Genomic DNA, 72089 nt, shown 5'->3' with positions numbered 1-72089 from the left:
CCTTCTGGGCCCATCAGAAGTCGGAAAACAGGCTATTTCCAGCCTCCAGGGGGGCGAAGGCCGTTTTCAGCCTCCGCAGGCTCCAAGAAAACCTCTGGAGCCTGGGGAGGATGAAAAGCAGGCCTACCAGGCCCACTGGTAACCTTTTTGTCGTTGCGTGCAAAAAGCGGAGGAAGCACGGGGGAGGGGTCACATGCACATGCGTAGGGGGCACATGCACATGCGTAGGGGGCATTGAATTATGGGTGTGGGCACACATGCGCACGACCCCCCCGCGCTCTCCCTGTTTTTGGCATGCGACGGCAAAAAGGTTATCCATCACTGCCCTAATGAATTTTGAAAACATTTCAGGTCTTTGTAATCGTATAAATATGTCCTTTCAAATATTATGTAAAATATGCAGCAAACTGAAAACATCATGAATTCATAGTGCATAGAATACACAGAGAGAGAGTTTGGTGTAGTGCTTAAGGAAACCAAGAGACTGTGAATTCTAGGCCTCTTTTACACAGAAGACAGAGAGGTGACTTTGCGCTCTCTCAGCTCCATCTATCTCACAGGGTTGCTGTTATATAGAAAATAGGAAGCCAGAGTGTGAGGTAATTTCACACACTTGAGTTTTATATAAATATATAAAAGATAGAATAGTAATATTTTTAAAGATCTGAAAAGATAAGAGATTATGGCATAAACCAATAAAATGGTTATTGGCAAACTTGTGTCATACCAAAAAATCTTGGACAGCACTTAGAAAATCTGCACAATGACAAAATTTCTATCTGTGAATTACAAAAGGTCCCACTTGCTTGGGTTCACAGATATACCGTATTATGTCAAAACATAACATCCTAGGTTCTTGAGACAAACATGATACGAATGAAGGCTAGCATCAGCTAAAGAACTGACAGCTGTAATTTACATTGTGTATATAAAAATTAATGTGGATAGTGAATGCAGTAGAACCTGGAGATAGAAGAATAGAAGAGGAAGAACTGGAGAAAATCACAAACTATAAACATCTGCAAATAGAAGTAGAATGAATATATGGCAAAAAAAAAAAAAAGAAGAAGAAGAAGAAGCAGCAGCAAAGATAGTGTGACTAGTAATAGGTGCCTGGGATGCAATCCCAAAACTTCTGGAGCACCATTTGAACATCGTCAGCACTGACAAAATCATAATCAGTCAGTTGAAAAAGGCAGGTGTACTTGGAACAGCTTACACCCTGAGACAATATTTTTAACACCATCAAACAAAAACATCTGCCTATCCCGTGTCCTTGGGAACTTGATTGGTGGTTAAAAATGCCAAATTGAGTTTAAACATCTGGCTGACCATACAACTAATTATAATAATGTCTTACATAGAGCCAGTTTGGTCTAGCGGTTAAGGCACCAGTCTAGAAACTGAGTGACTGTAAGTTCTAGTCCCACCTTAGACATGAAAGATGGCTGAGTGACTCTGAGCTAGTTACTTTCTCTCAGCCCAACTCATCCCACAGGGTTGTTCTTGTGGAGAAAATAGGATGAATATTAAACTAAATAATCAAACCCAGTTAGATCCAATTTTCAGACTTCTGTGAGAGTAAGAACATGACGTCTTTGGAAAAATCAAAAACCCTTCAAATGGAATTATGACTCAAGCTTAGAAACAATCAAGTCTAGGTACTCACTTATTCCTTTTTCTTTCGAAGCAATTTTCTCAATATCCTTTAACTGGAATACATCTTTCTGATACCAAAAAAGTGAGAAGAAAACAGTTTGTTTTGTAATGTGTTCCTATTATAGCATAGGACAGAAACATTTCTGAACTCACTAAATTCTCTCACTAAATGCATTGCAAGAAGAAAAGAAGAAAAACTATGTTAAAAATAATTTAACCAGACTATTAGAAGACATTTTCTGATAAGAATGAACAAACCATTGGATCTCTTGCATTTCCTCAAAAGACACATACATTTTTCTGCTTCTAAAGTACGGTAACTGCATCCTGCTATTTACTAAATACTAGTTTACAGTATTCCTTCTTCATTTCCTCTAACATTTTTAGACAGTGATATCAATAACACACAAAAAATGTGTGTTTTGCATCTGTTCTAGAATTATCCTTTTCAGATATAAAATTAGAAGGAACTGTTGCTGCAGGATCATGTAAAGGGATATCTTTAAAAACCACCCAAAGTAGACAACAATAAGCAAATATCTGTGAAAGTAAGGACATTTAGTTTGGTTCATTTTTAAATTTAGAAAACACTAAATCAAATGAATTTATTTTGTTCAGCATTCTACAGCCAAATAGTTTTATAGACTTTATAAATTTCACATAAAATTCAAAATAAAGTACAAAGAAAAATATATTAACATGAACAATATTCTTCTTTATAGCACTGAAATATTATGACTCAGAGCTCTACACATAAAAATATAATATTCCAGATTAAAGAGATATTTTATTCATGTATGCATCTTCCTTGCTCCACCATTCATTATGCAAATAGACTAACATTAGTTTAATAATTATAGGTTCCTGATTCATCAAAGTCTTTTTATCTAGGTCTTTTTAATTAGGCCTAGCCTAATTAGGTTTTTTATGGGTTAGTTTTTAATTGTATAGCTTTGGGGTTTTAAATTGGGGGCCGATTGATTTAATTTATTTTAGCTATCTTAACTTTTATATTGTATGTATTTTAATTTCGGCTGTTCACCACCCTGAGTCCCTAGGGGGAGAAGGGTGGTATATAGATTCAAATATATATAAATAAATAAATAAATAAATAAATAAATAAATAAATAAATAAATAAATAAATAAATAAATCTATACTAAAATAGTTTTCCTCAAATTAAGATAAAATATATAAAACACTATATACATTTCTTAGAATATTTGGAATGTTTTACATTAAAAGCCAATTTATCAAAGATCAGTTGTCAGACTGAAAGTAGAATTCAAAAAGAGTTCATTATACCACAGACATCTAAAAATCTAAAATGATCTAAAAAGATCATTTTTCCACATGAGTTTACATGATAAATTACTCTTAGGCATCATGGAAGTGACTACAGCCATTAGTATATAGCAAGGACCTTTAACGAGTCCTCTTGGCAGCTCTGTATTTTCAAATCAGATTCTCAATTTCTTTAAAAAAATCCAAAGTAATAGAAAACAACAACAAATATTACTTACTGTTTCAAAAAAGATTTCCATCATTCGAGTTCTCTTCTCTTCAACGCTCAGACCTCTTTTCTTTGACTAAATAGGAAAATTCACGCTACATAAATATAACTGCATTCAAACCCAAAAATCTTAGGTACATAAGTTAAAATGAAGGACTACACTGAGCGATTGAAGAGTCTCAACCTATCTGATGGGCATCAGCTTTGATAGACTTTGTGAAAACTTCCCAATTTATTTGCAGTTTTATATATAAAATTATATTCAAAAGATGATATATCTGATTTCAGATTAGTGTTTATCTGCATAGATTTTACTACCTATAATAATTTAATGTATTTTTTTCTTCAACAGAAATATCAGTATATGCAACTACTTCAAAACTATTAAGATACTCAAATATAAAACTTGTTTCTGATGTGTTTGTTTCATTTATCCTGTTGAAAATACAAGGAATATTGTCTTGATACTGTCGAATCATATATTTTTGTCTGATTTATATTATTCCATAGTAATTGTCTACATGCATGTCACAATAGAAATATAAAATAATTTAACACAAAACAATGTATAATCAAACATTTGGTTGATTCATAAAATATATTTATAAATTACAAAATAAATATATAAAACAAACTCATAACAACTCCAAAAATGAACAGTTTTTTAAAACAAACTACAGGGCTTTTTCAAAGCTGAATGAAAGATCTTCTTCTGATGCCCAAAATACATTTTCTATATATTTTAATAGTTCTATACTGAATGTACACATAAACACACACACAAAATCTGCATTTTGTGTGACATATAAGTATAGGAAATAAATAAACAGGGCTGTTCAACAAACAAGTTTTTTTCTTTAAGACTCCTATTTGCTTCATAAGATCATTTGGAAAGTCTGCCTGCAGCTGCTGCTAAACCAGTTGCTATAGTATAGCAATTCCTTTTTAGGACCAACCAAGAGTATCAAGTTGCCAAGTTCTAGCAAATTATTGCACAAATCCATATACTGAGCCATGGTAGTGCAATGGTTAGAATGCAGTACTGCAGGCTACTTCTGCTGATTACCAGCTGCCTGCAGTTTGGCAGTTCGAGTCTTACCAGCTCAAGCTCAGAATTCCATCCTTCCAAGATCAGTAAAATGAGGACCCAGATCGTTGGGGACAATATGCTGACTCTGTAAACTGCTTAGAGAGGGCTGTAAAGCACTATGAAGTGGTATATAACTCTAAATGCTATTGCTATAAAAGGTAAAGGTTCCCCTTGCACAAATGTGCTAGTCATTCCCGACTCTAGGGGACAGCGCTCATCTCTGTTTCAAAGCCGAAGAGCAGCGCTGTCCAAAAACGTCACCGTGGTCATGTGGCTGGCATGACTAAATGACAAAAGCGCACGGAACACTGTTATCTTCCCACCAAAGGTGATCCCTATTTTTCTACTTGCATTTTTTACGTGCTTTCGAACTGCTAGGTTGGCAGAAGCTGGGACAAGTAATGGGAGCTCACCCCATTACGCGGCACTAGGGATTTGAACTGCTGAATTGCCGACCTTTCGAGTGACAAGCTCAGCGTCTTAGCCACTGAGCCACCGCGTCCCTGCTATATTATAGTTCTAAAAATAGACTAAATTATATTATATATTAATGTAATGTAATGTAATGTAATGTAATGTAATGTAATGTAATGTAATATAATATAATATAATATAATATAATATAATATAATAAATATAATATAATATAATATAATATAATATAATATAATATAATATAATATAATATAATTAATATAGCTAAAAATAGACTAGCTATATTATACGCTAGTCTATTTTATGCCTGCTTGTTTATGCAGCTTGCCATTCTGAGAGTTTTGGGAAACACAACATAGAAAAACTGCACTAAAAAAAGTCCAAAGCCACTATGAAAGAAATAGTGTCCAAAATACCTATTATAGTACTGTCATGAATGACAACTATGATAAAGCAACCTATTTCTTTCTAAGGTTATCAGCCTATTTAGCAATAATGTTACACATACCAAAGTTGTGAGTAGATACAATATTAACTGCTGAAGATACTATTACCCTTGCCTGGCAATGCTTTTATTTACATACTCTTTAACCTATTATAATCAATTAAACAGTGTGGACAGCAACAGGTGTTAAGTTTCAAAAACTCAATAGCAAAACATTTGTTCAACTTTCAACAACAGGTTTTAAGACTAGTAATTGTAAATGATTTGTTTAAAATAATATGTTTCACCACCCACACTTAACTGGCTGTGGTCCAATTTATTTCCACAGCTATTTGCACTATAAGGTATCTAAATTGTGTTTATGGTGGGGTGTATACCCTTTTTATAAGCATTTCTCTTCCTTGGTTACAAGCCTTACTGTGCAGTAAACAGAATTGTAAAGGGAATCATTTATAAACATAATCAAAACATACTCAGTACAAGATTAGTATTACTTAGGAATTTTTTAAAAAAAAATTAGGGTTTTTTTTAATTTCCAGGATTAATATCCCACTCACTTTCACAAGAAGACAGATCTTTAAACAGCCGTTATTCATGATACCGTAAAGACAATTCTTGGACAAATAATGAAGGGAAAGAATGACCATTACTATTATGGAATTTAAAATTGATGGCTAACTCTGCAAAACCCAGAAGCAGAGGCACAACTCTGGCACAAAAGTTTAAAAAGTAGATTTATTCTAAGCAATTTAGATATCCCACACAGCAATATCCCTATACTTTGGGATTGATGCTATGCATTCAGATGTTTCCAACTCTTGGCAATTCTGTGGGCCTGGTCTCTCTACATCTTCCAACCTTGCACTGTTCAACTACTACTACTACTACTACTACTACTACTACTACTACTACTACTACTAAACTATTATTTTATTAAACTAAACTACTACACCTATATGTTGGGATTACTAAATATAATAATGAAAGTGTTCAGAACCAGAGTATGAATTGTGTGTACAGATAGTCCTTGACTTACAACAGTTCATTTAATGACTGATCAAAGTTACATCACTGAAAGAATTGACTTATGGCCATTTTTCACAACTATAACCATAGCAGTATGCCCATGATCATGTGATCAAAATTCAGACAGTTGACAATTTACTCATGTTTGCTGTACCCTTCTGACAAGCAAAATCAATGGGGAAGCTAGATTCAATTAACAACCATATTACTAACTTAACAACTGCTATGATTCACTTAAAAACTGTGGCAAGAAAGGTCGTAAAATGAGGCAAAACTCACTTAACAAATGTCTCACTTAGCAACATAAATTGTGGCCGTAAGTTGAGGACCATCTGTATTTAATAGATCCAGCATAGTGAAATTACTAAACATATCCTGGTCTGAAGGTGGGGAAATATGGTACCTCATTCACCATTCTCTCCCCAAAGTCTGCTTGTCTTCTGTATGAGCAAGGGAGGGCTGGAAATACACATAATTGTAAGTGGATATAAATGCTCAATTCATGGTCAATCTCACTCAGTGATTCTGTATTGATTCTGTCTCAAAGGGTCAAGAGCCTTGGTGGCGCAGCAGACTAAAGTGCTGTTAAGTAACACCAGCTGCCTGCAATTACTGCAAATTCAAATCTCACCAGGCCCAAGGTTGACTCAGCCTTCCATCCTTTCCAAGTAGGTAAAATGAGGACCCCAATTGTGGGGGCAATAAGCTGACTTTGTATAAAAAAGAACACCGCTTAGGGGGGCCCAAAAACCCTACTAAGCAGGTATATACAAAAGTATGAAGACTATTGCTTAACTCATTGTAAAGCCGCCCTGAGTCTCTGGAGAAGGGCGGCATATAAATCGAACCAATAAATAAATAAATAAATAAATAAATAAATAAATTTATTTATTTATTTTTAAATTTGTATACCGCCCTTCTCCCTGAGGACTCAGGGTGGTGAACAGCCAAGTAAAAACATAAACTACAAACATTAAAATACAATTAAAAAGATATATATAAATTTAGCCCCATAATTAAAAACAATAACAATTAAAAACATTTTAAAAAATGTTAGGCCAGCCCGGCTTGCTGGAAAAAGAAGGTTTTAAGGGCACGGCGGAAGGCACCGAGGTCTTGGATTCTCCTTATCTCTGGGGGCAGCTGATTCCAGAGGGTATAAATAAGATAAATAAATAAGATTGTTACAAAGATTAAATGCAAGAGAGCAGGTATAAGTAAAATATAGAGCTTTGTTTTGATGTAGTCGATTTATGTATTATATATGGGGTGAGGGTATGAAGACCAGAGGTCTTCAAACTTGGCAGCTTTAAGACTTGTGAACTTCAACTCCCAGAATTCTCCAGCCAGCATGGAATTCTGGGAGTTGAAGTCCACAAGTCTTAAAGCTGCCAAGTTTGAAGACCTCTGGTCTTAAGACACAGGCGGGCAAAGATTGTCCCTTTATGACTTGCGGACTTCAACTCCCAGAATTCCTGAGCCAGCATGGCTCAGTATGGCTGGCTCAGGAATTCTGGGAGTTGAAGTCCACAAGTCATAAAGGGACCATCGTCCTCCACTCCTGTTTTAAGAATTCAAAACCTCTTTCTGTCAGTGTCCTCTTCCTTGGGGGAAAGCCTTATGGAATTCAAAGACATTTACTTCTAGGCTGGTGGGTTGTCTGCGACATCCCCAAATAGGTTGCCTACAACTAGCCCTCCATCAACCGACACGCTAGCTGAAGATAACGAGGTTACGCCGAAACACGTCAGGACGCCATCAGGTGCGGGAAGCTGATCGCTGAAACCTAATTTCTTACAAACCCGTACTAACCTCGAGGGGAAAAGAGGTTAAATTACACCAGCTTCTTCCATCCGCACGTTGGACTCCACTTCCCACTTTCCCCAAGCACCTCAACGGGTGTTGGGCATGATGGGAGCTGTAGTTCAACGGGGAAATAATATCGCCATTCGATTGTATATATATAGCCTTTAACAAGCCCGCTATATGGGAGCGGTGTGAGTGATTTAGAAACCTCGCAAGTCCGGCGGACACGAGCCGGCTTACCATCTCTCCTATCCGCAACAGGTCCTCCTTCAAACGGCAGGAACGGGATTTGCGCGGGAAAAGCAGCGGGAAACCATCCCGCCTCCTTCGACGTGAAAGTGCCGCCTGATGGCGCTCAGCTGTATTTACACACCAGCAACGGATGAAACGGCCCCGCCCCCATTTTTTTTTTTTTGCGGTGTCCTCTAGAGCTAGAAAAAAAGAAAACAGTGCAGAAAACGTGCACGCGTACACGGATGCTCGCTCACGGTATTCTGCCTGTTTTCCCCTTTTCCCCGTTAAGGCAAATCATTTTTATTTATTTATGTATTTATTTATTTTGTCGAGTACATATTAGATAATATATATAAGCACAAGCATGAAATGAATACATAAAATGAGTACAATTAAAGGGAACATTAGGACAGGGACGGTAGGCACGCTGGGGCTCTTATGCTCGCCCCTTACAGACCTCTTAGGAATGGGGTGAGGTCTACAGTAGACAGTTTTAGGTTAAAGTTTTGGGGGTTTGGGGATGAGACCACAGAGTCAGGTAGTGCATTCCAGGCATTAACATCTCTGTTACTGAAGTCATATTTTCTGCAATCGAGTTTGGAGCTGTTCACTTTTTTGGGGGGGATTTTTTTTTTTTGGATTTTTAAACAAACACATAAAAACATAAAACCATCTTCAATTCAAGTTTGTATCTATTGTGTGCTTGTGTATTGTTGTGGTTGAAGTAGTCATTGACAGGTAGTACATTGTAGCAGATACTTCTCAATGCTTCGCCCAAGCCTTCTAATGAGTAACAGTGCATTATTTCTTTATGCATTTAATTTCATACGTGGAGTAGCGTATGGAGAATATTATTTTTGGGAATATTAGCGCATGGTTTACGTACTTTAATTTCTCTTCCTACAATCGGCACTAATCAAAATATTTTTTTAATCCGAAATACAGACATGAGTATTAAAACCTTAATCAGAAATAATGTTTATCTTTTGTACTACTTTTATTTTCAGGTGTTCCTAACCAGTTTATTAAAAACAGAACTGAAACCCCCCCCCCCGAATATTAAACAAGATAAAAGTTATCTAAACTATGGAAGGGAAATTTCAGAATGATTGTTACACTTTAAAACCGATCTCACTCTGAATTCACGTATCTGTGGTGTTTGCAATTAAATAGCATGCTTTGTTATCTATTTCTGACAATTGTCTGAAATTAACACCTGTTTTGAACATTTTTACATCTTCACTTAGGATCATCGTTATGTTCTTTATAAGAACTATGATTTTAAAAGGATTCTTTTGAGGCTCTTCACAATCTTGGTTTCACCATGTGAATATTTGGCGTCATCCGTAAAGTTGGCCAGTTCATTCTTACCCTCAATTCAAGTTCATTTATGAACAAGCTTAAAAATTGAATCCAGACACATCTTTGTTGGGCTCTGCTTCTTATAATTGTTCATTTACTTCTATTCTTTGGGATGAGGTATGGAATTAAGCAGTTTCCATGAACTCTAAATTTGTTTTGAAGAAACATTAATGAACAATTTTAGCAGAAGCTTCAAGAAGTTTGTAAAAAGTGTTTTGAAAAGCCAAGTATGCAGTATAATATTGACACATTCATCTCCATCCACTCACTCATTGACACAACTTTTATATAACCCACTGTTGTGGTGGGTTAAATAACTATATGTGCTTATTGTTTTAGTACAATGTAGAAATATTATTAGAAAATTGTTTTAAGATAAAGGACGTAACTTCTTCCTATTTGATATACTAGCAAATCGGCAGCAGCATACATTGCAGATCATTTAATTGCTCTTGCTCAGTTAATCTTTGATATTATATTGAGGTAGCTTAAATAACAGTATATCATAGAAACTCCCTAGAATCGGGGCAACTGGATGGAGCTGAGCGTTTACTGGCCAGATGCCCTTCCTGATGCCTATGGAGTTTGCAGCAGGTATTTTTTCTTTACACCCTAGGAGAGACATCTACCACTACCTAGGATTAAACTCAACCTTCTGAATGGGAGGTGAGCATCTTTACCACTAGGTCACCACACCATTTTATAGTGTATCACAAAGCTGTAAAAATACACACACACACACACACACACACACACACACAAATAATAAACAGGATTTACTAGCCATTGAATACATCCAATGAAAGCCATCAGATGAAATAACCAATGAAAGGAAGCATACTTTGTTGAACAATTTGCTGTTTTAACAATTCCTACCATCAGCAAATTCCTCTGAATGGCTAACCTTAGTCTACTTATCTTTACAAGCTTAAGTGGAATTATTAGGAATATTCTCTAGGAGTAGTCATTTAACTAATTATGAATCAAGGTAAAAGCTCTACTACCTACTTCATATTTTAGGATTTTACTAATGAGAAAGGATTAATGAAACACTTCCACTAGTTGCTCCAGTAATCTAAATGTAATGCATCTGATGCTGGAGCATTAGCCTCATTTACATTAGCTTGCTTTCTTGCCTGTCCTAAATGGCAGTTCTCTCCTTTTCCCATAGCATAATGATGGCTAGTCAGGGTTTCGTTTCTTTTTAAAAGAGAGTAGATGTTATGTACAAGTTAAAACATTCTGCCTTTTCACTTTCACCAATTAAAAATCCACTTTCTTCTAGCCACTGATCTACAGCTTTTTGCCTTTCCTTTTGTCCCTAGTGAATCCATAACATACTTTTTTTGGTGTTTAGAGGCATTACTTGCATGTTTTGACCTAGTCTATATTTGTCTTTCTTTTGTCTTTCTATTTGTCATTTTTGTTTGGTTATATACTCCTGCTTTCATTTCCTATATACACAGGCCATTTTCTTTTCATCACTTTATATAAATTATATCTTGTTATCTTTTCTCTTAAGTAGGAATTGTGATTGTGTGCTCTGCTCTTGACTTCCACCCTATATTCCCACAGATTGCATCAAAATCTGTTCTTTTTAATCCCAGTATACAAATCTGATTCTTAATTTGTATGGCCCTTGGCATGAGCGCAAAGATGACAAGATTACATTTTCTCCGCAAGATTCCAATAATCTCTTCAACCAATTTGCCCTTGTTAGAATTTTTTTACTTCTGAATTCAGCAAATTAAGATTTCCAGAAGGTGGTGGTGAAGTTGAAATGACCTTGCTATTGCATGTCTCTGAAAGTTTGGCATCTAACAGAGGTCTCACGAATATCCTTTGATTGTCCAGGCTGTCTTATAATAAATTCCAACAATATAAATTTAGATTTTAATTTTTGCAAATACTTTGATGAGATTTTCATGTCCTGATTCTTTGATTTATATTATTTTTGTTACCACACCCCTCTTTTCGATTAAGTCTTTTCCTTGAAGAATTTGTACTTAATCATATGTAAATTTAACTTTTCAAATTCTCCCCGTTTTCCATATCCTGCATTTTTGCATTGTAATATATTGAGAACTGAAGTAATATCCCCAATAGTTATTCCATAGTTATTAAATTCCGTATCTATTTTCATACAACATCTTCCTATTATTAGTTTCACTTCTTGACAAGTTTACTGTATTTTTCGGACTATAAGACGCACTGGAGTATAAGGCAAACCTAAATTTTTGGGGTGGAAAATAACAAAAAAGCTGATTGGGGGTAGATCGACCTCCCGGAATCCCCCAATCAGCTGTTCCCAGAGGTGAACTTTAGCAACAAGTTCGTTGGTTGTGAGCTTTGTGCCTTGCTTTTTTTTCAGCCTCTGAAACCTCTGTTTCAGGGCAAACTGATAGCAACCCATCACTGACATAATTCCTTCTATAGAAGAATAGTGGATTAAGCTTTGAGAATGTGCATTAATGTCAAAATATCTTTGTATTTGAAAAACAGTAAGTAAATTTAATCTAACCAAACTATTTATGGATTATAATTCTGCACATGGACTTGTACTATTCATTGTTTGGGTTTCTATTTAAAGCAATTTAAACATTACATGTAAGGCTATTTAATATTATATATGGTCTGCTGTTTTATACTTAGTTGTTTATTCTGAGTGATGATTATTGTACTTCCTTTTTTGTTAATTATTTAATATTGACTTGACACTCCAATAATAATTTGAAGAACCAGGTTATAAAGATCATTTTATATGCAATTATAGTTTAATTCAAAAATGATTAATTTTTATATCATTTCTTTATTTTATTTTTGTTTTTTAAATTTCTTTATTCTCTATTAGAAGCAAAGAAAGGCAAAAAAGAAAAAACAAGAAGGATAACTGTTCATAGTTGATTCAAAAGGGTTGGGTTTTTTTTGGAAAAGGCAATTGGACTGATTATTGTGTGGAACATAAATTTTAAATTTAATCTTTTTAAAATCAGTCCAGTTGCTTTTTCAAAAAAACAAAACACCTTTGAGACAATCATAACCTGGATGACTGAGAATCTTCATAGACAGTTCACGGTTGAGTCTGACTGAAAGCAAAATCATGCATCCTAATCCATGCCTTGGGCATACCTATAGTTATTACTACATAGACATCATACGCTCTGAAATACTAATTTACAATTAAAATGTAGTTATTTTGTATGCACTATATAGACTTCTTGACATCTTCCCTGTTAAAAATGAAAATGAGCAATAAAGGTACATGAGGACAATGTGGCAACCCAACCATCTTCAATTCTGAAAAATAACACAAAACAATTTTCATTCAGTTTTATTTGGGGGAAGGTTGTGCATGATAAAAGATACACATTTGACTTTGTTTTTCTTAGTGTTCCAAAATAAGGTAAAAGGGTTTTTTAAGCTCTCTTTGTAGGATAAACAATAAAAAATACCATGGCACACATGAAGCTAAATCTACCTACAGACATTCTTCAATGAACAGCTTTCATCCTCAGCCTTAACTAGACAGAGATTATACATCTATTAAAACTGATAAGGGAACATAACAAATAAAATAAGTCCTACAATTTCAGTATTATTTCCAGAGAACATGAGGCTTAATAACTTTATGTACCTAAAAATGAAATAGGGATGAAACTGACGTACAAAGCTGGAATGTACAGAGCAACAATAAAATTAATTTATTCTAAGAACCTGAAGAATACAATGTGTGAAACAATTCAATTGCAAGCACTGGGATATAAGAGTATATGCTACTTATTATGGAACATTCCCATGTCATAAAGGGGGGGAAAAGCAAACTTTTGAGGTTAAGGCTGTGCACACATCCAGTTCAATGTTGTACATTCATTAGAAGCTATCAACAATTAGGAATCATTCTACACTATAGGAAAAAGAGTACCTTTCATACATTCTTCAGAACACATTTTTAATCACTGCTCACAGTTTAACAGCATTTTCAATGGATAACATCATTTTGCTCTTTGCTATCATTTCTTCACACAACAAGCAAAACTTAATGGGCACTTTTTTCATATGGCAATGCTAAATCTTCAGTTATATCAAAGAAAAAGTAGCTGTAAAGTTGAAAGCCCTGTAATGTTTACAAAGGTCAACAATAATGGAGAACATTTTCTCATTACATTGCTGAAACTTTAAATCAGTGTAAAAACTTAACTAATTTTAACAGCTTTTTACAGTTAAAAACCTTTCAATATACACTTTGCAAGTTTATCCAAAAACGAATTAACATTTTTTTAAGTTTCAAAAAAACTTATATCAAGCAAGTGTTTACATTGAATAAACACATATGCATTGCTCATTACTGCAGCTATAAGCACCACTTGATACAAGAGGGATGTCTGTTCTGCAAATATAAACTAAAACAATTCAGCCTCCCAGAGTCTGTTAATTCAGCTCACATTTGCAGTCAGATATACCTTAAAAAGTAACTGTAGGTTTGGCAGAGTCACATATTTGGGCTGAATCTACACATACTACTCTTGAATATTAATTTAGAAGAGTAACTAAATGCCTATATTCTGGGAAATGTTTATCTGGATCAAAATTGGTTTTTTTTTATATGCAGTTCTGCAATACTGCAAGTTTTACAGTAATCTCTAATCAGCTTCTTCCTTCAGGACACAAATGTTTTAGTAGTGAGCTTTGGAAAATTGATGAGCAAGAAACAATCCAATCTTAACTAGGCATTTTTCAAACACCCAATGTTAGAGTAGACTCATCTAGCCTTATTTCAGCCGTCTAATGATTCTATACTTTCAACTTCTAGCAAGGATCTACAATTCAACAGGCCTCTTCAGTCCTTGGCCTTTTAGCTAAGATCAAGAGAAGTATTCAACAGATCTCTAGCAGCATCAGTCAATTTACAATAACATGCATAACAAACAAACAAACAAAAATATCAAAGGGAAGGCCACGTTGCCTTAACAAATGATAGCTTAGTTGCAAATGAAAGAAGCGATAATTCAAATCTGAATCAAATATCGCTAAGCATTACTAAGTTAATTTTTATTAGAACTGAGGAACTATTTTAGGAAAGTGTTTTAAGGAATGCATGGACATGCCTGCATGCATCAAATACTATATATGTTTCAATTTAGGACAATTTAGCCTCTATTCTATCCTTTATATAATGAACTGAAAACTACAGTAAATTTCATTAAAATGAATATAAATATCCCAGATTTTTACTAGAAACATTTCCATTTAGGTCACTATAGGATTTGGCTTGGTATCCTTTTTAAAAACTCAAGCAAATATTTGCATTTATCATAGGACTATCTTTACAAAAGTATTAGCATCTCACACTTTGAGCCAGATTGGTATGACAATGTGCCTTGAATTAAGTTTGTAACAATAACATTTGGATCAATTTGTAAATGAAACTCAGTAACAATTGCAATTTTGTTATTGTTCATATGATTAATAAATATTCATAAAATCATAAATAGGAAATCCAGTTCTTCCTTAAAATTCAGACAGCTTTCAAATTGGTTCAGTGTTTAGGGCAGATAATGTCTAGTGTCCATTGCCTTTGCAGACATTTCTGTCTATCCAAGAACTCTTAGATTCTTGGCATATTCTTTTTAAGACAATTGTTTTATAACATTATTTGAAATTATTGGCTAAGTATTAAAAGAATATTTATCATTAGTTTAGATATATCATTTTCTTTCTTTCAAATTTAATAGTGTTATATTCCAAAATATAGGCAATTAACTAGCATCAGTACTAACTACATAATTTCTTTTATTTTCTTCCAATTAGAGCTGTCATATCAGTATTTTAGATAAGATATTGGGCTCCACCTATTCCAGTAGTGTAGATGGAATATATTTAGAGAGTTCCATGATTGAAATAGGAAATACAATATTATTTCAAATGTTGACAACACTCTAAGAAGTACATGCTTACATAAAGCTAATGCCAAACGTCATTTGCTGTTGATTGCAGTTTTAGTCTTACTTGGTCTAAACATTATTCAATATTATTCAAAATTATGCCTCTGTTGGAAATCAAAATGAAACATACTTTGTACTCTGATGTGAATCCAATTAACTGGAAATCACAAGACCTGTACCAAGAAGCAGGCATAAGAGAAGAAACTTTCATTAAAAGTAAAATTTCAGACCTCAAGAAAGGGCACCAAGAAAACATGTACATCAAAATTGCCTATAGTCAAAACTGTTTTTTTTAATGTTCACATTATCCACATTTGTAATGAAAATTATGAGCTTTTTTGGAATCTCAATGTAGCCTCACACTAATTAAGTATCTTCAATATCCTCCACTTATGTACAGTTACCACAGACAATAAAATTTTTGAAATTAAAAAAAATACCCTGCTTTGGTAACCCTTGACTTCCACCTCAAAACTTGTCACCTACCCAAACTTCCTTTGGTAATACAAGATTTCTACTAGGATACACGTAAGTCTTGTTTTTCTGTGCAAAAACAAGCAACTGAGTAAAATTGACTGCTTTCAAAAGCACTGTAGGAACATATATGAAGTATAAATGTCAGTTGTAAAATTAGTTAAACTGATATAACAGTCACCAATTTTTTTAATGAATTAGCCTGATGTTAATTGGAACTTGATTCTCTGAACTATCAGCAGTTACATTATCCTACATTTCCAGAGTAAAGTTTCAGGTTTCAAGAAAATCTTGACCACATATTGAACAGTAGAAAAGTTGCTAGATATGTACATCAATCCACGCACTACAGAAAATGTGTATTTGTTCTTATAATGCTAAAAATTAAGTTGTTAGATCTGCCAATTAACAGAGAAAGGATTACTCACATCCTTTTTAAACTAAAATAAACTACTTAAAGTTACTAAGGAAATCTGAATAATGTTAATATGTGAAATACCTACAATAATAATGTGATCTAGAATATTCCCAGACATCCTGCTTGATTGAATATTACTAGTAAGAATTTTCAAATGTGAAAATTTAAACAACTTCTCCCATTCACACTTAAATAAATTCTTCTGAATCAAGTACCTTCTTGAGTCCATTCCCTCCTTCATGTGTACATCCAATTACTTATATATCTATAAATGTCTGCTCTACAAGTCACAGTTTATATCTCTAGTATTCCAGTGGCTTTGTGAAGGTTTTATTTGGGGGGATGTAGGGGGAAGTAGGGTCTCATTTATTAATCCTTGTGATAAATTCAGTGCAGAGCATATAAATTCTATGCAAGTTCTATGTAAACAAGGTAGGTCTGGAATAAAATAAAAGAATGAACATACTGGAGATTCTGCAGTTTTAAATTTTAAATAAGAAACAGAAGAAATATTTAAGAAGCTGAATATTATCTACACTGGCCTCTAGCAGCAGCTAGTAACTTCTTAAACATGATCCAACTCCAACCATTACTGTAAATATCTGTAGACTTTGAAGCAATGATTCCCAGAATCTGCAACAACAACATGACCATCCGAAGTAAGAGCCAAACCTTGAGGACCATAAAGTGGATCAGCAGATGTATTTATGTAAGATAAAAAGGATCCACTTCCATCAAAAACCTGTGAATTAGATTAAAAGACTATGGTCAGTCAAAGAACAAAATAAATTTATATGCTGTAGTTAAATGTGCATATATCATCTCCTTGGAAATCATATAGGCCTCAATTCTGCTGGCTTTTCACGGGTCCTTGAAAATGTGGTTTTACCAATAGATATGGGGACCTGGGAGTATACCGTGTTTCCCCAAAAACAAGACCCTGTGTTATATTTTTTGAACCCTGAAATAAGCGCTTGGCCTTATTGCCATGCACTCAAAAGCACGACTGGGCTTATTACCAGGATGTTGTGGTTCGCCAGCAGCCTGCGGAGCTGGCAGCGGAGTCGGACAGCGATGAGGCTGAGGAAGAACATGGGCCAGTCCTGGAGGCTGGAGAAGGCCTGGATGAGGGCTCTGCGTCAGAGGCAGAGATGGGGCCAGAGCCATTGGGGAGTGATGTGCAGACTCCAGAGCCTCCAGAGGTTGACAGTAGAGAGGCAGAGAAACAGGAGGAGCCTGTTTCTAGTGCACGTATGAGAAGAGCTGCCAGAAGGCAAGGGCTGCTAAAGCAAAGAGGACAACTCGGGAGTAGGGCCAGATGATTGGCCCTCCCATAAGGCTTAAAAGACCAGCAATGGCTGTTGGGCTCTTTGTCGGAAAACAACATTGATAGTATTGCTGCACTTATCTCTCGTCTGCATCTTCTGCTTTTAAACTTTTGCCAAGAGAAGCCTTTGGCAGTTTGCCTAATTATACCAAGGTTGGTGATTCGACTGCAGAATTTGTGTTATGAAGAATTTGTTTTAATTTAGTTTGGACTATGCTGAGAATGAGTTAATTCTCAGCTGTTCTAATAAAGTCTGTTTTGGAACTGTTTGCGTCAATTACTACCTACTTGGGCCTGAGTCACAACATAAGGGATGTCTTATTTTAGGGGAAACAGGGTAGTAGACCCTGTGCAGTAGCTGTATCGATTGTTACTGATGGATGTACCTGAATTTTATTATATTTTATTGTTCTTAAACTGTTGTATGGTTTTGGTGTTTTTAAATTGTGTTTAATTCTTTATAAACCACTCTGAGTCACATATAGGAGATGGATAGCTATATAAATTGAAAAAATTGTGCAGGTGCGCACGCACACACAAACACACATATCATATTAAACTTACTAACTTGAGAGGAAAATGTTATTTACCTGTATTCGACTATTTCCCCAATCTGCTACAATAATATTCCCATTAGAATCTACAGCTACTCCTGTGGGAGCATTGAACTGTCCATTTCCTTCTCCATTAGACCCAAACTTCAGCAAGAATTCACCTTCCTGGTTAAATACCTGCATGACATTTAAACACAACACTTAAGAAACTTTATCCAAATTATCTGTAGAGGGAAAAATATAGTAACTTTGCATGAATGAGTTTTCAAAAATTATGATGGTAATAATGATATTAAAATAATGAAAACATTGACCACTGGCATTGACAAAATTATCATTAGTCAATTGCAAAAGGCACCTTTAACATCATCAAACAACATCTATCTATCTCACTTCCTTGGGAAGGACTCGAGAGGTTGTTTTTAAACAATGAAACAATAATTAATTCTTAACTAGGCACAAACAGTTTGGCCTTAAAAAACCAAAATACTGATGAATATTCACTATGCCTTACATTTCTATAGTGATATTGTGTCAGAGAAAAATGACTGAGCCAGGGGAAGGAGTCAAGCAGGGAATTAACCTGGAATCATTATGTAGGCACAAGAGGGAAAAATCCAACCTCTTAAATGCCACTGAACCTTATCTAATCTGGCCCAGGTGCAAACTGCAAGTCTGGGAAGATTCCTGTGAAATAACCATCAGTAATAAAGTAGTTAATTGAACTTTTCATATATGGATCTTGTTGTTCCTATCTGACATATTGATTGTTATACCTGCCCCACAGAAATGGAGACAGAGGTTTATTGCAACTCAAACAAATTCAAACTAATGCAATTAAAGCCAGAATTGAAGATTATAAAAAAAGATTCAAACTGCAGATTGTGAAAAGAAGCAGAACAAAATATATATTCAGCTTGTACAAAGATCACACGGGCTGATTATAAACAGTGTCATTAACACAGTGGCCCAAATTATTTACTGGAACATCTGTAAAAATTATCATGTGCCAGTGATGAAAAATTAGTTGGATCATATAATTGAAAAAGTTGTTGAAAATTAGTAAATTAAAATACTGTGGGATTGCTTGAACATAACACACCAGATTTAATTGCCATTAAAAAACAAAATATGGATAATTGTGGCAAAACCAGAGGCTAATAGAATAGAAGACAAAGAGTAGAAAATCACAAACTGTCAAGATCTGAAGAGCTAAATTAAAAGATTATGGCATAAACTGGTAGAATGGTTATTGGCACACTTGGTAAAATACCAAAAAACCTTGGGATTAGGCCACATAGGAAAGTTCAAAATGTGTAGATTAGAGCATTCTTCTAATTGTTGATTGACAATAGTACATTCTGATTTTTCAAACAATTATCTACCTTTCTTTATTTTGTCTTGTGTTGGAATCTGGCCATATACCCAACCATTCTTTTCAAATTAGGAAATCCTGCACAATTAAACAACTGCTGCTGCTAACATTATGCAGTTGTCGCTCTCCAGCTGAGCAATGTATACTAGCAACCTGTTCAATGTTTGCTCTTGTAATTCAATGTCTTCCTTTTAATCCAAACCAAAAGACAATTATTTCCTGCCTAATTTTCGAAGACAATGAAGAACCGTCTAGATCCTTCAGTGGTTATTTAGTTTCAAGTAACAGTTATATAGCTTAATGGAGCGTGATAGTAGCCTTCTCTTACAACACAACCTCTCATACATAGAACTGATCTTTGTATTTCTTACAATTATTGTTATATTTAGAGTACTATATTACGGTACGCTCCCATAGAGAGGGACTCCTCCGGGTGCCGTCGGCCAAACAATGCCGACTGGCAGCCCCCAGGGGGAGAGCCTTCTCTGTGGGGGCACCTACTATCTGGAACGAGCTCCCCCCGGAGATACGGAGGATCCCGGATCTGCGCACCTTCCGCCACGCCTTAAAGACCTTTTTATTTCACCAGGCGGGCCTGGCCTAATTTTCTCCCTCTTTTATAAAAGATTTTTAATTTTTTAATATTTTTTAGTATTTTATATATTCAAATTTTAAAATAGGTTTTAAATTGATTGGGGTTTTAATTTGTCTGGGCCAAAACTATTTAATTTGATTTTAATTCCACTTTTAAATTTTGTATGTATGTATTTTATTGTTTGGCTGTGCACCGCCCTGAGTCCTTCGGGAGTAGGGCGGTATAGAAATCAAATCAAATCAAATAAATAAATAAATAAATAAATAAATTTTACTGTTCTGTTTAGAAGCATCCTGACAAATAACAGAAAAATGAAGAGGGGTCTGGTTTAAGCATCCAGGGGCCATTTAAGCATTAAAACCATTCTAAAATAATATATCAGAATTCATTCTTTCTTTCTATCTATCTATCTATCTATCTATCTATCTATCTATCTATCTATCTATCTATCTATCTATCTATCTATCCTCCTACCTACCTATCACATCTAGAAATTGCCCATCTCCTTCACAGAGTGACCCTGAATGATATACAAATACATTAAAACTATATAAGTATAATACAAATTTAAGTTTAAGCAAGAATAAATATTTATTGTATTTATTAAAATTATTGTGCAAAATGAATCTAAGGAATATTCATTGTATTTCTTGGAACTGAAACAAACAATATATTATCATAATTCAACATAAAAACATTAACCACATCATCCCCTGAAGAATTGAATATTTAATATGTAGCAATTACTTGAGTCTTTTAATATAATCTGTAGATTTAATTAAAACTGGAGTATCCATTTTTGCTTTTGTTCTTGTTAACAATTTTTTTTATAAAAAGTTCTTTATCGGTCTGAGACTATAAAAAAATGAATGAATACAAAAATTTCAAAGAACTAGTAGCATCATACCTTGACTGAATGATTGTGGAAATCAGTAATAATAATTTCATTATTGTGGTTGACAGCTGCAAAATGAGGACCTGTAATAAATACGGGAAGGTAAACAAAGAGCAGCGTAATAGAGAAAGATGAGATGATGATAGGAACTATCTTCTTAGAAGCAGGAAAAAAAATCTGAACCGAAAAAACCACATCATTCTCATCTAACAGATAAACATAATTTTAGATTAAAATGTTCCTCCATCTATTTTGACAGAATAGCGGTAGTAGTAATAGAGACAGTTTGGTGTAGTGGTTAAGACATCAGGACAGAAACCAGGAGACTTGAGTTCTAGTCCCACCTTAGCCATGAAAGCCAGCTAGATGAACATGGGCCAGTCACTCACTTTCAGTCTTAGAAAGTAGGCAATGAGACCATCACTGTTGAAATCTTGGCAAGAAAAATGCAGGGACTTATCCAGGGGTCAATATTGATGAACTAATAGTACTACTAGGGTGGATAAAAATCAATGATTTTTTTTAAAAAATCAAAAAAATCGGATTTTTTTTATTTAAATCGGATTTTTTTTATTTTTTTCAAATTTATTTTAATAAAAAACTTTTGGGGTAAAAATCTATCTTAAGATAGTTTTCTATTTACGATACATAAATAATTTAGTTTATTCAGCATGAAATGGAGCTTAGTTATGTAGCATGAGGCTGTATATTCTGCAACACTGGGACTATCGGTGAGTCAACAGTGGGTCAAAGGAGTAGCAGAGATGACAGTTGCTCTTTAAAAATTATGATTTAAATCAAGTTGATTTAAATCAAGCCTTTTTACTAGTGATTTAAATCATGATTTAAATTGTGATTTAAATCAACTCAATTTAAATCAAATCCACCCTGAGTACTACTACTACATCGATTACTACTAATACTATTACATTGCTGAGGCAACTTGCTTTAAAATCAAAGTCATGTAAAAATCAATTAATTTCAAATTCCTGGGATTTTTAAATCTTAATAAATAAGGAAGTATCAGATTGTTTCTTTCAGTGCTATAGGGCAGGGATGGCTAACCTTTTTGCCATCGTGTGCCAGGAGCGGGGGGTGGGGGTGGTCGCGCACGTGTGTGCGTGCCCACACCCATAATTTTATGCATCCTGCCCCCGTGCATGCACGCACGACACCCCCCCCCCCCCGCTCCCAGCACGTGATGGCACGGTAGGCCCATTTTTTGCTCTCCCCAGCCTCCAGAGGCTTTCTACCTCCGGTTGGCAAACAGGTCATTTTTGGCCTCCGGAGGGCCTCCGCAGGGGTGGGGAAGGCCTTTTTCGCCCTCCCCAGACTCCTAGAAAGGCTCCAGAGGCTGGGGACTTCCGGTCCCACTGGAAGTTGGCAAATGGGCTGTTTCCGGCCTCCGGAGGGCCTCCAGGGGGGTAGGAAAGGCCATTTTCGCCCTCCCCAGACCCCTAGAAAGGCTCTGGAGGCTGGGGGGAGAGAGAACCGGGCCTTCCCCACCACCTCCCGAAGTCCTCCGGAGGCAGGGAACAGCCTGTTTCCCTTCTTCTGCTGGGCCCAGAAGGCTCGAAAATCAGCTGAGCTCATGTGCCCACCGATATGGCTATGCATGCCACCTGTAAGGCTGCATCTTAGTTATTGCTCTTTTATCTTTCCCAAAGTACTAATGAAGTTGGAAGGAAAATTAGAATCTTCTTCTATTTAACACTATACATTTTTCAAATCATATTAAGTCAACTGAAAGTGTGGAATTTTCTTTTTAATTATCTTATATAGAAGTCGGACATTTCTTGGCAAACTAAGTTGAATAATGGTATTTAACAGTAAAGCACAATGTGCCAGCTGTGTAAAGTTCCCAGAAGCTTTTATCCACTCAACGATATGAAAAAGTAGGACAGAAACACACTTACAGATCCCTGTTCTGCATAAAATATATAATAAAGTGTAAAAATAAATGTTTTGACAATAGTTTTTTCTTCCTCCGTATCAAATGAATATATATATTCTTCTGAAGACAAAAACATACTAAACTTCTAGGGCTAAATGATATATTTCATTCAAAGATTCAGCAAAAATAAATCAAATGTTTACAGTTGCTGATCTGTATAAATCTATCATGGATGTAAATTAAAATCTGATGTACAGGTAACATATACTTCTATGCCACCCTTACTTCTACTTCACCCTCCAAGTCAGATTGGCGATACCAACTTTCCTCTTTTCATTTTTTAAACTTCAACCATTCTTTGATTTAAAAAAGAGACTGTGGTATATCCACGAATGTTCTTACTACTAGTACTTATTTTAATGTGATTTAAATGTAACTTTTAGTATTGAGATTTAAAAGAATCTAGGGGTATAGTGGGAGAAAAGTGAGTAACTTTGAAAAAAATAATTTCAATAAATGTAAATAAAATATATGAAGTCTACTATTTAACCATTTCATCTTGCAATTGCTTGTACAACTTTGTGCTTGACTTTACAAGATATTTTTGCATAATGTTCCCAGTAAACTTTTTTTTTACATGCAAGAACTTAAAAGACTATTACATATTGAAAAATATCCAAAATTTCAGGACATAAAATAAAAACTGGGATGTAATATGATACTTGCCTGAACAGTTTCAACTAGTGACTGCTACCTAATCAAGATGATTATGTTTTTGGCACAGAACTCTTTTATTTCCCCAGATGATTAAACATTAACTATAGCATGAGCAACAAGAATATACTAAGCAGAAAATGCAAGCATTAAACTGTACTCTATCTCATATTTGTACACTGAATAATTAGGATTTTAAAATAATGCGAGTTCAATATATGGCTAACAAGATGGAAGACACTTATTTCTTGTATACTTACTAAACATCTGTAGTATTCAATTACAATTCACCAGCTTGGGAAAGCTACTATTATACCTTTTAAATTCATGCCATCCATTCTCGAAGTAAACTATAGCCCAGAAAGAGGTTTTAATAATTCAAGTGGAATATCGTATCTCCTTTTGGAGAATTTAACAATAAAACAGACTTCCTTGCAAATCTGAAGGCTCCAGTCATTTGTTTAAGTCCCAGTTAGAAAGTCCATTGCTGATGATTAGTAGTGACATAGTAAAAAGCATTGAGAAAGGCCTTGACCATGGAATAGTGGGCCTGGCTAGTTTCCAACTGTTCCTTTCTATTCAAGATCATTCATTCATTCGATAATGCTGTAATCTGAATGGATTACCTTATTTTTCGGAGTATAAAATGCACCTTTTTCCCCCTAAAAGAGGGTGAAAATTTGGATGCGTCTTATACACCAAATGTAGCCCCGCCCAGCCTCTTAAACGGATGTTTCAGAGGCTGAAAAAAAGCCTCTGAAATGGAAGTTTCAGAGGCTGAAAAAAGCCTCTTTTCAGAGGCTGGAAAAAAAGCCACTATTTCAGAGGCTGAAAAAAAAGCAAGGCGCAGAGCTCACAACCAACGAACCTGTTGCTAAAGTTCACCTCTGGGAACGGCTGATTGGGGGTATTCTGGGAGGCCGATCCCCCCCAATCAGCCTTTTTCTTATTTTCCTCCCCAAAAACTAAAGTGCATCTTATACTCCAGTGCGTCTTATAGTCTGAAAAATACGGTAATATGGTTTTTGTGGGAAGGTACTTAAATGGTGTTGTTTTAAAGAAATGTAAGAGATCTTCAATAAGCAAGGCCAAAGGTGCTACACTCTCCATTCCAACCTGTTTTTGTACTGGACAAATTTTTACAGGGTTGAAGACTTTATCAATCTTAGCCTGATAAGCAAAGCAGCCTAAAAATTATGCTACATATAATTTAAGATTAATTTAAAGCACATATCATATTACATCACAAAATATATTATTCTATCTATTATTATTATTATTATTATTATTTGTATTTATTTTATGCATTTATTGTTCCACATTTTTAAGAATGTAACGAATGAATTACCGTATTTTTCAGAGTATAAAACGCACCAGAGTATAAGATGTACCTATCTTTTTTGGTGAGGAAAAGAAGAAAAAGAAATCTCCCTCTGCCTCTGCGCAATTTTACCTTTTACAGCAAACAGCCTGCTTTACTTTCAGTTTCGTTTTTAGCATAGCTTGATTAGCACAAGGAAAAAAAAATCTGCTCCAGCAATTTACCTCTTTGCAGCAAACAGCACAACCCTGCCCAAAACAGCTGAGAGCAAATCAGCTGAGAGTCGGGAGGCTGATCCAATCAACTTGTGCTAATTAGGCTGTGCTGAAGCTGAAAGGAGCTGTTTTTTCTTGCTGTTTGCTTGCAAGGAGGTAACTGCTACAAGGCAGAGGCCAAAGGGTGGGGGCCAGTGGGTGGGCGGGGCTACGTTCGGCGTATAAGTCGCACCTAAATTTTCACCCCCTTTTAGGGGGGAAAAAGGTGCATCTTATACGCCGAAAAATACGGTAGTTTTGTTCTCTCTAGGTTTCAACACCATTGAACCATATGAAGAACGTAAAGCAGTATTATTATGTATCAATCAACAATTGCTACCTGCAAACTGCTTATCTCCATTGCCTCGGCTTCCAAATCGGGTTACTATTTTCCCATTTGGTTGGAAGATAAATACACAGCATGCTTTGTTGTCCACTACAATAATATGTCCATTGCGATCCACAGAAACACCTTTTGGCCCCATAAGTTTTCCTGATCCAATTTTTGCCTAGGGAAGCAAAGAAAGAGATTAAATTTATTTTATTTTATTTTTACATTTTCTCTATAATCTACTATTTTTACTTCTTCTTAATTAGTATCAGTGATGAAGAGCCTGTTCATTTATTAATTTTTTTTATCCTGCCTTTATTATTTTTATAAATAATTCAGGATGCAACCATATCTAATATTCCTTCCTCTTCCTATTTGCCCACAACAACAATCCCTGTGAAGTAGGTTGGGTTAAGAGATAGTGATTATTATAGAATGTATTAAAAAATCTAGACTGTATCAAAGGTCTACATTCTTTGTTGTCCTGTTTATAAAGACTCTTTTTGCTACGCTCCCTATTTTCAGCAGTGGATTTCATCTGATCAGGATTATAAAGCATTATATCGTTTTACAATATTTTGTGCGACTGTTGGCAGGCTCCAGCAACAATGACACTTAATCAGGCTTTAATTTGATATACATGCACAATACTCAATTTCACCAAGGTTTCTGATCATGTTTCTTTTCTATCGTATTTTAAAATGTGGTTCGTATGTGTTTTTCATTTAACATGATGTGCAACTTACTAATTATAAATCTGCCATTAGACCATTAAATGTTGGACACAAATATCCAAGCTTTACTGTTATGTATGTATTTGAATGGCAATTCTTAGAAATCCCAGAGAGACTAACCACATTTGAAAAACCCTGGGGGAGGCAACTTCATATACAGCTTCAATTCATTGTGTTGTATCACAAGCAAAAACAGAATATTGGCATTTTTAAAAAATGTAAAAGCTGTGTCTCCTATTTCCTTTGTGAGAGATTTTTATGTATGCCACAAAAGCCAGCAATATTAAGGAAATCTCTTTTAACTGTACACTCCTATTCAGATGTAGCTACTGTGTTTCCCTGAAAATAAGATCCTGTCTTATATTTCTTGAACCCTGAAATAAGCACTTGGTCTTATTGCCACGTGCTCAAAAGCCTGATTGGGCTTATTATCAGGGGATATCTTATTTTGGGGAAAACAGGGTATCACTACATCACTGCTGTATCACGGCTATCTCTGCGATCACTACTAGATATGTGTAGGATTACAATTACAATTCAAATGAAGTGTTTTCATAATGCTAGGAAGGACAAACTAAGTATTCATAGCAGCATATGTATGTGGAGAAGATTCTGAAATTAATGCAAGAGACAATAAAAAGCAGCGATCAGACCCTGACAATTACTGGATTCATTTTGCCCTTTAGTCCCACAATAAACAGCTGTAATCTCACTCTTCATTGCTGTCTTGGCAATCAATACAGGAGGAATACTCATTTTGCTACTTACTGTATTTTTCAGACTATAAGACGCACTGGTGTATAAGACGCACCAAGATTTCCAAGAGGTAAGTAAGAAAAAAAAGTTTTTGCCCTCCCGCAGCCCTCAGGACCACTCTTGCAGGCCTCCCAAACCCTCTGCACACCCCATTTCTCGTAAAAATTGATGAAAAACAGGCCATTTTTTGCCCATTTTTGCAAAAAATAAGGCACGCAAAGAGTTTGGGAGGCCTGCAGAGTGCTCCTGGGGACTGGGGGAGGGCAAAAACACCCCCGTTTTTGCGAAAATTGGGTGAAAGATGGGCCTGTTTTTCACAAAAATGGAATGAGCAGGGCAGGGCTTTGGGAGGCAAAAAATGGCTGTATTCGGTGTATAAGATGCACCAACATTTCCACCCTCTTTTAGGGGGGAGGGGAAAAGGTGTGTCTTATACTCTGAAAAATATGGTATATCCCTTGATCAGCATCAAACTGTCATTAACTCTTAATTTTTAAAAAGGAAAATACATTTCCTTGGATATTACATTTTGACTTTAAACCTACCTTAAATTTTCCGTCAGAGGAGAATATGCTAACCCATTTATTATCATAATCTGCAATAATGATATCCCCACAAGGGTGCACAGCTACTCCAGTAGGCCGCTGTAACTGACCAGGAGATCTTCCCCGTACACCAAAACGATTCTTGAATTGGCCATCGGTGGAAAATATCTATGATTTGTTTGAAAAAAAAGCAGAGCAACTTTCATATAAAATGCAATTGTTTTCATTATTCAACTGAAACACATGGGAAACATTGACCCGCTTTTAACATGCATATGGAATTCTGCTTCCTCTTACCATTTGGGATTAGGAAAATACTCCAAACATACATGTAATTTGCCTTAAGAAAAGAGGAAGCTCATGCATTTACAAAGTGTATGAATATGTTCTGTGGTTTTGATACTTAAATATAATAAGTATTGTTGCTTAGACAGTCAACCTATCGCTGGATTTGGAGATAAACTACAATTTTAAAAGTACAACTTTTTAAAGGCACAAATGGGACCACAAATCCCCAAAACAACCTAACCAAGATTGAGCATATTTAGTGACCACTGCAGGCTGAATAGTGTGCAAAGGGAGGGAGGGAGGGAGGGAGGGAGGGAGGGAGGGAGAGAGAGAGGGAGGGAGAATTAGGGAACAAGATACCACACAACTATATTTTGTTGTAAATTATATTTATTACATTATATCCACCTTTCCTTTACAAAGCTCAAAGTAACAACCCATGAAGTAGATTAGATGGAAACACAATGAGTGATCCAAGAGTGGATTGAATTAAAAGTTAATGATGTGCAGTAACTTGTGTTAATCTAGCAAGGAGCAATTGCAAGTCTGGTACCAATGGCAGCAGGCTATTTATATCCAGCCCAACAATAAATCCTAGACCACAAGTCCCAATATACAACCAGTTTATGGACAGGCAATGGAGCCATCAGAACTAAAGTAATATGTTTAGATATAAAATGATCATTATGTACCTAAAAAATAATTGCCTACAAAAGTTTTAAATCAATGAGGCGTGCCATGGACAGACTTCAGGAATTTTCATGTTCACCATCCTATATTCTTTATTCATGTTCACCATCTTATATTCTTATATTCTTTTGCTATGGGATTGGTATCTCAAAGTATAGTAAACTGAGTATGTGAATAAATAAACAAGGAAATAGCACTTCGAATTATTTAGGAGTATAGCTGTTTTTCCCCTAACATTTGCTTAAAAAGTAAATATCATATAATAGTACTAAACATTTGCATGCAGGGAAACAAAATCTATGTTCTGAATAAGGTCATAGAGCAAAGGATGTCAATTTTCCTTGAACCAACAGCCTCCAGTTTACCAGAGATTCTTAGACATTTGTGCTGTTTCTTTTCCAAAATATTCCGAATTTAGCAATTCTTTTTTTTTAAAGGCACTTTTCCACCCAGAAATCAAAAGTAAATGCTGGTTTCTGGCAAAAATGTAACTAATTTCAGTTATGTGGCTGTAAATGTGGGCTGGCTGCTGAGTACCCAAATAAGGTCATGTGATGCGGGTAGACATCAGAATTTTGAATCCTGGTTATAAATAGCTTTTGATGGGTCTATCTATCATGACTTTAAAGAATTGCTAAGTGACCAGTCATATGTTGAGGGCTATCTGTATAAAACAGCAAATATATATTGTAATTCTATATATTGGCCAAGACTAGCCTAATTACATTGGGGATTCAGCAGAATTTAATGTATACCAACAATTTGAGTTATATTTCAAATTTAACATAATTATTAATTCCACAGCATCGACAACCATGATCCCTGAAATTTTGGTACTTTAGATATATATTTCTTTAATACATGTTATCAGTTCTGTGCATTTAATAAAAAAGTTTTAATGAAAGAAACAAATCAAAAACCATACCTGTACACATTGATTATTGCTATCTGCAATTAATATTTTTCCATTTGTAGATGCAGCTACTCCCTGAAGATTTGTAAATTCCCCTTTGTTTCTCCCTTTGGTACCTAAAACAAAACAAAATAGAAATGATAACCCAAAATTTCTCTTGCCAAGTGAGACAGTATTAAGTGAATTTTGCTGCATTTTATACTCTTCCTTGTCACAGTTGTTAAATGAATCACTGCAATTGGTGTTAGTAATATGGTTGTTAAATGAATCTGGCTTCCCCATTGACTTTGCTTGTCAGAAGACTGCAAAATGTGATCACATGACTCTGGGATACTGTAACTATCATAAATATGAGTCAGTTGCCAAGTGTCTGAATTTTGATCACATGATCACTGGGATGCTGTAATGGTCATAAGTGTAAAAAAATATTGTAAGTCATGTAAGTCACATGTAGTAACTAATGTATATTCAAAGAGTTTTTCAATGCTGTCAAATGGTCACTAAATGAACTGTTGTAAGTTGAGGACTACCTGTATCACATCAGAGCTTCTAATGCAGGGGTATCAAACTCTATTTCATTGAGGGCCGCATCAGGGTTGTGTTTGGCCTTGGGGGGGGAGCAGGTTGGGTGTGGCCAGCTTGACGTCACTTGTGTCGGGGGTGCCTTTGGCGGCCCAAGTGCTCTGCCAGCAAAAACAGACTCCCACGCCCCATTTTCAGCCTCCTGCAACCCTCTGCCAGCAAAAACAGAGCCCGGAAGAGCTACATGCAGCCTTCGCAAGCTCAATTTGCACTGGGAGAGGCACTGTGGGCCAGTCCTTCGCTGTTTCCAAGAAGTCTCCACGGGCCAAATCTAAGCACCCCATGGCCCAGATCTGGCCCCCGGGCCTTGAGCTTGACACCCCTGTTCTAATGTCATCCCATTCGATGCCAATCCAATCTCTAATATTTTCTCTACTCCAAAAACTAGGTTCCTATGTATTTGTGTGTATTTGTAAGATCTGGAAAAAAAAAATCTGAGAGGCTGCTACAATGGGAAGTTATATGAGGGAAAGGTCATTATTAAAAAATGTAAACAAAAATGCAGGTGGTCCTAACTCAAGTCCAGCAAATGTTCAAATTTACAATGGTGGTGAATGAGTGTATAAGCTGTATAGCACTTATAGCCATACAGCGAGCCGCACTCATCTGGTTATGATCTGGGCACATTGCAGAATCCTGTGATCACACGATTACCATTTACAATCTTCTTTGCTGACCTCCTATAATCAAAGTCAATGGGGGAGCTGGCAGGAGGTTGCAAATGTTGATCACATCATGTCCTCCTTTAATGACCAGTAGTGATTCACTTAACAGAAACCAGAATTTCTGTCACTAAGTTGTGCAGTCATGTGACAATGTGCTTTACAACGATGTAACTTAGTGATGGAAATTCTGGCCCCAGCTGCCATTTTTAAGTGAGACCTCCCCAAGGCTTCCCAAATGGATACTATTATTCCTTTTTTTCATTAAAAACCCTGAAGTTGTTAACGATAGCTTGTTGACAATTCTGCAAGTAACTACTCTTTTTCATGGTTGCTACATAGGCTGGTTGTAAAAGGCAAGGGACACATATTAAGTAATGTATATTCAAAGAGAAACGTAAATTTCAGGAATAGGATACTAAACTTACGTTACATATAAAAATTATATATAAAATATAACAGTTGGCTCGAGCTCACAATGAAAAGTGGTAAGGCAAGAATTCTTGCCAAAGGATATGTGGACCACTTAAGAAGGCCTGGAAAACTGCAGTAAAGGAAATACCAACATTGTCGTGATTTCACTAAATTTGAGCAGCATCTGAAATACATTGATCTAACCTCAGGAACAAATTATATCATGAGAAGAATCATACTGAAAACTAATCATTAACCGATCCAAAGAACTTATGTGGAACTGCCCAAAGGCAATGAAAGGAAAAAAAAAACTATTTGCAACAGACAACTAGCAAGGAAATCCTTGTAACAGGACAAAGTCCTTACAAGTATAAAATAATAATATGGACTTGTTTGTAGCTATAAGCAGCAGTCCATGAAAATTTAAAACATAGGCACTCCTTACCTACTCGGAAGATTAGATCATCTTCAATGGGGTTCTCTTTCCTTTTGCCAGTGCTGTACATACTAGCTGGTCTCTTTACAGCCTTCTGTTTCACATGGCCGCTGCCAGGAGACTTAACACGTCTCTTAACTCCTTCAGTGGTAGGAGATACATCTGCTGACCTAATTACTTTGAGTTTGAATGGGCTGCCTTTAATATGTTGTTCGTACAGTCTCAAAGACAGAACAAAGTCCCCTTCTTTCTGGACAGTGTACAAAAATTCGTAAGTGCCATTTTTATTATCAAGTATCTCTCCATCTGCCACACTTCCATCAGGTGTGCTCAGCTCAGCTGTGATATAAGCATTTCCACTTTTACAGAGCTCACCATCTTTGTCCTTGGTTGTGATGGTGACTGACATTGGTTGCCCTATCACAGTCTGCTTAAGTCCTTCACCTGTGGCCACTGTTTCAGAAGCCACTGCATTTGTGGTTAAAATAGTACCAAGATTATGAATGGATTTTTTCAGTCCTTCTGTTTCTACTATGAAATCCAGTTGATCATTTTCACGGGGCTGAAGAGGGAATTCCTGGTCTGCCAGGTCATTTAGCTTGTCACTCATCTGCTTTTTAACAAGTAAAACTTCTGTTTCAGTTCCATGACTGAGTGCTTGGGCGGTAAAATTGCTACAGCTCTTAATATTTTCTTGTCCCTCCAATAAAGTATCAAGCTGATTCTGCAAGACCTTGATAAAAGCAAATAATATGGTTATTTCATTGAAGTTCCAAGTAATAAAACAAACAACCACATTTATCGGCAAGTTTCAGTATCTCAAGGAAATATATAATAGTGAAAAACTGGATAAAATTACATATTATTTGTTGGACTCAATGTAAAAACATACTGAATAACATTATCACAAAAAGTCTGTGTTGCAGCAGGGTTAAAAAAAGAGTTCCCAAAAAACAGCAACCAACCAATTTGGAAACTTCTGATTAGACTTGCTTGGCATTCATATGCTTTTAATCCACTTAGGAAAAATTATAGATTTGTGACCAATTTTGCCTTATAGTCATAATTACTTTTATATCTGAACCCAGGAAAAGTCAGTTCCAGCCCATAGTATACAAGCCACCAAAGTCAACAAGTTAAACACACATTCAAACTACTTTTAAGAGTTACATCTTCTTTGGTGCAATGTGTTTTATAGCATTTATAGCATTTCTGCATATTTATAACGAAAGTCTGTTGAGCAATGCAAATATTTCTTTATTTTCCATGATTTTATTTATTTATTTATTTATTTATTTATTTATTTATTTATTTATTTATTTATTTATTTATTTATTTTATACACACACGCACACACATACACACACACAAATTTAAATTTAAATTTAAATTTAAATTTAAATTTAAATTTAAATTTATATACCGCCCTTCTCCTGAAGGACTCAGGGCGGTGAACAGCCAAAGGTAAAAAACATAGAATACAAAAATTTAAAACCAATTTAAAATATATTAAACAATTTGGCCCAACAATTAAAATACCCCATTTAAAATTAAAATTAAAATTAAACAATTGGAGAAGTTAGGCCAGCCCGGCTTGTTGAAATAAAAAAGTCTTGAGGGCCCGGCGGAAAGTACGTAAATCCGGAATCGTCCGTATCTCCGGGGGGAGCTCGTTCCAGAGGGCAGGTACTCCCACAGAGAAAGCTCTCTCCCTGGGGGCCGCCAGTCGACATTGTTTGACCGACGGCACCCTGAGGAGCCCCTCTCTGTGGGAGCATACTGGCTGGTGGGAGGCTCTCGGTGGCAGAAGGCGGTCTCGTAGATATCCAGGTCCTAAGCCATGGAGCACTCTAAAGGTGGTCACCAACACCTTGAATCGCACCCGGAGGACCACCGGAAGCCAGTGCAGCTCGCGCAGGAGAGGTGTTACATGGGAGCGCCATGACGCTCCCATAATCACCCACGCAGCCACATTCTGGACCAGTTGGGGCCTCCAGGTGCTCTTCAAGGGGAGCCCCATGTAGAGAGCATTACAGTAGTCCAGGCGGGACGTGACGAGGGCATGAGTGACCGTGCACAAGGAGTCCTGATCCAGAAAGGGACGCAACTGGTGAATCAGGCGAACCTGATAGAAAGCCCCCCTGGCCATGGCCGTCACATGTTCTTCTAAGGACAGCCGTGCATCCAGAAGGATACCCAAGTTGCGAGCCCTTTCCGTGGGGGTCAACGACTCGCCCCCAATAGTCAGAGATGGCACCAACTGACTATATTGGGACACCGGGAGCCACAGCCACTTGGTCTTGGATGGGTTGAGCTTGAGCCTGTTTCTCCCCATCCAGATCCACACAGCCTCCAGACACCGGGACATCACGTCAAGGGCATCATTGGGGTGGTCCGGGGTGGAGATGTACAGCTGAGTGTCATCAGCGTACTGATGAAACTTCACCCCGAAACCACGGATGATCTCACCCAGCGGCTTCACATAAATGTTGAACAGAAGGGGCAAGAGGACTGACCCCTGTGGCACCCCACATACAAGGCGCCTCGAGGTCGACCTCTGGCCCCCCGTCAACACAAACTGCGACCGGTCAGAGAGGAAGGAGGAGAACCACCGCAACACGATGCCCCCCACCCCTAACCCCTCCAACCAGCGCAGCATGATACCATGGTCGATGGTATCAAAAGCCGCTGAGAGATCTAATAGGACCAGGACAGAGGAACAACCCCTGTCCCAAGCCCTCCAGAGATCATCAACCAATGCAACCAATGCCATTTCTGTGCTGTACCTAGGTCTGAAGCCCGACTGGAACGGATCAAGATATTAAATTTGAGGATATTAAATTTATGTAGATAGCCAGAATACTACATCCAACTGGAAGTTCCATATGCAAGCAAGAAGAATTAAAATTTAAGTGGCAGAGAGGAATGGACATCAAAGAAAGTATTTTTAAACACCCGTTAGCATCCTTTCCACATGTACTAATCGCCTTTTTAAGTGGAGAGGAAAAATTTGACTCTATAATACAATACAATTTTACAATACTTGTAAAATGTCTAGTTACATATTGTTAAATTTTAATGCATGCTAAGGATTGAAAGCACAGATATATTGTTCCAATATTCAAGACCCATTGCTTATTTATTATCATTTTTGTCTTCCACATAATTATAAAACACATTTGGGTTTATTTTTTGCGATATAATTCACTGTATCTAATGACATCAGATTATAAACTATTGGTACCATTTGTTAAATGCTTTAAATTTTGGTTTTCAAAATTATCAGCCACACATACACCCTGAAAATCCAACAAAAAACATTCATTTCAGGCCATCTCCAATTACTGCTTCCTTTAAACCAATATTAGAGCAATGTTTCTGAAGCTGTTTATTTGTACAAGACACTAGTTTCCACATAATAACAACAAACAGGAAAAGTCAAATTTCCCTGGAATAGCTACGAATTTCAGTCATTTTTCCAAATGATATAATACAGTCAATAGAAACTGAGAAAATTTTTAATGATGAGAACAGAACTCTTACTTTATGTTTAAGGCCATAATTCACTTCCAGTTCCATAAGCAACACACTCTTGCGAACATTTAACGTCTTCTGGAGTTCATCAAAAGTGGAATGAATTTCATCTACAATGCTGGTCTTTTGGTTGGTCAGTTGATGGATAATTTCAGATATGAAGTGCAATGCAGTATCTATTTCTGGAAGCCTATTAAAAACAAGCAGTTAACATTTCAAATATCAATGCTACAATTTCTCTTCAACATTCATCATTACACAATTATTAAATTTTGAATAATATTCATAATGACCCTGCACACATAGTGCCAAGCCCTAGTTAAATGATGTGTTTGAATGCAACGTTCAGGCAGTCCTTGACTTACAACAGGTCATTTAGTGACTGTTCAGAGTTATCTATAGTATCTATAGATAAAGTTATCTATAAACTGTAAACATTCAGTAAACTTTAGCTTAGAGCAAAATGTGAAGCATACACAAATTGGGTGATCTTCAGGGCTATGCAAATTTATATACACATCTTTTTTAAAAAAGTTTTGTTAGCATAATTTCAGACAACACAAGTATTATCAATTCTAAAGGAATCTTCAATTATTTCACTTGCAATTGTAAGCTAGAATTCATTAAAATTTCCATTAACATAGAACAAGAAACATGCTTGTGCTCAATACATAATTGATTCCACTTGCCTCTTCTTGTCAGCATGGGCATTAAACAAAAACAGACAGTTCTGCCTGTGACGTATCATTACAAGGAACTAAGAAATCTGGTTTGTCCTCCCATATCAAACCATCTGGATCTGTTTAACTACTCCCTGCTAACAGGAACCAAAGGGAATAACTATGCAGCAAACAACAACATGCTGCTCATTCCCAATGAGCCAAAATCCCGAAAAATTCTGGTCTATATTTACATATAAAGGTGGCCAATATGTTTTACAATATGCTGGTTTATGAAACTTCTGCATTTTTTGTCACCAACTTTTAAATTAGGGGTTCAAAAAGTTGCCTATCAGTTTTTCTTACGTGGGCCCTGACAAATAGGATCAAAGGTTTGGTCCTTTTTTGTACTATAATTTACTATTTACTATTTTACTATTTATCTATAAATTACTATTTCTGGGTCAAGTCCTGTCTTCTTCCACTTATTTTTAGAATAAGGTAAAGGTAAAAGTTCCCCTCGCACATATGTGCTAGTTGCTCCCGACTCCCGGGGGGGGGGGGAAAGAGGTGCTCATCTCCAGTTCAAAGCCAAAGAACCAGCGCTGTCCGAAGACGTCTCCGTGGTCATATGGCTGGCAGGACTAAACACCAAAGGCACACGGAACGCTGTTACCTTTCCACCAAAAGTGATCCCTATTTTTCTACTTGCATTTTTTACGTGCTTTCGAACTGCTAGGTTGGCAGAAGCTGGGACAAGTAATGGGAGCTCACCCCGTTACGCAGCACTAGAGAGTTGAACCACTGAACTGCTGACCTTTCGATCAACAAGCTTATGTCTTAGCCACTGAGCCACCACGTCCATATATATGTACTGCAGCTACTTTAGCTCACTGCTAGTTCAGCAGATCAGCGGATCAAATCTCACCGGCTCAAGGTTGACTCAGCCTTCCATCCTTCCAAGGTGGGTAAAATGAGGACCCAGATTGTTGGGGGCAATATGCTATTTAGTATACTGTCTTTGGTGTAAGCCGCCCAGAGTCCTCAGAGAGTGGGCGGCATATGGATCAATATATATTGTCGGATCAATATATATTGTCGGATCAATATATATTGATCCAACCGTTCAGTCAACTAAATTTGTGCAATGCTATTTTAAACTGCAATTAGAAAATTTGGGTAGATGAGAGAACCCTAAGGACTCAAGGGTTTTTTTTAAAAAAACTTTAAAAAAAAACTTGGCCTAACATTATATGAATACTACCAATGTCTCCTAAGAATTTAGTTGATTATTCTCTAAACAAAGAAAGGAAGAATAAGTATAATAAATCCAGGTTGATCTTTTTCATTTTCAACAAAAAAAAAAATAAAAAAATTGTACTTTATAAACATTTAAAATCTTCCTGAAAGTGAAAAGCCCAGGAAATAAAAGTATCTGTATCTTCTCCCAAGAAGGTACAAACGGTCATAAACAATTTTCTGTTTTTGTGTTTCAGAAAAGATTTGTCCAATGTCCTTAGATAGGTGAGACTCAAACGTTTAGAATTCCCAGACACATACTCTGGAAACTATAACCATTACTCATCTGGAAGGTTCTAAGCTGGAGAAAATTGCCCTAACATGCAATTCTATAACCTGGAAATGTTTCATAGTTTCACCTTTTGTTCACAGCATCTAACTGTGTTTGAAGAGAAGCCTTGTGTTGTTCTACTACATCTTTAAGAGGGACTGTTGGATGTTCTGCATGTTCTCCTACTGTACATTCTTGGCACATGGCTGTCTCACAGGATTGACAGTAAAACTCCATCAGCTGATTACAAATAAAGAAACACATATTCTTATTAGAATGCCAGTGTTGAGGTTTGAATAAACATTTCTAATTCTTTGAATAATATATTTCGATGCAAAGTTGTTTTAAACCAAAGACATGCAATATTTCTCTAGCAAAGGGCTGCACTTGAATTCTGAGGAATGCATCACCCAGGAACACTTAAAAAATGAGGGCCTGGAAAAAAGTAATCTGAATTAGTTTTAATAATCCATTTACAATTAATTTATGTAAATAAAATTTGCAATGCATGTAATCTTTTGTCTTTTCTGTTACAATGGGAAATATTTGGAACAGCTGTGATGTCCACAGCTAAAAGTGGATGAAGGAAGCTACATGAGGCTTGGGGCATAACGCTATACAGCTTTAACTTGATCATTAATTTTTACTGACTGTTTAGTTAAATCCAAAGTAATTTCCGTTTTTTCTTCTGGGGCAAGTGAAGCATTTTCTAGGAGGGTTTAATCATGTTATAGATTGAGTATTCTTTCAGTTCTTTCAGATACTATGTACTCAAAGCATTTGAAAATGAAAATTTCTTTTTCAACCATTTTCCACACTATACCTTTACATACTCTATTAAAAGGGCTTTTTCTTCTGCCTTCATGACAGTTTGTCATGACTCTGGTGATTGCCTGGACAAATCTAGGCAACATTTCTTGGCAACATTTTACAGAAGTGGTTTGCCATTGCCTCCTTCCTAGGCTGAAAGTCAGGATTAAAATCCATGGTCTCCCAAGTTTAGCTCAGGACCGTTAACCTTACACCAAATTAGCTTTCACTGAGTTGACTAAGGTCACCAAAAAATTACCTGGTATGGTCCTTCAATTTTACTACTAATGACAGTGCTCTTCTATTGCACCTCTATTCCAATGTAAAGCTCAATGTGTTCATAGGGTTTCTGCTTAGGTAAACATGGATAGAGCTAGAATTTTAGCTCACAGCCCTATACATACTTACCTAAATTGTAAATTCCACTAAATAAAATGGGCATCATTGGGAGCCGCCCAGAGTCTAGTATAAGATGGGCAGCTATTTTAAGTATTTTAAACAAACAAACTGTCAACTCTGAAGCGAACCTGGCTGAAGCCATCTTGTGCTGCCTCATAGTAGCCACGAAGCCTGAGAGGAGGAAGGGAGGGGAGAAGTAGATAGCCCATCTAATCGCCAAAACAAAATGTTTTCCTGTGGGAACCAAGGTCATTGTAACAGGTGCCTACTAAAGGAGAGGAGTGACCAAGCAGCCTGACAGCTATAATGTAACTGGTGACATCTTGGGGTAGGGGGTGGGGCGCTTTTTGCTGTTTTAATTAGGTGAAAACCCTGGGAACTTTTAGAGTTAGTTTTCACTGGCTGTGCCGATATGATGTATGCAATAAGCATGTTCTTTGAACAATCTACCTGTCTCGGGGTTCTGCTTTCATGGGTGTGTTACTCGGAACGCTGACACAAATAAATAAGTGATTCTTAGTTGGTATGCATAATAATTTTTTCCTCTTACATTTCCTTTACAAATTATGTACATAAAATAAAAACAAAAAAGACAAATATTGTTTTATGTAAAACTAGAAATCCTTAGCCCATGGGATCATTGTTTCAAATATATTTCCTTATCTAAACAGAGAAACATAGTAACCTTGGGAAGAAAAAAAAAAGCAGTGGGAGTGGAGCAACTTCTAATTTCTTACTGGAGTTCCTGTTGATTTTCCTTGTAGGAAGTAACAAAAAACATTGGAAATTGAATTGAATTAAGTACTTTATTTGGCCAAGTTTGATTAGACACACGTGGAATTTGTCTCTGGTGGAGAAGCTTTCAATGTATGCGTAAGGCAACAGAATAATCATAATCATAATATCAATAAGAAGGCAAACTAAAGAAGATAATAAGGATAAATAATACTATAGCCATGCTGCATGGGTCAATACACATAGACATTAGAGACCATGGCTGACTGAAGCAGCCATAGCTTTGCCAAATTTCAATGTCATGGGAGACATAGGCCCTGGATTTTGGATACATTATTTAAATTACACCATTTGAGGTACATTGATTAAAAAATTGTTGTTCTATGGATGTATTATTTCACCCAATTGAATATTACAAAGAGACACAAGAATTTTATTAATATGTTGTTTTAACCATGTCCAACTTTTGGAGACTTTATAGGCAAGTGGTCTCCATGCTACCCTTTCAAGCAGTTTTTTTCCATTGTTGGATGTTCAACTTTGTATCAGGTTTAATGTTATCACGCCAGCATGTTCTTTGCTTGCCCCTTCTTCTTGGTCCACTACCATTCCTAGCATAGTTAGCATAACTATATAGAAATAGTTATGCATAATAACATCCAATAATATTGAAAATTATCCCATACTTATATAAATACAAATACAATGTATTATTTAAAGCATAACAAATTACTCTTCGGTGTGTTATTTCCTCCGTTCTTCAGCTTTAAATAAAAACGGTTGTGTCTTGCGCTTTAGGAGTATTAAGTTACTTCATAAATTCCTGAAGCATTACTGATACCTTTTGCAATACAAATCAGAATGGTATCAGCTTTGCATTTAATGAGGCCCATAATTCTGGCACAAACACATTTAACACAAGGTAATATAAACTGCTTAGGTTGACATTTTAAAGTTTATCAGATTCAGAATGCGTGCATTAATTCTCACATTTCTCAGGCAAGAGCAGATTAAAATAAACTAAACCAGTGGGAATGCCAGAACAGCCAAGATTTTCTCATACTTCAATAGAAAAAGAAACAAGTATTTCATCTATCAAAATTATGCTTACAGTATTTCATATTAATATATTTCTGTTTAACCTCCTTAAAAAGAACTACAATGAGTAAAGGGGTGTTAAGATTTGATAAAAGCATGCCACATACAGAATATTTTTTCTTAATATTTTGTTTCTTCTAAACGCCACAGGGGAACAATTCAGATGAACCATCCCTAAGATGGTTTACAGGGGTGTCAAACACAAGACCTGCGGGTTTTGCAATGTGGTAGGATCAGGACGCAGGGCCGTTCTGGAAAATGTAAGGGGCTGGCCTGCATTACTTTGGCCTGGTCTACCCAATGTGAAGAAGAAATATCAGGCCAGCGTGGCTTTAGCACGGTCTACCCAGTGCAAAGAGGAAACATGCCAGCAGTTTGGGGAGAGGCATCAAGCTGGCCACGCAGGATTCCAACTCACATAAAGGCATGTGATGGTTTAAAACATCTTTGCCAATGAAGCACATCAGGGTGCTTATTTGTAGTGAGGAGCAGAGTACTATGAATTACATCTAGAAGGTAAAGTGATGCTTGAAAGTAGTGCCTAGTGATAAATAACTGAAGTGGCTGGAATAGTGAAAGAAACAAGAAATGTTCTGTTTCTTACGTCTGAAATTGCAGCTTTCGTTACTGGATACAAGTACATTGTAGTAGCTCTAGAGCTGTGTTTCTCAGCCTTGGCAACTTTAAGATGAGTAGATTTTAACCTCCCGAATTCCCCAGCCAGCCAGTGGCTAGCTAGGGAATCCTGGAAGTTGAAGCCCATCTATCTTGACACTGCCAAGGCTGAAACACTTGGCTATAGTTTCAAGGATTTCCAAGATTTCAATGTCTTCCAATTTGTGCAGCAAGGTTACCTTTGTTCATATTACATTGGCACATTTTGCAATATTATGCTGGCTAATATATCTGCAGTAAAATCAGTCTGACAGCTCAAATGGAACCATAACAACACACTTTCCAGATAATTCACTTATAGCCAGAGTCCCTTTTTTATATGTGCATTGTTTTATTCTTATTAATGTTATCAGAAATACTAGATATAGTGTTAGAATAATTACTGATTCAGTGAGAAAGATATTGTATTGTTTAATAGAATATTTATTTTGCCATACTTGGTTGCAACAGTTATCTAATGAAGTTTTGTGTATGTGTATTTTTACAATTCTGTAAATGTATTATGAACAATGATGATGCAGACCAAAGATATGAAAGTATTCCCAGAGATGGATTTTGTCTTTCAATAAATACAGCAATTTATGAAATAAAGAAATAAAAAAGTAATTCATCTTTAGAATTGAATTTAATTAGTGTTAGCATTTAATTAATTTAATTAATCCACTAAGGTTAAGCAAATGAATTGAGTTATATAATTATTAATTTAAACAGCAATTAAAAACTTTAGTAAAACATTTCATTAATATCGTAGCACTTTTCTATAAGCATTTATAAAACAAAAATATACAGGTAGTTCTTGTTTAGAGTCACAATTGGGACCAGTAACTTGGTCATTAAGCAAAACCATCATTAAGTGAAAGCACAACGGTGGTTGCAATCTTCCTTCAGCTTTTCTTTTCTTTTCAGATCCACAACAAGCATAAATGCAAGGATTGCTCTTAAAGTTACTTTTTCATCTCTGTATTTGTGAACAGTTGCTACATGAAGCACTGGCTAAATGAGGACTATCTGTCAGGAAAACTCAGGACTATATTCCAAAAGAATATAACACTCTCTCATGTGTATGCACACAATTCCTCCAACTCACATCATTTAATATCTTTATCTATGCAAATATGTGGTCACAATGGAAAATAAAATATTACCACAATCAATTTTATATATAAAACAATAATTTTTCACTCATTCCATTTCTTTTCAACAATAAACCTCACAGGAATCAAATCCACTTACATTTCCCTCATGATTAGGGCAGGAAAGTGGTTTCCCTGAAGCTACAGCTGTGACAGTCTCCAAGATGGCAGCCTCCTCAATACTGCTGTCTGGAGTTCGCTGCAGGACATCCATTAGGTTGGTGATGAAGAAATTGTTTTGCAGTGCAGAAACCCCTTTCTCTGGAAGAATAGATGTCTGGCGGCACACTGGGCAAGAAAGGGTTAAGCTATGAGCTGGAATGTAATTCTGTAAACACCTAATGAGGATAACAAAAAAATTAATAATCATTAGTATTGCTTCATATTCCCAATTCTCTAATTCAGAGCTGTCAAACTCCCGGCCCAGATGCATCACGTGCTGGCCATGCCCACGCCCGGTTTAGTGAAGGGGAAAAAAGTCCCGATATGTCACATGAAGCTGTCGTGACGACATGGGTTTGACACCCCTGCTCTAATTCATCTCAAAAAACTCTTCACCATTTAAAATTTGTACTTCCCTGACAATGTGCAACGTACACAGACAGTCTTCAATTTACGACTATTTAACTATAGTTCAAATATAAAAGGCTCGGGTAAAAGCTATAACCTGTATTCACACATATGACCGTCACATCATCCTCATTGTCACATGATCACAATTTAGGGTTTTGACAACTGGTTTATGACCTCTTGCAGTATCCTGCAGTCATCTGAACCAATTTGTGGCCAAAAATGCCCATCGGGCAAGCTGGATTCGCTTAATGACTGTGTGACTCATTTAACAGCCATGGTGATTCACTCAACCATCATGGTAAACAGTGTTGTAAAACTGTCTCTGACTTGATTTACAACTTCAACAACTTATGATGGAAATTCTGGTCTGTCATAAGCTGAGGATTACCTGTAATGAAAAACTGCAGATCTTAAAAAGGTGAAACAGAAGGAAGGTGTCTTTGAAGGAATCAAAGAAAATATTTTTTCATATAGTCAGATTTCCTGCACCCCAAAGAAAGTCAAAACTACAGAGGTCAATACAGGCATTTATTATATAGCATCCTAAAAATATATCAACCCTGTTAAGTCTCATATATCTTGCAATATACAAGAACTCATATTAAAATGTTATGATATTCTGGTAATTTTGTGTGATAAATATTTGCTAATAACCATATCCACACATGCATAATGTTTAAAAGATTAACATAGTCCTTACTCCAAAGTGCCTTTGAGATGTCTCCTAGCTTCCAGCCAGCATACCAACCACCTGCATAGCATCAGATTGAGAGAAACTTCCTTAGAGCCTAAAGCACATTCACCTTTTTACGTTGCTTCCCAGTCTACAATGGGTCACAAAGAGGCTTAAATCCTCTCCCCACAGGTAAAAATCAGCCCAGGTACAGCTTTCAGCTAAAGCTAAACTAAATCTGCCTGTGATAGCCAAAGGCATACAGCTACAGCTGAACAGATTTCATATCATACAACACAAACTGAAGAGACTGTTCTAAATATTATAGGAAGAAAAATTATGTTGTGGACACATGACATGTATTCATTGTTTAAAAACTGCAAATGCAACCAAACCTTGTAGATGATGAAACACACAAAGGACATACAGTATTAGTTCTACTTTCAGATAGAATTACAATATACACACAATATTCTCAGTATGATATGATTTAGATGTAGCTTTTATTTGCATGGAAATTAATGCAAGAAAACCACCATTCATTTCCATGTAATATAGAAACAACAGTAGTACTGCCAGGGACAGAAAGCAATCCTGACAATAAACTAAGTTTTAAGTGCAGAACAGTTGCCAAGGTTTCATTTCTAAGTATCTGAAACAAACTTTATTATCAATGCAACTGACTTCCAAGATAGAATAGTCATTTTCTACTGTCTCATTTAGCTAAATTATGGTTTATTTCACGTCTAGGAACTGATTATGGTCAAGGGATAAATGGCATCATGAAAATGCAACAAAAAGGAATGATAACTTAAAAAGAGCCAAGGAGCATTTATTTATTATTCTTTTTTGTAATTTTAGGAAAGCCTTTCTACTGCACTGACAGTTTACTATTACTGTATTAAAGGTGAGCCTAAATCCCTGGGAAGTCATTGACATAACAATCCAGGCAGATTCAATGGCTGGATTGACTTAGACTCTTAAAAAACACTTACCTCTCACAAAAAGTATGCAGGCATGGGAGCACTTTGGGATTCTTGTAACGGTCCAAGCATATGCTGCAGATCAGAAACTGTTTGTCAATCTGATGCACGACAGGACTTGGGATATTGGAGCCTTCACTGGCCATCCTAGACCACTGACATATGGATCTTGCTCTTTTTCACCCTGCACACTGCTGAAATGTTTTTAAAAAATGACAAGGTGTTTAAAATTAAAGAAATATATAATTCCTACTAACAATAAACCTCTTTATCCTGACTGAATATAATTATTTACTGCAATGTGGGGCACATTTATTCTTTTTTGCCTTTAGAAATAAGGCAGCACACTAGTGTACTATTCTTCTATCAAAAATTTGGGCAGCAGCTAATAACTGCATTACATTAAAAGCAATCTCAGAGTAGTCTGCATAAAGAGAAGTGATCTGAAGAAATTTTCCTTCCAGAAATTAATATAGAAATTGTTTTTAAAAAATCAAAACATAGATCGCCTCAGCACCAGAAAAATTGCATGAAATAACATATCGAAATAAAAGTATAACCCATTAACCTAAATACAAATTTCAGCATCTATAATGGGAACTATCAACAACCTATAAAGGAGTTATGCCAGTAACTAAAACTAGCAGGAAGATTTATATAGAATCTGCCAGTAACTTCTTAAAGCAGCTACTCTCAAAGGATCACTTGATTTTCCTTGATAGTCTTTCAAAGCAAGTATTTGGGGCTAGCTGGGACAGATCTGCTTCATACCAAACATGCTAGGTAGAGCCAGGAAGGTAAGGCTGTGCAGCATTTTCAAACTAAAACCAGCAGGAGGATTTATATAGAATCTGCCAATAACTTCCTAAAGCAGCTACTCTCAAAGGATCATTTGGTTTTCCTTGATAGTCCTTCAAAGCAAGGATGCGGCTTCCAAAGCTATGGAAGGCTCTTTCGAAGCATATGTGCTTGCAGTCATCTGAGAAATTTAGGAAAAATCAGATCTGTTTATCCAGGTTTTCAATGTTGTTTAATTTTACTGTAATACTTGTAATACTTTATTTAATTGTAATACTTTCAAATAGTAAGCATACATGCAGAAATATAAACCTAGTAATAAAAATATATACACTTGTCCTAAGTTATTATGTTTAATGGAGGAGGAATTGTTAATATTCTAAATGTTTTTTTCATTTGGCATAACTTTTTAAAATTGGTCCTATTCCAGACTCTTCTAGTATAAGGCTCAAACAATATACAATGTCCTACATTGTTTTAACTTAGACACAATCACCATTTTGGGAGTGAATAGATCATTTCTCAATTTGTCAGCTTTGTTTTTAATTTGCTGCATATTTGCCATATATTCTCTGATTGAATTGTTACATACCACTGCCAAGTACAATTTTAGTATCAGAACACTGTTGAAAAAGAACAGGTTGATAGAACAGGTTGTTTAGCACCTGGTAAATACACCTTTGTATTTTTTATCTTAGATAAATATACGAATCCAGCATCGCTCCAGTACTCAGTATCCATCAACAATGGCAATGGAACATTGAGTGACATTAGGAACAGACAAACTAGAATATTCTAAAAGTAGGCCCCACATATGTTTTTCAATCATACTAGTTAGTTTTAAACAAAAGCCAACATATTTGTCTAAGACAGAACTCAAACAGAGCAAATCCTAGCACAGAAATAATTACTGGTGGAAAACTTTATAACAGAATAAAATAGTATAATAAAGCCCTTTTTAGTATGAAAAAGACAGAAAAATGCAAGAATGATAGAAATTTTTGCTTTTGTATTTTTTTGTTTTAGGATTGCATGAAATAATTATAAAAAAACCTCCTGTGGGAAAAAAAAATACCTTAGATACTCATTCCTTTAATGTTCATTGATACAGAATACAAATAAACCTCATTAAAATATACCAGTGCTAGTTTTGACCGAATAATTCATTTATGAGTTTATATGATCTTTTTTCCCTTCTGAATGAGCTTTTATTAAGTATTATTCCAAATAGAAGATTACAGGTAGTCCTCACTTAATGATAATTGGGACTTCTGTTGCTAAATAATGTGGCTGTAAAATGCAATGCCATGTGACTGCATCACTTAGCAAACAGTAGTCCTGGCAGTGCCCAATGCTATTCTTAAGCAAGGTTCAGTGGTCAATTAAGTGAGGACCCCTCACAATGTCTGGCTGGCTTCCAATAATCATGTCAGCGAGGAAGCCAGCAGGAAGTTTAATCCCCAGATTGTTTACAAGCAGGCTAGAAGGCAGATAAGTGGGTACTGCTAGGTGAGAGGCAAGTGCAGTGGCCTGCACAATTTTGGGGCTGGGGGTGGTTGCTGCTGGATGGGTGGAGAGGCTTACTAGAATGATTGTGATCATATGATCAGGGTGAAGTAATGGCTGAAACTTTGAGGAGTGGTCCCAAGTACACTCATTCAGTGATGTCACAACTTTGAATGGTCACTGAAGAGTCATTAAGTGAGCATTACCTGCTAGCAATAAGTAACTTTTACCCATGGCTCTAAACTACAATTATGACTAAGTGACCAATAACTGCATTCATCCAATCCTACAAATCTGATTGTAAGAATAAACCATGTCCTCAAAAAATTATTTCTTCCTTAATATGTATTTAACATATAAATTTAACATATTCTTTCATATTAGAATCAAATCATAGTTTATTTTGAAGGGCTTAACTACAGTTTGAGATATGACTTGGGAGACTTGAATATAATCAATGTATTTGAAAAAATAATGCATATTTCCATATTCTTATGCCACAATGATTTCTTACTGAACATATTTTGTAAAAGTATACCTTTTAAGCATAATCTTTTATATTTAAGGTATTATATTTTTAATTTTTGAATATCCAACAATTGTATGATTGCATTGTAAATAATTCTGAAATAATCTGTTTCTTACAAGCTGGCAAACAAGCTCCTTTTACATTTAAAAAAAAAAAAAAGAAAAAAAAAGAAATTTCACAATTTTGTATAAATACTAGCTGCTCTTAAATAAAGTTGTTAAACTGTAAACAAAATAAATATTGTTAACCCAATTCTAGAGTACAGCTTTCAAAATAATGTATTCCTTTGATAAGAACCTAATGTTAGCATTAAAATCACTTCAGAAAATGACATCATGCTTTTGCTTTAAATGAATACTTCCTTAAATAGATTTTAATGCACAGAAAGAATACATGTATAAAAAGCTGACGACTATGATGCAAGAATCCATAGAAAATTATTGTTTTGTTAATAATCACAAAGAAAGAAATTGTGTGTGGCCACACCCATCTGAAACAGAAGATACAATGAAGACCCAAGTAATTATTATTTATAAATTTCTGCAAAATGTATTATATATGTTAGAATTATGACTCTATCAAGTGAAACAAAACCTATAAAAATAATAGCTATGCCTGCTCAAACTGCACAGCATTTTCAAATAAAAGCAGGGCTCCACCCAATTGGTGCTGCCTTTAAGCTTTCAGAGAGAAAACTGAATCAACCACAGATCAATGATTCACAAAACTCAGATTCTAAACCACATATAATGCATGAATAGGTTTCTGGAAGCAACATTTACAACATAATTGTCAAATGTCTAGGCAAATACGAGATTTTTACAATATGAACACTGGTTCAGAAATCAGGCTATGACCTAGGTAGAATTCCACAAATGTACCACTTTGAACACTATTACTCGAGAGGAAAAAAAACCCTATCAAATCAATAGATTTCCTTTCCAGAAATATTATGAACCCACAAGTAAAATATAAATGATTTATCAGAAAACAGTTCGAAGCATCTTCAGACACAGGTGTTTCTTCCTTCCAGAAACATTGCTTTTAATCACTATAGCCCATTTTTTTGTTTAAAGAACACATAATTATAAATCATGCAGTATTATTTTTAAAGAGAGTAGGAATATATAAGACGGGGGCAAAAAGCATGCTAACTAAATAACCATAAATGCTCAAGACATACCCATCTTCATGAAAAACTGAGCTTAATCAATGCAATAGCAAGTAAGAAATCTTTTCCAGGATGCAGTTGTCTCTTGCAGTCGTCCAAAAGAGCCAATCATAATTACAGTAATATATTAGAGTTTAAAAGTCTCACGTTTAAAGCTGTTAGAAATTTGCTACGTCTGTAGTCATTACTGAAGATGCAGCATATTTCCTGCTTCAGATAACAATGCTCCATTCCAGGGAGAGAATTAATGAAAAAAGGAGGCCCAGTCAAGCTCTCTTTCTCTCTCTCTCTCTCTTTTCCTCCTCTTCAGGTCACAGACAAGTGGGAGACCCCTAAAGGATTCCAGCCAATCAATCTTTATTTAGTGCATCTTTCTCACTCAATCTGTGCTGAAAGACTGCAGCAAATGGTGAAAGGGATTGTGGGATACAGCTGCAGCACAGAACTGCAATGAGATTTGCTGGGTGGAATTCTTTCTTTCTTTTTTGCTTTTCCTTCCCTAGTCAGCAATCAGCTGTTTCAATCTCAGTGCTGGCCTGCAGAATTTGAGTGCAAATTAGCAGGCAGGAACAGCAAATGGATTGTCTTGGAAGTAATAAATAAAAGTATCACTTCAATACTTAAAATCCATGCACGTGGCTCTGGAATAAAACATTCTTGATCTAAGAAAACATTAATTAGTAATGCTGAAATAGTCAGAAAATCTTTATCCTCTTCCCTACTTTTGTTTTGATCAAACTTTTTGATAAATCTCCTGTTTAATATAGTAACTAATAATCAATTAAAGTGCATACAGTGAATGAGATCAATTTTCCCAACCCAATCGATCTAGACCAGGGGTGTCATACTTGCATCGTCACGGCATCATCATGTAACATATTGCAACTTTTTTCCTCCTTCGCTAAACCAGGCTAGGGCGTGGCCAGTGTGTGATGCAACTGGTCCGCGGGCCGCGAGTATGACATCCCTGATCTACAATCCATGATCTGCCTATTTTTCCCTTAAAACAGATTTTTTAGAAGCAAATTTTTTAATTCCCTGAACAAGTTATTGCATATCAGAGGCTAAATTAAGCTAATTTCAGTATTTTACTTTACTTTTATTTGATTTGTATACTGCCCTACTCCCGAAGGACTCAGGGCGGTGAACAGCCAACAATAAAATACATACATACAAAATTTAAAAAATCAGAAATAAAATCTAATTAAATAGTTTGGCCCAGACAGATTAAAACCCCAGTCAATTTAAAACAGATTTAAACTTTGAGGATTAAAAAATGTTAAACATATTAAAATATTAAAATTATTTAAAAAAGAGGGAGAAAGTTAGGCCAGGCCTGCCTGGTGAAATAAAAAGGTCTTTAGAGCGCAGCGGAAGGTGCACAGATCCAAGATCCTCCGTATCTCCGGGGGGAGCTCGTTCCAGATAGTAGGTGCCCGCACAGAGGAGGCTCTCCCCCTGAGGGGAGAGAGCACCTCCCCTCCCCAATGTCCACCGACATTGTTTGGCCGACGGCACCCGGAGGAGCCCCTCTCTATGAGAGTGTACTGGCCGGTGGGAGGCTATTGGTGGTAGTAGGCAGTTCCGCAAGTACCCAGGTCCTGAGCCACGGAGCACTTTAAAGGTGGTGACCAAAACCTTGAAGTGCACCTGGAAGACCACTGGGAGCCAGTGCAGCTCGCGCAGGAGGGGTGTTACATGGGAGCGCCATGTCTGCGCCAGTTGGAGCCTCCGGATGCTCCTCAAGGGGAGCCCCATGTAGAGAGCGTTACAATAGTCCAGGCGGGAGGTGACGAGGGCATGAGTGACCGTGCATAAGGAGTCCCGATCCAGAAAGGGACGCAACTGGCGAATCAAGCGGACCTGATGAAAAATCCTCCCGGTCATGGCCATCAAGTGCTCTTCTAAAGACAGCCGTGAATCCAGGAGGACGCCCAAGTTGCACGCCCTCTCCGTGGGGGCCAATGATTTGCCCCCAATAGTCAGTGATGGCTTTATCGGGACATTGGAAACCACAGCCACAGTATTAAACTATTTCCTAATTATATAAATGAAATATATTAATGTATTATGTATTTTTCTCATAATATACAACTGAAAAGAAAATAACTAAAATTGTGGAAATCCCGGTAACTTGAAAGGAAACTAAAATTTCAGCCGATGTAAAAAAGTAAGATCTCCTGTCTCCTCTGAGATGAACTTGACTTATGATCACTTCATGGACTATCCACTCAGTATTTTTGTCAACAGGATGGAAATAGTTTGCATAGCCTTCTGATATATGTCCATATTTTCTTATCTAGGATCCGACTCTGGGAGTTTCCAAGTCTGGCCCTGCTTAGCTTCCAAGTACAAGCACGGCCAGCTACAATAGCTCCTGCCAAGTGCTGAGACTTTCAGATGATACCATCAAATTATTGTGGACAGTGCAAAACTAAGCACATTGTATAGACCACTAATAAATCCGAAACAGCTTTAAAAGAGCTATTATTCATAATAAATAAAAAACTAACTTCTAATATTTGCTGAATGAACTGATTCAGAGAAAAAACTGTCAGAGTGGTGATGGATTTATTTAAAAAAAAGGACTTGAGCCAAACTTGACTCCTAGCTGCTGACTGTGTTTATTCAGAAATAATCTTCTGGATTGTTTTAAAATTTCTGAATAAAGTCAACTAGCAGGTTTGCATATTGCACTCTACCGTGGTGTCAGTTGCAAATCATGATTGTGGCTTAAAATCATGTATTAAACCACCATTGCATAATATATGAATCTTAACAGCATGCAGCATCAATTAAAAACAAAAAGTGTTTGTGGAAAACTAGTAAAACAAAATATCCTGTGTCATAAACAATATGATGGGGGAACATTTAAATGTTTGATCTAGAACTACTTTTGATGTTCTAATATAAAACATGCAATATTTCTTTAACTCTGCTTTTACCTAGGCACTGCTTCCAATAGAGATAATCACCCTTACTCTTGCCCTTTATCCATAAGTAGTGTATTAATATAGTGTAACCTGACCCTAACTGTACCCTAATTCATTATAATATTCTTTCTCATGAGCCAAGGGAAAGCCAAGGGAAATCATCAAAACCATTAAAAAGTGAAAGTTAGACATGTAATGCGACACCCGGAAAAATACGGCATACTTCACTTAATCCTCCAAGGAAAGATTGAAGGCAAACAAGGTCCAGGCAGAAGAATATCATGGCTTCAAAATCTAAGGGACTGGTTTGGATAAAACTCAGCAGCACTTTTTTGTGCGGCTGCCGATAAAAATAGGATTGCCAGCATGATCACCGACGTCCAATGACAGATATGGCACAAGAAGAAGAAGAATTCTTTCTCTGTATTTCTCTTCCTCTATCTCTCTATCGCACAATGGTCTGGAAAAGTTTTTTTTTAAAAAAAAATACTACATTTCTCATATCTGAAATGGTATTGTATTAAGATATTAAATAATGAAACAGCATATGACAGAAAATGTAGTAAACCTCTGGGGGAAAATATCCTGCAGGACCACAATGCAGACAAGATTTGCTGATTACCTATTACTATTTCAGAATCACAAAATAATTATACAAATACATTTGAACAAATTATTCACCTCCAGGCGAGATGGGCAGCAAATAAGTTTAATAAACAAGTAAAAAGAATGCAGTCGTGTGACATCTTGCTTTAAAATCACACTGCTTAGCGATATAAATTCTGATTCCAAGTGTGGTCATAACTCAAGGACTTCCTATAAAGCATGGAAGAATGTGATAGGTTGTACATGCAGATGACATACATCTCCACCCAGGCTCACTGGGAAATGTGATACAAGTCATATGATTTCTGGAAGCAGCACAAGCCAGGATGGGGAAAACGGCTAATACTCATCTCAAGCAAAATGTAGAAATTGATGATCCAGAGAGACAACAGTATTTTTGGCTCTTAATGGGCTTGTGTTCTCCCAGAATGATCTGGAACTTCTCCTGGACTCAAGGCTCCTACTCAAAAATAAGTGAAAGAAAACTGTGGCCATAAGGAATTTTGTCTAGCTTTGATTAGTGCCCCAGCTACAGCCTGGAACAGAATGAAGTGGACATAAGTTATTCATGATCTGCCTTCTTGATTGGATTATTATAATTTGCTGTACATGAGGATGTACGAGAACATCACCCACAAACTTCAGCTAATCCAGTACTACCATGACAGCTGCACCACTTACCATTGGGTTTCCAAGTGCAATTCAAGCTGCTGGTTGCTACGTATAATACTCTCTATGACTTGAGATCTGAGTATCTTAGTATCTACTACTTTCTCCTGGATGCCTACCCCATCCAGACAATCAAAGAGCACCTATTTAGGGTACCCATTTATCAGGAGTTGTGGAATAAGGTGATCTGATAGTGGGCATTTTCTCCAATCGCTCCCAAGGAATAGTTTACTCTCTAAAGCAGGGGTGTCAAACTCACAGCTCGCGTGCCAGATGCGTCATGCGCTGACCACGCCCAGGCCCGCTTTAGCGAAGGGGAAAAAAGTTGCAATACATCATGTGACACTGCTGTGATGACACGAGTTTGACACCCCTGCTGTAAAACATAGTTAGCTGTGACTATTATGACCTTCTCAAAGTAGGCAAAAATATCACTCGTATGGCTTTTGAGGATTAACTGTACCCAGCGACTCCATATTCCATAACTGTAGCTTTTTGTATTAAGTTTCAGTTTGGATTTGGATTTTTATTTGGATTTTTGTGTTTATTATTTTTTATTGTTATTATTCTGTAGTGCAAAAAACCCCCAAAACCTTGAGTACAAGACAGTAGCCCAGAAAAATATATTTCACTATCCAACTATAGATTATACATAATACTTAATTCATCAGAATAGTTATTATTACTAACATCCTTATATAATCTTTCCAGATGTGATAAAAATATAATTCCTCTCAGAAGTCAGTATTGTCATTTCATTAGTAATTTTTTCCAAACTACCATTTGATCATACCTTACCATACCAATTAGTCAATCACTACGTAATGCTCTCTACATGGGGCTCCCCTTGAGGAGCACCCGGAGGCTCCAACTGGTTCAGAGTGCGGCCACGCAGGTGGTTATGAGAGCAACGTGGCTCCCGGTCGTTTTCCGGGTGCGCTTCAAGGTTTTGGTTACCACCTTTAGAGCGCTCCATGGCTTAGGACCATGGGACTTACGGGACCGCCTTCTGCCACCAGTAGCCTCTCACCGGCCAGTACGCTCACATAAAGAGGGGCTCCTCAGGGTGCCGTCGGCCAAACAGTGTCGACTGGCAGCCCCCAGGGAAAGAACCTTCTCTGTGGGGGCACCTGCCATCTGGAATGAGCTCCTCCCGGAAATACGGAGGATCCCGGATTTACGCACCTTCCGCCGTGCCCTCAAGACCTTTTTATTTCAACAGGCTGGCCTGGCCTAACTTCCCTTTTAATTGTAAATTGTAAATTTTAAATTGTTTTAAAACATTAGGGGTGTTTTAATTTGTTTTTGGGCCAAATTATTTAATGGGTTTTTATATTGTCTTTTAAACTTTGTAGTTTGTGTGTTTTATCTTTTTGGCTGTTCACCGCCCTGAGTCCTTCGGGAGTAGGGCGGTATAGAAATTTGATTAATAAATAAATAATAAATAAATAAATAAAATAAAATAAAATAGGCTATATACAAATTTCCAATTTTCAGTAATTTTGGGATAAGAATGTTATAACTCCTTTAAAAAAAAGTTTAGAATTATCTTCCTTAAAAGTAGGAAGGAATGACATTTTCCTGTCCTTGTCTGCATCTCATATTTCACACTCACAACCCAGCACAATTACTGTCAGAAATCTCAACAGAAGTGTTTTTTAACACTTTCATATACGGCATCTTGGTGAAAATTAATGCAAAGAACTTTTGCAGTGTTTAGAAAAGCAGTGGCAAAAGAACATTAACTACGTCGCTTTCAAACTGCAATCAGGAAAATATTAAAAATTTTCTTTATCATAAGCAAGGGCTATGTAGGCAGTGTTGTCCAAAAACATTTCTGTGGTCATGTGACCAGCATGATTATACACCAAATTACACAGAACACTGTTACCTTCCCATTGAAGTGGTACTTATTTATCTACTTGCATTTGCATGCTTTTGAACTGCCTGGCGGGCAGGAACTGGGTCAAATAACGGGAGCTCATCCTGTCGTGCGGCACTTGAATCTCAAACCTGGGCTGTGAGCTTTCTAGTTGACAAGCTTGGCATCCTTAAATCCTTAAAACCCATCGTGTTCTCCCCAACAAAATAGTGGGTATTTCTTTTTTAAAAAATCAACAGGCCACAACAGGTATATGTGTTTCTTAAGTCTACTTCATATATTCCTTTGCTGAATTGCAGTGAGGTTGCCACGGGGCTGGACTAGTCCTTAGTCCAGATTATGCTCACAGCAATGCCTGTTGGTTATTCTCCTGCAGGTCATTGGTTGGCTCCTAGGTGGATCAGTGCACTGATGCCAGCTTTTTCCTTTTAAGATTTGTTTCCTCTTCACTACTTCTATGATTTCCTTTGTTTTTTTTGATGTTTGCACACATACCCCCCTTTTCTTACATATTACTCTTTGACACTAAAGCAGACCTTTCTACATTTTTATTTTTTAAATCAAAGCAATCAATGGTGGCTCTTTCTATGCCACTTTGTAAATCCAAGGAATATTTGCCACTTGAACAAAGAACAATGTCCCATGTTCAGCTTAAAAATTAAAGAGAAGGAAAGGAAACTTTGCTGAACTGTAGACAGGATGTAGTAAAGCAAGGGGAAAATGCTTTACCCAGCCTAGAGAGAAACTGAAGAATGTCCACAGAGAGATGAAAGGGTTGAATGGAGCATGAGCCTCTTGGGTTGGAAACATTTCATTATCATAACAGCTATCACGGGATTAACTGCCAACCAGCAAAAAAACACATAGCCAGGACAGGCTATACAAGGTTAGGCTAGGAAGGGGGCATGCCAAGCACTACAGCCAATTGGAGCAGGCGCTGTTATTAAATAGAAAAAAGTGTTAGAAACCATCTGGTATGAAAGATAGCTCAACTCAGAAAGCACAAAGTTTGAAGCAGCACTAGAAACCGGGGGACACGGGATGCACTTAACATGTGCTGGGAGTCATAGTAGTATAATATTACCCATCAGTGAATATCTGTCTGCTGTATTGTGTAATCCTGAAAAGAATAAAGCATGCAAATGTTGCACCAGATCCTTAGTATATCACACAATTCACTGGAATGACAATAGCTGACTGATATGGCATGAAGGCTGTCAAGAGACAGAACTCTCTGTTCAAATATTCCAGCAGGCATGAAATATAACATCCCACATTCTGTAGAATTTAGCCACAAAAGGAACCAGTCTCCAATTAGGTTTATATGCAGATGTATAAAAGCAATCAAGTAAGTTACATAGGATCATTAGGGGCTGCTGATTTCCAGATGGTTGCCTTTAATGTAAAAGGCAGATCAGAAACTGGAAAAATTATTACAGATGGTACAATGCAAAAGATAAGCTTAAATGAGCTAGCATTTGTACCATCCTGATTTAGCCTTACATTTAGCAGACATACATGCATCATTACAGGACAGCCTGTTCAGATGAAGGATTATTTTTGTAAAACTTGATTTTACTGTACGAATATCAACAATTATCAGTCAAATCAACAGTTTAATTTTTTAAATATTCTTAATGTCACACTCCAAGCCACAAGAAAGAATATTTAGCTTTGTATTTTTTATATACTCTATATCAGGTCTGTTGACACTAATCAGCAGACTTTCCCAACCTGATCACCTACTTATATGAAATTACAATTCCCCAAATTTCTAGCCTGCATCACATGGCTTTTCAACTATTTTGCATTATTTAAGACATAGACAGCTAAAAATTCTGAGAATTATCAAAGAGCAAAGAACTCAAGTTAGAAAACAGATGTCAGAGAATATTTGGGGGGTTTCCTTCTTGGATTGTTTATTCATCTTTGACAGCCATTGGAGAAGGGAACCAAACTGAGAACTTAAGTTTGTATTGAATGGTAGTGGCTCTCCAAGATTTTATACAGCAGCCTTTCTCAATCCAGTCTAGAAATTCCAGGAACTGAATCTGAAACTTTTGTATACCAAGTTTCTGTTCTGTGCCACTAAAACTATACCTTGGCGAACTTATATCCTGCTTTTCACAATAAACAGCCAAATGCTATCGGAATCCTGTCATCAGCAGCTTTCAGATCCTACAATTGTTGCTTTTGCACAGCTATAGCCAATAGCATTATCAATGTTCTTAGAGAGATACCTGCATTTCAAGTACCACAGCATGAATTCTATGGTACATGTCTTTGCATCTTAAAAAATGATAAAAGAACATGTTCCAAGGAGTACATCCTAATTACATCTAGTCCCATTTAAATTCCCCAGTGTCCTGGAGTAGCCTTAAATGAGAGGTATTCTGGGAAACTAAATGGCACAGTAGGGCACTGCTATTGTAATTGCTTTATACTTTAGTGTGCCAATGCTATCAGAGTAGCTTCAGATTGCCTATGAAAAGTTTATTGTGCAGCCTAATATACTTCAGATCCTATGTCCCTTATTAAGGGCAATTAAAACTGCTTTATTTCTTGTGGCTGTACACAGTTCTCTCATCTTGGTTAGAAATAAAAGGCAAGTAAATTGTGAACAGTCAATAAAATGGAAGATATGCCCTTGATTATAAACCTGGAGTCTAGTGCTTCTCTGGGACTTTGAACATTTTCTCTCCATCTAATTTTGATTATACATCATCATCTCAGCCTGATTTATTAAGTGATAGTGTCTCATGGACTGTGGAAATTGTTCATCAGATAGTACGTTGTTGCCAAATATATTCTTAATGGATTTGTCATTTTTTAAAGTAATGATCTATTTCAACATGTACGTAATATATGTTCTTTCACAAAAACATATGGCTTTAGTTCAGTTTGCAAAATGTATAGCTTTGTATGTTTAATAAAGATTCCAGAACTTGGATGTAACCATCCCTAATAAAATATAATAGTCAGAGGAGAGGGAGTGCTGAAGGCATTATTACAGGAAAATTAATATGGTTAATTTGCTTTACTTCTGACAGAAACAAGAGAAAGTTTTTTTTTTAAAGCACAAGTTGTGTTCTTTGGAAACACAAATTCCTTTTCCAATAAATCCTTCCCCATACAGGCAAGCCATGTTTTGACGCTGCTGCAAACTTGCTGTACAGAATGTCAGGAAATACAAGAGTTTCCTTATCTCCCTTTCTACAGGCCTTTGGGCTTTCTATTAGCTGTATGTGTTTGTGGAGATAGGGATGTGTTTTAGGCATGTTTTTGAGCTGATGCTGAGGCCAGTTTTTGCACTTCAATTCATGTGCTTAGAATATAAGACTCATATAGACTTGAATACGCTTTCAGCTCAATATGACATGGCACAATTTCTAAAGTTATTTATCAGTGGTGTATATTTAATCTCTGGGTAGTAAATTATCAATATATACTGAGTCAATTTGGGAATTTGGTTTTCATAAATTATAAAGAACACTTAATCTAGATTTGAGGGATTATCCATTTTCTAATTTACAGTGTTATGGTCATATATTATTTATATTATTTCATCAATGTGTTTTGATGAAACCTTTTTTTAAAATAAAAATTTTAAATTTATAATAGTTTAATGCTTTCTGTTAACTTTATAACTCTATAAGAATCTACATTTTGTTTTGTAAAATTATAAAAATGTTTTTCTTATTCCAAATGTTTAGGAAAGTTTAAATTTATTCAGAGTATTTTTTTGTAAGAATCCAAACAATGTTTTATAAACTTTCAGAGATGAATTTATCTGATATGAGATATCATGGACTATTTGATGTTAGAAATACGTCATATAATGCCACCATTAAAGCTGTTCTTTTTAGAAGACTCTGTTAATTTCTGATCCTAATCTATGCCCACATCCCAGCATAGGCACAGAACAATCCTTTGATATCCTTCTACACATCAATCTATTTTCTTTCAAAGGCTTTAGAGAAGTTCTTTATGATCATTTTCATAATTCTTTTAAAATGCTATCTTTATCACTCTGTCCTATTAAACTTACATCACTGTCTTTCCTACTGCTTCCCTGCAAGATAATCTCATAGTTTGATGGACATTTTAACAAGCGTGTCACTGAACACAAAGTAATATTCTTCCAATTTAAGAGATCCTTCTGGAATAGACCAACAAAAACGTCACAAAGTGCCCAAATTCAGCTTTTAAAATATTTTTAGGATTTTTCCAATCCCAGAAGTATGTAAGAAAGAGAGAAGAAAGAAATAGTCCTGGGGGTGGGAGAGAAAGAGAGAGAGAGAGATAATTCAAAGCTTACTTACAGGCATTCCATTATGTCTTTCCAGGGATTGAAATACAGTCTCTTTGGGGAAAAGAGTTTGCTCCCAGCAGCATTCAGACAATTGGTCCCATTATAGCGATCATGAGGCTGAGTTAAAGAGTAGCCTTGCAAAAACATAAACAGCTTGTCAGCACAACCAAAGAGGTGGGATTTAGTCTCATGGGACAGTTCCAGCCAATGATCAGCCTCTTTGGCAACTGTTAGGTTAAGATATAGTGTTTCATTCTTAAAAGGAGAGTGGGGGAATGAGAAAAGCCCACAAGAATAACTGTGCCAGCCTGCTTATAAATGAATAGGAGCTAAAAATGCTTTGCACAGGGAAAATACAAATCATTCTATGGAAGGCGTCAGCTGTAATTCCTACATGACAGGCCATCGCGTAATGTTTTCTATGATTCTAATAGATTTTTGAAAGTATAAATAGACTGGGACATTTGACTTTGCACTGAAAATTACCATAGCATTTAGATTACAGTTTTAAATTGCCAAAACCTTGGTAACAAATTCCATGTCGTAACTTTGGCCACTGTTTCTCCACTAGAGCAGGGGTGGGTAAGTATGGCCCCCTTATAAACATGCTGGCTCAGGAATTCTGGGAGTTGAAGTTCACAGGTCATAAAAGGGCCCAAGTTGCTCACCCTTGAACTAGAAGAATTCTCCAAGAAAAATAGGAAAAATTATCAGGGAAGCATTCAGGGAATTCTGTAAAACATTTCTAAGTTGAAATGGCTTGGTTTCACATTTAGAACTGGTTGTCTCAATAAGTCTGGAAGCATTCCAAACTCAAATCACTGCTTCAAGTACAAACATTTCTAAAATGATTACAACAGTCTTTGTAATTATTAACAGTGTATTATGGGACAGTTCCAGCCAATGATCAGCCTCTTCGGTTAATGTCTGATTAAAATATGGTATATTATTCTTAAAAAGATAATGGGAAACTGAGAAAAGTCCACTTATTCCCCTAATTGTATGCAAACCAGATTGAATTCTCAATATTTTGCATACTGCTACCCCCTAAATAAGATGGCTAAGATTTATGGTCCAAAATATATAGGTTGATTATCAACTCCTAGGTAGCCCATGTTTATCAACCACTTTAGCAACTCAGTCATTAAATGAAACTGTTACTAAGTGAAACCATGACATGCTTATAATTTTACTTCAGCTTTCCTTTCCTTTAGCGACCTGCAAAGTTGGTAACTGCCAAGTTACTTTTGCCAAGTTACTTTTTTGTAATAATGGTCACTAAACACAAATTATCTGAGTGTGTGTGTGTCTGTGTGTGTGTGTGTGTGTATACACACACACACACACACCACAGATTACACATAATATTGATCCATCCTGGAAAAAAAGAGTGAAATAAAAGTATTATACAGAGCTTTTCTCTGGAGAAGGGGATAGAGTTTATCTTGATACTTTTAGGACTAGGGGTTTACTGGAAATACTTCCTAGGCTAGAATTAATGACTGTTTCATAACTGTGACTTCACAAATCACACATTCCTCAAATCAATCAGAGTTTCTGGTGGAATCATTAGATGACATTCATATATTTCATCAGGTTTCTGGGTACCAAATGGTGAACAAGTAGATACGATTCTAACAATTTTGGTTTCCTGACATTTTGGGGAAGCTGATATAACACCACTAGCAATTAAACTGTAATTATATATCAGCAGCATATACAATGAACTCATACTTTTTCTGAACTGCCTGAATAACTTCTGTCGGAATGTATTACTTGCTTTTGGAAAAGCTATTTTGCAAACACAATGCCAAAGCTATAGTTTTGGTTTTCATTCTGTCAGGGGTGAAATCTACTTACCTTTCTTACCGGTTTGGAAGCACATGTGCCACGCGCAGCATGTGCGCGCACACACCTGCGCATGCGCAGAAGGTAAAAAAACATTACTTCCTGGTTAAAACTAGGAAGTAATAACACCCGGGCGGCGATTGCTTCCGGATCACCGAACCACGGGAAAAAATTGCTACCGGATCGGGCGATCCGGTCCAATCCAGGAGCATTTCACTCCTGCATTCTGTATGTGGGTTCATTTATGTATGTGGGTTCATGTATGTGGAATCTGTATGTGGGTTCATTCTGTATGTGGATTCACTCCATTTGATGGCAGCTCATTGTGTTCATGAAAAGGGGAAGCAGCAATACCGCCAGGGCAGGGAAAGACTCCACTTGGCTCTGTCCTACTGAAAGGACCATTGCTCAGCCTGCCTAAGGACCAGCAATTGTTAGCTGCAACAATACAATCTTTCAGCAAAGATTTTTGTAAAATGTCACGGGAAGATTCTGGTGCCATCCACATGACATTTGGTTTTGTTTTTAATTCTTGCTCAGTTGAACTTCTATTACTGCAGAGTTGGACGTCTGTAATTAACATAATGAGAATTAATTTAGATACGTGCTTTGTGCACAAACCAACAGAACTGTAACTAATTGCAAAATCCACTGAAAAACAAACTGAAAAATCATAATTACCGGACTTTCTAACAAACGTGCCATTTTTTTCAATCTTACTAAATACAACAAAATGTGAATACAAATTATCTCAACTGCAGCTACACAGAAGAGACAAGAGTAGCCCTTTTTCCATTGTCACTACACAAATCTCTTTTCATCTTTTTCATGAAAAAATTCATTTTCATCTCTTCCAGATATTATTGCTTGCAGAAAGAAGAATGGCAACTATTTACTGGAATCCCTTTGAATAAGACCTACCGTATTTTTCGGAGTATAAGACGTACCTTTTTTCCCCAAAAGAGGCTGAAAATTTGGGTGCATCTTATACTCCAAATGTAGCTTTTTCGAAGCTTTTTTTCAGCCCTAACGAGGCACTAATGAGGTGCTAGCAAGTGAAGCGATCTGCTCCGACTCTCAGATGTTCTTTAGAAGCTTTTTTTCAGCCCTAACGAGGCGCTAGCCGAGTGAAGCAATCTCCCTGTGCTTTGCCTGCTTTTCTCATTGCTGCTTCCTCTCAGCTGTGCCTTAGAAGCTGTTTTTTATCCCCAAGCAGGGGATAAAAAAAAGAACAAACTAATGTGTTGAAGCTGACCAGCCTAAGAATGATAGCGAGATGAATACCTGGTAGGCAGATTTTTCCCCCCTATTTTCCTCCCCAAAAACTAAGCTGCATCTTATACTCCGGTGCGTCTTATACTCCGAAAAATACAATAAATACAGTTAGAATGATTCAGACTTAGCATGGACCCAATCATTTCAGATTCTAAAGTTTATGATATATCTTATGTAATTCCAGACATTTATGTAATTTTGATGATACATTCTCAAAACAGATTTTTAAAAGTATCAAAAGTTTCTTTTTCTACTTGGTAAAGCTGAAAAAATAATGCATCCTTGTCAAATCTTATGCCATCCAAATGTGTTACGATGATAAAGGCCAGAGCTCTTGGCCAGCATAGCCAACGCTGAATTGGCAAAGGATGGCTTGTAATCCTCAACATTTGCCTTTTTATTCCAAATCAAATGTTGGCCTTTGGATTTAGGAAACTATAATTATATGGGACGACTCAGATATAAATTTCCCACATTGAGGGAAATTGAATTTAGATCAATGATCTTCCAAATTCAGTTACAGAAACTTCATATACATACAAGTAGACCACGACTTATGACCACAATGGGAAGCATAATTTCTGTTGCTAAGCAATGCTGTTATGTGAATAAATTTTACAATCTTTTTAGTCATGGTCAATAAGTGAAACACATTGTCATTAAATGAACCCAGTTCCCCCCCCCCGACTTTACTTGTCAGAAGGCCCTCAGGAAGGTCACAAATGGCAATCATGTGACCCCAGAATGCTGCAAATACATACTGGTTGACAAGCATTTGAATTTTGTTCACATGACTGTGGGGATGCTGCACTGATCCCTTTTTTCAGGACCATCTTAACTTCTAAGACTACCTGTACATGTATAGCACATAAATAATTTCTTTCTTTCAGGATAAGCAATACTATGCTTATTGTATATAACAGAATAAAAAAAGAGTAAGATATTGAAATTTAAGGCACAAAATAACAAAAATAGACTATAAATAGAGCAAAATTATTTATAATGTTTATTCAATTTCTAAGAGACGTGGTGGTTCAGTGGCTAAGACGCTGAGCTTGTCAATAGAAAGTTCGGCAGTTCAGCGTTTCAAATCCCTAGTGCCGCGTAACGGGGTGAGCTCCTGTTACTTGTCCCAGCTTCTGCCAACCTAGCAGAACGAAAGCACATAAAAAATGCAAATAGAAAAATAGGGACCACCTTTGGTGGGAAGGTAACAGTGTTCTGTGTGCCTTTGGCGTTTAGTCATGCTGGCCACATGACCACAGAGACATCTTCGGACAGCGCTAGCTCTTCGGCTTTGAAACGGAGATGAGCACCGTCCCCTAGAGTCGGGAACAACTAGCATATATGTGAGATGGGAACCTTTACCTTTACTCAATTTCTAGCGAAGCAAACCATATTCCCTGTATTTTCGTTATTACTTTGCCTTTTGTTTTTTAAATTTGTCAATGCTCGTTTCATGAATTCCTCAATTTTATACTTTATAAAAGTATGTGATATACTATACACCATATAACAGACCTATGAATGCTCATATGCATCACCCTGTCATCTCTTTTAACATACAGTCCTCACAATAAACCATATACTATTTACCACTTTTATGCCATTATAAATGTTTTTTATCTTTACTCAGCATAAATTCATTACAGGTAATCCTTACTTACTGCCCATACTAGGGACTGTCAACTCCATTGCTAAGCGGCATATCCATTAAGTGCAATGTCATGAGACCGCAACTTGTGATTTCTGCCAGCCTCCCCATTGACTTTGCTTGCGAGAAGCTGGCTGTGAAGACTGCAAATGACAATCAGATAACTGTACATTATTTGCGCCCATCATAAATATGCTCTAGTTTCCAACTACCTGAATCGTAATTATGTGACCCTAGGGATGCTACAACAGTACAATTTTGAGGACCAGTTGTTAAGTCTTGTTTTTCAGCACTATTGTAACTTCAAATGGTCACTGAATGAAGGATTGGTAAGTGAAGATCATCTGTATTTTGTCTACTTTGTTAGTATTTATGTATAACTTGCAAGTACTATTTTTTTCTAGTCAAACAAAATCAGCCATTAATACATTAACTTTCAGATCCATAGTCCTTAGCGTATCATATTCATTGTAAATTATTTGTATTCTTAGCTAGCAATACAGCATCTGCATGCAAAAATAGACAAACTATATTTACATCCCAAATCAACACACCTCTACTGTCTTAACAAGCTTTTGTTATATATGTAATCCTCGATTTACAACCATTCATTTGAAATTATAATGGCACTGGAAAAAAAGTGACTTATGACTGTTTTTCATGTTTGCAACTGTTGCAGCATCCCCGTGGTCATGTGATCAAAATTCAGACTCTGGACCACTAGCTCATATTTATGATGATTGCAATGTCCTGGGGTCATGTGATAGTTTTTTGCAACCTTCTCATATGCAAAGTCAATGGGGAAGCCAGATTGACTTAACAACTTGTTACTAAATAACTGAAAGGATTCACTTAACAACTTAAAAATAACTATATATAAAATAATAAACAATACGTAAAATAAAGGAGTCATGGTGGTACAGTAGTTATAATTCAATATTGCAGGCTAACTCTGCCCATTACCAGAAGTTGACCTCGAGTCAAATGGCTCAAGGTTAACTCAGCTTTCCCTCCTTCTGAGGTTGGTAAAATGAGGACCCAGATTGTTGGGGCAAATATGCCAATTCTGTAGAATCTGCACCTCTGTTTAGAGCAGGGGTGTCAAACTCATGGTGTCACATTGTCGTCACGTATGTTGACTTTTTCCCCCTTCGCTAAATCATGGATATGGATGGATATGGCCAAAGCATGATGCATCTGGTCCACAGACCACAAGTTTGATATCCGTAGGTTAGAGAGTGCTGTAAAACACTGTGAAGTGGTATATAAATCTAAGTGTTATTGCTATTCTCTTCATGTAGTTATCAAACCCTCAAATTCAAGCAACCTTCATTCGTATTTAGAAGAGGGGAATCCACATCTGCATGTGTCAAAAAAGTGAAAATGGCAGCCACAATGGCAGCACAAGTCCTGCTCCTTTTATACAGTATATATTCATCTTTAAGAATGGGCAAGGTTTCAATGGTACAATTGTTCCTTCCTTTTTTTAGTCCTTACAAATACCCATCTAGTACATTTTTTCCTTAGTTCAGACACACAGCATATCTATTTTTCTTTCTTATACTACATTCATGTTCTTTACCACTTATTCCTTTTACATTCCAAACAGTAATAATCTTCCATGTGCTATGATTCATCTCTCTCTTTCTCTTTTTTCTTTCAAGTCCCCGCAGCTTTCTTAGCAAGCATTTTTGGAATTTTTTTGCCACTCTTTCTTTCCTAGCAGGGTGGATAAAAATCAATGATTTTTTTAAAAAAAATCAAAAAAATCAGATTTTTTTGATTTAAATAGGATTTTTTTTATTTTTATTGAATTTATTTTAATAAAAAACTTTTGGGGTAAAAATCTATTGTAAGATAGTTTTCTATTTAAGATACATAAATAATTTAGTTTATTCAGCATGAAATGGAGCTTAGTTATGTAGCATGAGGCTGTATATTCTGCAACACTGGGACTATCGGTGAGTCAACAGTAGGTCAAAGGAATAGCAGAGATGACAGTTGCTCTTTAAAAATTATGATTTAAATCGAGTTGATTTAAATCAAGCCTTTTTACTAGTGATTTAAATCATGATTTAAATTGTGATTTAAATCAACTCGATTTAAATCAAATCCACCCTGTTTCCTAGGGCTGACAGAAAATGACTGGCCCAAAGTCACACAGCTTTCTGTTTAAGGTAGAATTAGAACTCTTGGTCTCCCAGTTTCTAGCCTAATTCTTCAACCATTACACCAAACCTCTTCTCCTTTGTCTGCATGTTCCCTTTTACTCTCTTTTCCCAACATTTTGCATGACATCATTAAGCAAATTGCAACGTTTGAATCAAGTAATGTCATTTGTGTAATTTAAGTCTTCACTCCAATGACATGAATGTTATTTCAATCATTAGCATTGTAATAATGATATACCTTTCAACTTACTGGACTCTGGGAATATTTTATTTGTTTATTCAGTTTCTATATCTGCCCCTCTCTGTCAATGACTCTGGTAGCCTTAGAGTTCAAAGTCTGGGAGTTCAACAACAACAGTAATTAAAAAACACTCTCTTCTCTTAATTTTGTTAAAACAAGCTGAGTTTTTTGTGTACAGTTGTGTTCCACTTTATTTTACCTCCTAATTCCATTTTCTAGAGGAAAAAACCTTCTACTGCTTGTTTCTACTCATCTTTCCAGAAGCTTTTGCAGGCTCAATTTTTCAGACTTCCCCTATGGTGGCCCAGTGGTTAGAATGCAGTACTGCTACTTCTGCTGACTGTGGACTATCAGCAGTTTGGCAGTTCGATTTTGATGGGCTCAAAGTTGACTCAGCCTGCCATCCTTCTGAAGTCGGTAAAATGAGGACCCAGATTGTTGGAAGCAATATGTTGCCTCTGTAAACCAGTTAGAGAGGGCTGGTAAAGCACTGTGAAGTGGTATATAAGTCTAAGTGCTATTGCTACCATAGATTCTAGGTTAGTGCAGTAATTCCAGCAGAGTCTTTATTTAATATAGTAAAGGATATATGCTCCAATAAAGCTATCATCACCTAATATGTAGAGTCTAAAAGCTGTACAGAGCAGACAATAAAGTCCTGAATTGGATCCATATTTAGCCAGATTTCAAACATAATCTACTATGTAACTTTGGTTGATTTTGAATCTTAAAGGAATCCATCATGTTTCAAAAGGGTTGATTTAGCGTAAATTGTAAACCCAACTAACTGCATGGATAACCCTCAGATTACAAAGGCAACTGGGACCAGGACTGCCATCACTAAGTAGACATAAAGCACAAAGGCACATGACTGCAAAAGCAAATCCAGTTATCCTAGTTTCTGTTGTAACCCCCCAGTACACATAGGTGGGAACAGGCAAAAGTCTCCATTAAGGAGTGCTGGGGGCGCACAGGTGTATACAGGCAAGCAGGCACTATGAAGGGAGAATAGGCAGGGATACTACAGAGTACAAGATCCATATGCCTCTTGGGAGAAAAAGCAATCTGAGACCCTCCCCACCAGCTTCCCATTGACCTTGCTTAAGGAGGCTGGCAGGCAAGGTTTGAAATGATCACGACACATCTTGCTGTGGTGTTATAATCCAAAGTGACCGCAGGAATTCTGACCATAATGGATGCTGCAATGGCCATAATTTTGGGACTGGTATAAATCTTTTTTTTCAGTGCTGCCATAACTTTGAATTATTGTCTATAGCATATTTTCGAATTTACACAGCACATTTCACTCCATCAAACTGTGACATTATTGCTTTCTTGGCATCTCATACATCCCTCTTTTAATAGCCATGTAAAAATTGTATCATACATAGCTAAGGAACAGGATGCAGTAGATGGCTGTTCAGCAAATAATGCATTCCTAAAATAAACATGATAGAAAACTAAAGCAAACTGTTCACCATTCTTCTAGAATTGTTCTTTTCAATTTTCATACAGGAAATTATAAGCATTCCGAGCATAATTTTCAAATACAAATCTATTTAGTACAATAATCACTTCAAACATATGAGATATTGAAAGCTGTGTATTCTATAAATCACAAATTGATATAACTGTATATTACAAAAACAAAGATCAGCAAACAAGCAAAAAGAGTGTTATTAAATATGCCAGAAATCCATCTTTAATGGATCAGTTTGTAATAAACAAATTTATCCCTAGGAAAAGGTTAAAATTCTTACCATTAAATTACATGCCTAAATCACTGAGAAAAAACAACTTTTCTGTTTCCCAAGCACCATTAGTATTAGGCATTCAAGCTTGGGAGGCACTGAAAGATCATCCTCCCTTTATAAAATTACAAAAGGCTTCATTATAAAAACAAAACAAAACAAAACAAAAGCACTGCTCACCATCCTGCTGGCATTGTTCTTTTCATTTCTCATACAGGTTTAACAATCCCTAACAAGCGCCCATTTATTGCAAGCTTTTCCACAAGATTTTGCAGAATTTTTTCCAAACCGGGCAACTAGATTAACAAATTCATTCCTGCTCTATGGAATAAGTAATTGCTTACAGGTTTCTCAAAAAAAGTAATGGCTCCAGTTCATAATTTCACCTCTGTCAACAAATCTGCTCTCTTATTAACGCCCTACATCATTACTTCTTCTGCAGAGCTCCCAAAATTTTCCGCATCACAAATCATTCCATTGAAAGACGGGTCAGTACTTCCTTTTTAAGAAAATTGCTTTCGTCTTCGGCTTTCATGTCACACTCTGCTCTTTCAACAAGAACACTTTAGTTACATTACAGGGTGGGGAATGAATCCAAACCAAAATACTACCCTCAACTAACAGTCTAACATTACTAAAGGGTGGGGAATGAATCCAAACCAAAATACTACCCTCAACTAACAGTCTAAAAATCAGCAAGGAAACCACAAACACTTACCTACATTTGCAATTGTTTGCGGGATCTGTGCACTGATCCGGCGATTAATAACAACAAATGAGAAAGAAAGTCTTTTGAAGGCACTTTTTATAAACCCAAGGCCAGGGGAAAAAGGAGGTCGCCATCTGAAAGCCACTCAGTCCTACATGCTTCCATCCTCCCTCTTCTCTACCTGCTGCTTTTCCCTTTGCGTGCACCAAACAGCTGTCAGAGTTAACAATCACGTTAGGAGGTGGTTTTTTTTCCATAAAAAGGATTGGGAAAAGGAGGCAGGGAGGAAAAAAATAGCCAGTGCATTAATCTGTCAGCATTACACATTTAGCGAAATGCTACGTTTTGCCTCTGAGCACTCGACCAAATGAAACCACAATCCTGCCTTATTTCAATAAAAGGGTCATGCTATTGCATCTTAACAAACACACATGTAAAACAAAACAAAGCATTATATTAATCTAGAACAAAACCATTCACAAATAATTCTCCCCCTCCCCCGACTACATAAACGTGATTCCTAAACATGCATTTTAATTCATGAATGCAAAAGAGCCACCAAAAGATTAGAATCTCCTATCCCGAATCACCCTTTTTCTTTCTTACTTGCTGGGGGGGGGGGGGAATTAAAAAAGCGTAAAACGAGGCGCTTTCGTTTACCGATAGAATGTCTCCATGTAAAAATTATTCTTAAAACTGCTGCAAATTAACAGCTGGTGTGCTCGATATCAGATTTCTCCCGGAATGTGGCTTTTCCCAACCACAGCGCCTCCATGTAGGCCCAGGCAAAGAACCAAACCCCGCTCCCTGCATGGAAAACAGCACGCATTACAAACGCTCACCCGCCGGCTCCGGGCTGCAGCGACCACGTGATCCCTTTCATTCCCCTTCCCTCCAAGGCACCTGTCTCCGCAGGGAGCAGTTTCTGTGGAAACTGCAGAGAGCTAAATTTCCCCCCAACTGTTGCCATGGAAACATTGCATAATCTATATGTCCCAGATTAAGGCGTCTCCTCTGAAGCAGATGTGACATTTGCATCCTAAGCTTTAAAAGGGAAAAAACAACTACAATGAAAACTGGCCATGTTTTTCCCTACTACCGACACATGAAATGTAATTGTAGCAAAAGCAACATAAGGAACTACATCCATAAGAATTTCAGTCTCATGTCCCTTCTTAGAAAATGTCCAAATTAGACTCTTTTCTGAATATATGTAACACTGCTCAACTCGGCTTTTAAACTAGATATGTAAAAAGGAAAGATTTTATATTAAACTCTTACTCCAATGCTTTCATAAACAGGAAAGAAAGGCATCTCTTTTACCAATTCAGCAGCAGTACAAAAACAGACTGAGAAACTTGTGACCCTCCAAATGTTACGGGACTCCAATTCCCATCAACCTTAATCAAGCAGTGACAAAGGAAGATTTTGCTGTAATTCAAAGACATTTGGAAGGATTTATATTATCCTTTTATGCTTTAAATACTAGAATGTGTTAGGACTTTATTTCTACCTACCTAATTTAATATTTCATATATAAATGAAGGGCCACAGAAGATAGATAGATAGATAGATAGATAGATAGATAGATAGATAGATAGATAGAAATTTTCCATTAAGCTTGATTAATAATTAGTGACCTTTATTTCAGAAAACTGAATTTTATTATTATTTATTATTATTATTATTATTATTATTATTATTATTATTATTATTTATTTATTTATTTATTTATCATATTTATATACCGCCCTACTCCCAGGGGACTCAGGACAGTGAACAGCCAAGATAAAAATACAATAACATACAAAAGTTAAAAGCTATTAAAAATAGATTAAATAATTTGGGCTCAAAAACAAATCTAAAAACATCCAATTTATATAAAACATTTAAAACCCAATTTAAACGGGAGAGTTAGGCCAGGCCAGCCTGTTGGAATAAAAACGTTTTTAGGGCGCGGCAGAAAGTGCGTAAATCTTGGATCCTCCGTATCTCCGGGGGGAGCTCATTCCAGATGGCAGGTGCCCCCACAGAGAAGGCTCTCCCCCTGGGGGCCGCCAGTCGACATTGTTTGGCCGATGGCACCCTGAGGAGCCCCTCTCTATGGGAGCGAACTGGTCGGTGAGAGGCTACTGGTGGCAGAAGGCGGTCTCGTAAGTACCCTGGTCCTGAGCCATGGAGCGCTCTAAAGATGGTAACCAAAACCTTGAAGGGCACCCGGAAGACCACTGGGAGCCAGTGCAGCTCGTGCAGGAGGGGAGTCACATGGGAGCGCCACGTCGCTCCCATCACCACCCGCGCGGCCGCATTTTGGACCAGTTGGAGCCTCCGGGTGTTCCTCAAGGGGAGCCCCGTGTAGAGAGCATTGCAGTAGTCTAGGCGTGAGGTGACAAGGGCGTGAGTGACCATGCATAACGAGTCCCGATCCAGAAAGGGACGCAACTGGCGAATCAGGCGAACCTGATAAAAAGTCCTCCCGGCCACCTCCAACCCTTCCAACCGGTGCAGCATGGTACCATGGTCGATGGTATCAAAAGCCGCTGAGAGGTCTAATAGGACCAGGAAAGAGGAACAACCCCTGTCCCGAGCCCTCCAGAGATCATCAACCAATGTGACCAATGCCGTCTCCGTGCTGTACCCGGGCCTGAAGCCCGACTGGAACAGATCTAGATAGGTTGATTCATCCAGGTACTGAGGCAGCTATCACGCAACCACACTCTCAACAACCTTCGCAACAAAGCGAAGGTTGGAGACAGGACGATAATTTGCTAACACAGCCAGGTCCAGGGAAGGCTTCTTGAGGAGGGGCCTCACCACCACTTCTTTCAGGGCGGCGGGAAAGACACCCTCACTCAAAGAAGCATTTATAATCCCCTGGAGCCAGCCTCGTGTAACCTCCCGGGAGGCCAGCACCAACCAGGAGGGACACGGGTCCAATAAACATGTGGCCGCACAATAAACATGTGGCCGCATTTTCTTGGTTTTTCTTTTGAATTTTCCTTTGTAAAGCAATTATAACCAGAAAAATATTTTTTTATCCTTATGAATCTACAAATTTACTTCCTTTTTTAGGTTTGTCCTTTATTTTTTCCAATTAAATATTATCACTGTATACATGATGAGTACATGCTACAATCCTGGAGCAGGTGGTGCAGTACACTGCCTTCTGTTATGCTTTTTCAATTTCCCAATTTAGGAAATTTAGTCTTTAGCTTTGGACATTTGTCACATAAAACTTAATATTTATAACTTTATCCCCTTATAACTTTTTTCCAGATCACTAATGTCCAGGAGAGGCTGCAATTTCTCCTTTTCCCATGGTAGCTTTGCAACACTTTTAAAATCTGTACATAAAAATTTAAACTAAAGTCACAGAGGAACATGCATAATACACGTTGATAGAATCAGTGAAGCAAGCAAGTTAAAAGGGTAGCTGTTTTTCCACAAGATGCTGACTATAAACTAACCAATCAGAGTTTAGATGGTATGGTGAGAAGTCATGGCCTGGG

The 72089-nt window shown here is 36.7% G+C and overlaps 2 protein-coding genes across 7 annotated transcripts in view; both read right to left on the bottom strand.

Annotated features, from left to right (window-relative positions):
* The window catches only part of MND1 (meiotic nuclear divisions 1), a 42501-nt gene extending 34195 nt beyond the window's left edge, over positions 1–8306 (bottom strand). The window contains exons 1-3 of the mRNA XM_070949049.1: positions 8214–8306; positions 3182–3247; positions 1670–1727 (exon numbers count right to left, since the gene is read on the bottom strand). Of these exons, the coding sequence (XP_070805150.1) occupies positions 1670–1727; positions 3182–3247; positions 8214–8216 (127 nt within the window). The 5' untranslated portion in view covers positions 8217–8306. The remainder of the gene's footprint in view (positions 1–1669; positions 1728–3181; positions 3248–8213) is intronic.
* Positions 8307–12885: 4579 nt separating this feature from the next.
* On the bottom strand, positions 12886–69506 carry TRIM2 (tripartite motif containing 2). 6 transcript variants are annotated; one of them, XM_070949044.1, is made up of 13 exons: positions 69423–69506; positions 44538–44719; positions 43570–43620; positions 42397–42634; positions 37535–37686; positions 35227–35407; positions 31693–32416; positions 29602–29705; positions 27699–27866; positions 25673–25841; positions 21162–21232; positions 18321–18461; positions 12886–17145 (listed from the first exon to the last, which is right to left on the bottom strand). In XM_070949044.1, the coding sequence occupies exons 2-13, from the start codon at positions 44669–44671 to the stop codon at positions 16993–16995; spliced, it is 2286 nt and encodes a 761-aa protein (XP_070805145.1). In that variant the 5' UTR covers positions 44672–44719; positions 69423–69506; the 3' UTR covers positions 12886–16992. The 6 variants fall into 6 exon arrangements, with proteins under 6 accessions (XP_070805145.1, XP_070805144.1, XP_070805146.1 ...); XM_070949043.1 differs by lacking the exon at positions 69423–69506 and adding an exon at positions 58942–59053; XM_070949045.1 differs by lacking the exon at positions 69423–69506 and adding an exon at positions 58942–59053 and having other exon boundaries at positions 44538–44716.
* Positions 69507–72089: the final 2583 nt, after the last annotated feature.

This window comes from Pituophis catenifer, unplaced genomic scaffold, assembly GCF_029215685.1.
Source record: "Pituophis catenifer annectens isolate HBS135680 unplaced genomic scaffold, rPitCat1.0.hap2 SCAF_8, whole genome shotgun sequence".
In the NCBI taxonomy this organism is placed as follows: Eukaryota; Metazoa; Chordata; class Lepidosauria; order Squamata; family Colubridae; genus Pituophis; species Pituophis catenifer.
The sequence above is the reverse complement of the archived record's forward strand: the minus strand, read 5'-3'. Positions and strand labels throughout refer to the sequence as shown.

Excerpts from the sequence above, each read along its gene's own strand:
- TRIM2 (XM_070949044.1), bottom strand. The coding sequence starts at position 44,671 with ATGGCCAGTGAAGGCTCCAATATCCCAAGTCCTGTCGTGCATCAGATT. Across the intron at positions 32,417-35,226 it reads ATTATGGCCTTAAACATAAA|GTCTTGCAGAATCAGCTTGA; the intron begins GTAAGAGTTCTG and ends GCTTTTATCAAG. Across the intron at positions 27,867-29,601 it reads GCAATAATCAATGTGTACAG|ATATTTTCCACCGATGGCCA; the intron begins GTATGGTTTTTG and ends AACAAATCATAG.